The sequence below is a fragment of the Pagrus major genome, chromosome 14 (assembly GCF_040436345.1).
Source record: "Pagrus major chromosome 14, Pma_NU_1.0".
Taxonomy (NCBI): domain Eukaryota; kingdom Metazoa; phylum Chordata; class Actinopteri; order Spariformes; family Sparidae; genus Pagrus; species Pagrus major.
Window position 1 is genome coordinate 9,297,189 of NC_133228.1, and position 60,948 is coordinate 9,358,136.

General features: G+C 40.5%; 1 protein-coding gene across 1 annotated transcript; it reads right to left on the reverse strand.

Annotated features, from left to right (window-relative positions):
• Window positions 1-27,076: 27,076 nt before the first annotated feature.
• On the reverse strand, window positions 27,077-55,061 carry LOC141008510 (chemokine-like protein TAFA-2). The gene is made up of 5 exons (XM_073480907.1): window positions 54,959-55,061; window positions 38,006-38,161; window positions 32,081-32,205; window positions 31,428-31,484; window positions 27,077-27,150 (listed from the first exon to the last, which is right to left on the reverse strand). The coding sequence occupies exons 1-4, from the start codon at window positions 55,059-55,061 to the stop codon at window positions 31,455-31,457; spliced, it is 414 nt and encodes a 137-aa protein (XP_073337008.1). The 3' UTR covers window positions 27,077-27,150; window positions 31,428-31,454.
• Between the last annotated feature and the right edge of the window lie 5,887 nt (window positions 55,062-60,948).

The window sequence follows — 60,948 nt, forward strand, 5'->3', positions numbered from 1 at the left end:
TGTTTAAACAGTGGGAGGTGATTATGTCGTAATAGTAACACTGCCCAACAAGAGAAGAACGGACATTTAACTTGCTTGGTTCAAGAGTAACCTGTTGATTTTAATTGCATTGCTTCTCTGCATTGCTACATTTAGATAGCTTCAAATCTATTCTGGAAATCCCCCAAAAAGTAAATTATGCATAACTTTTTCGATTTTCCAATCAAGCTAATAAAAGTCTCTTTCTATTAGCATGTGTATGTTGAAAATCTGTCTTCGTGCTACTTTTTTGATTAGTTATAGTTCCATTCTTTCAGTATCATTACGCTCATAAATCATTTGTTTATTCAAGCTGTGGCTGCTTTTTGCATTAACTACATTTTAGTTGTTCAGCTAACTCAGGCGCATTTATGTTGTTTTGGAAAATGTCAGATTTGATTAATGTTCTCTGGCCCTTTAAACAAATAAACAACAAAATATAAAACTTGCACTTAATTTGACAGGTAAGGTCTTTGTGTTGCTCATGTTACACTTTGATCACACTTAATCTAATATGTGTTTAAACCGTGTGAGGAGCTCTGCAGAAGTATCCCGTGGGAATGCAACGTTTATTGTATTAAAGCATTACATCTCTTGAGAAACTCCAAGTCATCAGATGTTTGTTTCACCGAACAGCATTCAGGACAACACTGCTTTGAAATTTTGCATAAATTATCAGCACAGTAATAAAGTGAACTCAAAACATGCACCTGCATTCATCTTAGTTAAATTAATCTTCTCCCACTGAAGTTCAGTATCTTATGTCGAGATCAGACGACACATTATATTGGTTGGTGAAGATGATTGCTGTCGGATTAAGATAAAATAGAGTCATGAATTATTGCCGTGACTTGGCTGCGAGACTTGGACCCATCACAGTTTGCTATTCCTCCTGATAGCACCAACAACAAATGGATTCCTATCTGAATACAGTTTTATGAATCAAAGTGAACCTGTAACCGCCAATTGTCAGTCAGGGATGAAGATGGGCTTTGTCTTTTTCCCTGAGATGCATCTCATGTCAGTTGAATCACAGCTCTCATTTCACGCTGTGCCATTGACTATCAGGCGACACAGGACTCGGCTATAAACTTTTACAACATTTTAAACTGAGTAATATACTGCTTCAAAACTGACTATGATAGAATCAGACTGCAGAGCGATGCAGGCACATTTGTGTTTGCTGCTCCAACCCCCTACGATCCAGTGTAGACAAGTGAAGGTACACTACTTTTGAACCTGTAGAAAGTCAGGTGATATGTTACAGTATAATGCCTGTTTTCACTGCTAGTTGTGCTGGATGAATGGCTCTTACGTATGACTTTCATGCAGGCAACCAGAGTTGGTGTCCTCGCTGTGGTCAGACATTTTTTATTTTTGCTTTTAGACTAAGTGAATTGATTGTTTTTAGGTATATGAAAGAACACTTTTCAGTTTTGTATCACAGTTTGGTTAGGTTTAGGCAACAAAACGACTCTGTTAGGTTTAGGCAACAAAACTACTGTTAGGTTTAGGGCAACAAAACTTCTCTGTTAGGTTTAGACAATAAAACTTCTCTGATAGGTTTAGACAATAAAACTTCTCTGTTAGGTTTAGGCAACACAACTACTCTGTTAGGTTTAGGCAACAAAACTTCTCTGTTAGGTTTAGGGCAACAAAACTTCTCTGATAGGTTTAGACAACAAAACTTCTCTGTTAGGTTTAGGCAACAAAACTACTGTTAGGTTTAGGCAACAAAACTACTCTGTTAGGTTTAGGCAACAAAACTTCTCTGTTAGGTTTAGGCAACAAAACTTCTCTGTTAGGTTTAGACAACAAAACTTCTCTGTTAGGTTTAGGCAACAAAACTACTCTGTTAGGTTTAGGCAACAAAACTACTCTGTTAGGTTTAGACAACAAAACTACTCTGTTAGGTTTAGGCAACAAAATGTCTCTGTTAGGTTTAGGCAAAGATTATGATTTGGTTTCAAATAATTAGTCAACATTCACTTTTGGTTGCACATGCCATGGCCATGATCACAAAAAATATTACTGATCTCTGAGGTTCCCAGTTATGAGACATCAGAAACAGCAGGAACCACCATCATATGAAAAAATACAATACAGTGGCTGAGTTGAACACCAACACAAAAAGTTGAAATATGCAGTGTTGACTTGAAAATATGGAAAAACAGCCCTACACAATTTGTCGCACCCAGAGCTCATTTCCTTTCCCCACACCTGACATCATCATCAGGCTGACATCGTGTCGTCTGAATTTGGGATTAAAATGACTGTAGTTGGTATGCTGCATCGTCATCTGTTTTGTAAATGCATTAGTCTAAAGTTTGGCAGGCTGAGTTATTAGTCTAATCGATGCACCACAATCTAGTAACACTCCTCCAATCCTAACTAAAATCTAGTTGTTATATGATTAAGAAATAGAGTAATATAAATTCATGACACAATGTTTTATTTCAATCTCAGAGATTAAACCACAGAGGATTTTGGAGGTCTGAGGGAAGTGAAAATGGAATCTACACTTAAAAAAAGTTAAAAGTTTAAAATCAGTGACGGTGACTCAGCTTTCCAAGTGTCAGAAAGTGTTGTATCCATCAAGTTAGATGTCACGTGTAGGTGACTCTTTTGAGACTGATTCAACATTCATATTTATTTTTACATTTTACCGCATTTTCTGCAGTGTTACAGGATCTACGGTAAGCGTCTGGTCTCAGTTTCCTTCCTGTAAGAGGAAATTGAGTAATGTGGTCAGCTTTGATCTTTACCACGCTGCTGTGCAACACTCCAGTGTAAATAATAAAGGTAGGTCCAACCAATCGCATCGCATGGCTCGTCCCGCTGCTACACTGCTGTTTCTCCCCCAACTCGTGCTATAATCAAGGTTGCAGAGGCTGAATCGATCCGGTCATCCAGTTCTGCTGTTAAACCATTTATTAAAACATCAAATACTTCGCCCTGGTGGATGTGTGCCCAGTGATTACCTTTGCAAATCAATTAAGCCACTGAGTAATTGATTGGATACGAGTCCACGGTTCCAGGATCTTGTGTTTTTGGAGCGGGTGAAGGTCAGCGCGTTTGTACCAGCCTTTCTTGGGATTCCTCTCATTCTGTTGAACAAAGTACAGTTAACATGAAGGCTGAATCGATAGAGAAGGGATTGGATTTATGTTTTGGGGTCTCTGTGGGTAAAGAAATAGATTTTGAGGTTGTAATCAGTAATCGTACTTTAACAGAACATGTCTACACAGCAAGATTAGATCTCAGTTTTCTGACTGTAAGAAACATGTTTTTCACAATCAGAGTGAAATATTCACCAAGATTAAGGCATGATATGATAATATATGATAAAAAAAAATACACTTTTAGTTGAAAAAAATAATAATAATAAAAATTTTTTTAAATATTAATCTTGTGCAGCTCTGAAAGTTTCCTCTGCAATATGTGACAGAATCTGATTTCTCTGTCTGTAAAAAAAACTCATGCACAGGAAAGAATTCATCTTAATGAGCTACAGTAATACGTGTGCTAAGCTTTATTTTCCAAATACTAATGGGAGTTTGTGGTCGCTGGCCTCTCTCAAGCTGGGAACAAATTAAGGTAGACGGTCAATGAGTCTCCTTCATCCACTATTGGAGAATAAAAGCACCAGAGTTCCCAGACAACCTGTTTTACAATTGCTGAATTCCCCGCAGCATGAAGATGTGGACGTCAATGCAATTAAAGCCACTTCATCCTCACAACGCCGTCACAAGTTTCATTAAAAACAGGTAGCAGTTGGTAGCTCCGGTTGAACTGGGCCCCACATTAGTAGCCGTATCCTCCGAGGCCTTTGCCATTATACTCGAAGAGGCAAGTTTTCCAAGAAGGTAATTATTCATTAAATTAGTGTGGAAATGAGGTTCTGGTGGTTGTGTACTGATGAATTACAGTGGCCAGTAATTTGCACGGTAATTAAAGATTTGAGCTCCTCGCCGCGCCGTAAGCATAAATCACATTTGCAAAGATGTCGGCCAGAATCTGTGAAGCGCTCCACCTCGTTACAACCGAACTCTGTGAGCTGTAACAGGGTCTGAACTTCAGCCTGCATCACAAAGACTTTTCTACACGCCAACAAGATTTTTACAGCTGGAGTTTTCTACCTGCAGGGCAATTCAAGGGAAAGTTGACACCAAATGGAAACTAGACTGGCACTCAGCAGAGCACATATCTCCGCCAAGGCCCAACAGTCCCCTTTAATTCAGCAAGCCACGTACAATATCAACCTATCTACCTACCTACATCTGCTAGATCCAGATTTTTATTTGCATCCGCATCCAATTGTTCTCACTCATAAATACCAGCTGCCTTAATACGCCTGATTTTCATTAGGATGCTTAAGTTAATCACTGGGAAATTAACGAAAATGTTGAATAATGCTCGCAATGTAAAAGAAAGTTAGAAAAAAAATCTGGATTTGTCCCTTTATCTGGATCCACACCAAAAGTTAATTGGGTCTATTCTGGTCTGTGACCCATCCTCCAACCAAGTTTTGTGGAAATCCATTCAGTAGTTTTTCTGTAATCCTGCTCACAAACCAACCATGTAATGGACACGCGCAAAAACATAACTTCCTTGGAGGAGGTGAGACGGAAAAGAGACACAGAATATGTTTTCTACACTAATAATTGACTGATTCTTTATTTTAAGAAAGCTCATCACTGAGATAGTCAGGTCAATATAGAAGGATAATGACGAGAAGGCCAGTCAAGCCAATCTCCACACATTCAAAACAGAATTGTCAAAATATTTTATTTTAGCATTTGTTTCGAATGTAATGCTATTTTTCATTACTAATTGTAATATAAACTTAACAAATTGAGGTTAAATCTTTGAAAAATGTGCATGAATCTCAGAATATCTTACTTATTTATAGTACTGAGTGTTTCCTTTCACCTTCATGACAGCATGCACTCGACCTGGCATGGACTCTACAAGTTTGTGCAAAACCTGATGACCCAGACTTTTTGACCCAACTGTAAGTTGTGTCTGTTTTGTTATAATACTTTTTCTGTATATCTTTAAGAGTTATTACAACATACAACAAACCGAACCACCTGCCAGAATAAATGTTGGCAATGCACATTTCTGCAAACCACGGATGTGTTGGAAGGTTCGATTTTCTATTTTATGTTAAGACAATGCTGTGCTAATGGTCCGGTTAGGTTTAGGCACAAAAACTACTTGGTTAGGTTCAGGAAAAAAACAAACAGCTGTCTCAATGTCTTTTCAAAAACATCCAGTGGTTTGACACTTGACACACTTTGACACAACACAGTCCTGAACTGCAGTCAGTGGCTTAGCAACCTTCTTGTAGCTCCACCAGAGATATGAAGGTTAAGTCATAAACATGTAATGTGAACATAATATGACACGTATTGCGCATATTTCAGTATGGTGCATGAGTGTCTTTAGCTTCTATAGTCAGTTGCACTTCCATAATTAGTGCAATTAATGAACTAATAATAATTGATTTACTTCCACCTGCCAGAAAGGAATATACAAGTCTGTATTTGCAATATTTTTTCCTTGTTAACACTTTTTTTTTTACATCAGGACATTTATTCATGACGATATGATGTGCAGAGGTCTGCTCTTTTTAATGCCCTCTACTTTTCCTCCATCTCTCCTTCTTCCATTTTCCTGCACTGTCCAATTTTTCTCCTCACTGCTCGGCCTCATGCACACACTGAACCAAACGCTGTTTTTTTCCCTTTGATTCTCCCTATTCATTTTGCATTCTGGCCTGACACACTGGGCCAATCAGCCAGCCAGGCCACAGGGAACTCTCCTGCTGTTCCTGACCATCCGGGCCTGAGGACTAAAAGTCTTAAATTGGTGGTTCCTGGGCAGTCAGAGCTGATATCTGAACTACATTTATTTAACATTGGCATTGAGGTCCAAAGTTAAAAAATACACTTCGTCTCATTTGATTCATCGACTCACAAACCGAAATATAAAACTGTCTAATTGTGGTTGTACCTCTGTGAAGGTAACTTTTCTGGGTGGCCAGGCACACCGACTTCCCAGAGGTCTTATTGCCTCTCTTAGGTTGCCAGGCAACCAATGGAGACTCCAACCATGCAAGTCTCTGCACTTAAATATACAGCACACACTTCATTTTCACATGCAGCCGAAAACCTTAAGTGTTGCCTTTGCACAGGTTGCCAACTACCTGTGCACATATATCGAGATAACTCTCAACACTCTAGTGTCCTTCTGAAGTGGTAGTCATGTTGTTTTTCTTGTACGCAGCCCATCACGGCTCTAGATCTCACACAGAGTGATTCTCACCACCTCTGGGGAGCAACACTTAAAAAGCATATGCCAGAAAAAGTTTGCAAAAAATTGGGCTTCGTTAGATATTACAGTCCAATTAAAATAATGCGTTCAAAGAGTACTAATGGTAGTATCTAAGTATCCATGTCAATTAAATCATGTCAATCAGTTATCAGTTAAAGTTAGATTTCTACTCATTCTTTCCAATCTTTCTACAATGAATGCCTTGGCTCACTTTCCCAAGCGGAGTGTCATCACGAGACAAAGCAATCTGGGTGATTAATTTACAAGCTAACCACATGGCACCAACCACTCTGTGCTAGAACGACGATTACATCATCTCACTAATAAATGGTTCATTTATTCATTTGGAAAATCACATTACTTTGAACTGTGCAGTCTTCAAACACTGTAAACAAATCATCGCCTTAAGCAGATTACAGCTGCCAATCAGTATATACAGTATCTGTGCATGTAGATGTACTGAGTGTTGGGCCGAAGAAATGCACAGCGAAACTGAACCTGATAATTCTGATTATTTGTCTTTTCTAAAGAAGATTCTTACTGGAATGGTACAGTTGTCTGCGTGTGGTACGTATAGACAAAAGGATCCTGGGTACACAGGCGCTAATGCAACGACACCATGATCAAATGAAATGATGTCCAGTACTCACATTAAATATAGTTAAAGCAATACTCAAACCAACAAGAGGCGACGATGAGCTACGTCCAACTTTTCTCGCCTAATGCAAAACTTTGCAGATTTTTAACCAGCTTTGTATCATTACAATACGGGTGGTATCTGCCGCTGAACAGTGTTTAAATTCCCTCCATGTTGCCTGCACTCAGAGCTTCTAACTCATTTGCGTCACTCTGCAAATTTTAGCTGTGGTTCCAACTATAGACCGTACATCTTTTGTATACCCTCCTCCCCGTGAGCTGGGTGGTCAGCAGAACTCTGATCGGACTGTGAAACTAGGCAGTGTTGATCAAATATGAATGATGATTCTATGACTGCATTGCTTATTTCTTGCCTCAAATGTTTTCAGAAACGTTTTTCACTATAGTATTAAGCTGTAATTTATTTGTTCGTAACTTTGTGACCAGGCTGACAGACAATTCAAAACTAAGCATGGCTCAACACGCTGTACGTCACCAAAGTCCTTATAGACAAGTCTCGCCACTCAGCAGCCATCTTGGTAACATCCAAGGGCAGTTATTTTGGGCTAACAAGGCCATGCCCCTGTCTGAATGAACCTTCAGTGGTCACTGGGTCACAAAAACTGCTTGTAGAGAATCACCAGTCAAACTTGATGAAAAACACTTAAAAAGTTTGGTGACATATACACAGATTCGCGACACCAACTTCCTTTACGGGTCAATACAGAGTGACAGCATCAGCTCATCCCGCCAAAACAATGAAACCTTTCTTGGTAATGCTGTGCATTAGCGTGATCTCCTCCTCTTCCATGCTTATCATAAGTCCGTCTGCAGCTGCACCACATCGGTTGAAACTGTCGTGAATCTCAACTGTGCGCTTGTGTCGGTGCAACAACACGATTGGCTGATATCTCTCCTGGTTCAGCTGTGATTTAGCGCACGATTGGCTTTCTGGGGGAAGGGAACAGGATATGTGTCAAACAAACGCCATCTCTCATGTTATGGACTTTTCTATTCAAAGTGCTTGTATGTTTCTCTATAATGTCTCTTATGTCACCCACTGGCATGCAACCCCATGAGCGGTTAGTGGCCCGGTGCATTCTGGTTGTTGTAGGTTTCCTACTGTTTGAGGAAAAGAATATATTTTCTGTGTCTTCTCTGGTCATGTAGCACCACATAAATATCTTAAAGATATTGTCTCTCTGCTGCATAGACAGCTCAGTTCTATGAATAGATCTTTCCATTGGTGAACTACCCCTTTAACGAACAGACATCCTGTGAGATTAGTCGACTTTCTTTCTTTCCTTCTCACCAAGTTAATTTCCACACTTTCTGTCAAACAACGTTTTCAATGCCTGTCATTGTTTAATTAAGAGGAGGTGTGCAACACGAGAGCACGCACACTCGGGCTGGATGAAGGAACTCCTCCGCTGGGACTCGGTTTGAGAGACTGGCGTGGGCGGAAAAGAGGAGATACGCTTGCCAGAGAAACGTACAGTACTCCACCAACACACTGAGCGCCCCGAGGGAGTTAAGGCAAAGAATTCCTCCTGGATTTTTCTCTTCAGTCTCTCGCTCTCTCGCTTTCTTGCTCTCCCCCCTGTCTCTCTCCTTCTCATTTGGTTGTGGTAATTCATCATGGAATATCAAAACCATTCAAAGCTCGGGCACAGAAATGAAGGCTTCGGAGCCCGTGTATAATTGCTTTGCACGAGGTGCCACCATCCCTATTGAACCTTCTTGACTCCCTGTCCCTAGCAGTGGCAGTGTATATGATAAAGAGACAAGGAAAATCCCCCCGAGACACAGAGATCATGACGACAGCGAGAGGACGGAAAAGCCGTCGCTGCCTCCAGAACATTCATGAAATTACAAGCGTTTGATTTGCTTTCGTCCTTTTCATCTGTTTTGGGAACATGCAATCACGTGGCATCCTTTTGAACACACACCAGAGGAGCTTGTAGAGTCAGAGGGCTCAGAAAAATCCATCAGGGGCCTTTTCTCACTGACTTTCGTTATATTTTCTTATTTTAAATAAAATAGGTGATTATGCATAATGATACTAATAACAGAAGCAAGATAGGAAATTCAAATCATGGACATCTGGATCATAGAGACTCTTCATTAGAATAAAAGACAGCGTCACTTGTTTCAGCAGAGCCCTCGAGCAGTCGCGGGAATTTATAAGTCTTGTCTTCACAAAGGAGGAAGTAGTGAGACGTTATTAAAGAGGTGGAGTTTAATACACGAGACTGCTTTTCATCAGTCAGTGTTGGTTTCTTTCCCAAGTTTTTTATCATTGTAACCATGACAACAAAGGTCCCCTAGCCTCAGTGAGGTAGTGATTCAAATCAAACCATGATGTTTCCCTGAACCTAACCAAGTTGTGTTTGTGTCGACCTATTTATGGATTTGCATTTCCACAGACTAGAAGCACTTCAGTCCACTGATGCATTCTGTACCAAACTGCAACTATTAGCTAGCAGTGCACTAGCAAGCCATATATTTAAAGAACCAATCACAGTGTTTGTTTCCAATATATTCCAGGTAGTAAACCCCTGCTTTATATACTGTAGCTTCCACACAATTTAATTTCCTTTTTTCATGATGTTATTTCAAAACGTTTGATGGTGTAGTATCTTATTAATAACAACATTTTCACCAATGTTCTAATTTACCTGTTGGGCCACAGACTAAAGAAAATGACTGGAGTTTCCCCCCAAACCATCAGTTTATTCGACTGGCGATGTGATGTCGCTACTGGGTAGATTTGGTTTACGAAACACTCTAACTATTTATCTTTATCGGCTGAAAATTACCACAAAAATAAAAAATGTTGGCGTGACTCCACAATGCAAATCAATCGGCAGTTGTCTAAAGTTATTGTTGTTGTATGTGCGACGGTATTGTGATTTGTTCAATAAGCCAAAAAGAGTTAGAATCAGCCTCGCACTTTATTTAGGGCCAGTATTTGAATGTTTATCCCGTTAATTGTAATGAGCCATAGCTTAATAAATGGAGTGCCGCAGGAATAAGTCCTACCCGAAAATAAGTTAGCATATTAGCGACTGTGGTTCCCTTGTCTTTAAGTCAATGGATATCAGCTTTTGTTCGACAACATACATTACACAGCCTTTACATGTCGCTAAAAAAGTGGTTGCTAACAAGTGGCTAAATGAGACTACAGAGGTTGTCAGGGACATTAAACGTCATCATGCCAAACACGGAGACTCATCTACTCACTAGTCCGTCTTCACAGGCTGACTTTAGTTGCAAACTATTCTAACTCTAACTTTACAACGGAAAGATTGATCAATTACAATTGATTGCCTACAATTTATAGTGTAGTAGTAAGTTTAGTGGTGGTGACGTTGAATCACGCACTGTTCAACCGCTAGTCACTGACTTTGTCTGTGATTTGGTGCTGGGCAGGCAGCATATGATCAGCTTTAGTATTTTAGCATAAAACAGCTGCTAGTTGAAAATGAGATTGATGACAGTGGAAAGACAAACACAAACGCTCTGTTTCCGGGAAGTAAAAGCAAAACTATGAACTGAGAGATGATAAAACATACGCTCAGTAGAGCTGAGAGGAACTGCAGTCTGGTGATAATGCTTCATGACACCCTTCATCACATATAATCAAAAAATAAAAAATAAAATCTGCTCGCCTGTTAACAAAAACAACATAAAAACAAACATCTAGCATTTGATATGATTCAACCTTTATGTGATGTCAGGTTAGTTCCACTGAGGTTTGGATGGTAAACCTGGCCAAGATGGCGGCATAAAAATTCAGAAGAAAACAAACTAACTTTAAAGGCAGCTTTGAAGTACCTGGCCCTTGATGTATGGTGTGTTACACTGCTGCTGTCTGCTTCTACTTTTAACCACAATAAAGACAGCAATGGAGCTGAGAGCTTCCTGAGCCTCTGCGACTGCCGAGCGCCAACGGCTCCGAGCGCCATCTGTGACTTTGGCCAGACAGTTCCTGTTGCCTGGCGCAATCACACAGATCACATACTCAGCACCGCTGCACTGACACTTCCAGCCGTGATCCGACAGTCATCTCCAGCCAGCAGCGGGCTCCGTTCCTTCCTCCCTCCAAAGTGCTGAGGAGGGGAAGACCGAGCATGCCTTCTGGTTTTCACTGAGAGCGCTGCTGAGATGAGAGAGGCTCTCAATTTACCGTGGCATCTGCTCCCTCAGACGCCATCATCCAGCTTCAGCCTGCGAGCCAATACAGCAATCCTTCCTTTTCATTCTTGTGGAAAGGTCCAGGAAGTTTGGATAGCCCAGCACAAATCATCAGGAACTAAACTGGTGATGACTAAATAAAGGTCTGGGTCATTGTTCACAGAGTGGACGCTGAAGTTATACAATCATGCAGCCAGTAACTTACTGCAAATTGATGAATAAATAGCAAATAGTTCCTGAATATTTCTAAATCAGTAGATAGTGAGAGACTAACAGGCTGCTCGATATGATAACGAGCCCATGACTAATGATTAGACATCTGTGAATCTGCATACTGACCACTTCCTCAAGAACACTCTCTGACAGACTACAACGTCAAATGGCATATAACCAATAACTAATCATGACTTTACTTCTTACGTACGTATCAGGGATGCGCAACATTATCGGCACGTCATTGGTATTGGCCGATAAAGGCTTTAAATAGAAATGAGATGACGAGATGGCAATCTTTCATGGTTTGAGTTCTTGGTTTTGTTATTTCCTGTTTTATATAAAGTTTTGTCCTGATGTGTCATGTTTTACCTCATTTCCTCCCTTTGTCTGTTTTCCCGCCCTTTTCACCTTTGTTTTATTATTTAATCACTCCTTGTGTATTCGTGTCCTTGTCTTCCCCTCACTCTCTCTCTGTCAGTTCATCTGTTATGTTTTGCCCCTGTGTTCCTGCGTCTCCCTTCCCCATCTTCCTGTTGTGTGTTTCCAGCTTTTGGTTCCTGATTCTTCGTGTCATTTCTGGTTTGTACTTTGTTGTGCTTTTGTTTCTTGGATTTCTCCTGCTTTGTTTTCTGCCTTTGTATTTGTATTTTCAGGTTTATTCATAAAGGTGCAATAAAGGCTATTGCTGCTTATAGTTAACTCTGTAAGGGGCTACAGCCATGCTAGCAGCTCTGTGAAATTTTTTTGGCATGGGTTAGTTGTAGTTTGAGCTAAATGCTAACATCAGCATGCTAACATGCTTACATTGACTCAATGTTTTGTTTACCATTTTCCCCATCTTGGTTAATGGTGTTAGCATGCTAATATTTCCATATCAGTACAAAATTCAATATAACTGAGGCTGACGGGAATGTTATTGGTTTCTTGTATGTATTTGGTCATAAAGTATCAGATAAATTAAATTTGGATGATCGCTCTAAAGAAGGCATCACTACAGCTGTTATAATTGGTCCTGGAGGGAGTATGAATGTCTTCACTAAATTTCATGGCAATCCAGCCTGTAGTTGTAAAAATGTAGAATTTTGAAATGTAGATTGATGATTGATGATTGATGACTGATGACGGTCCCTTGAGCCATGCTGCTAGTGAGGTTGAAAACCAGTCAGGGACAAACATACAGAGCAGACCAAACTACAGGTTATAGAACAGAATTTGAGTTTAAAAGTAGAATATGTCTTAATTCTGCATTGACATTTCTAGAAAGGACTAGACCTTTGTTTAATTTTTGTTGAGTTGTGTATACATTATCCCAAATGTTTCCAACAATGATAAAATCCAGAGAACTCCGGAAGTTCACTCAAGCTAACAGTGCTTTTCAGTAGGCTGCCGCTGCTACATCCAGGATAGGGAAGTCGGCGAACCAGACTAAATTTAAGGGGAATAAACTTTAAAGCATCACCTCATCAATGAACGTTGGTGCCTGAGTGACATCAGATAGATGTCACTCTGTGCTAGAAGTTGTGAAGAAGTCATGAACGGAAGCTACAACTTGTCACATTTGTTCTTATTACCACCAATATGGGGAAAGTATTTTATCCTTTATTAGTCCCCCAATGGGGAAATAGCAAACATAAAGAGCATCAATTTAAAAACAGTAATAATAAATAAGTAGAAAATATCCAAAATATAAGTAAAAAAAAGGCAGTAAGAACAATATAAACAGTATATATACCAAACAAGAACGATAGTTACGCAATATCACAGTATAGAAAGCTAATACCCTCATTAGTGTAACATGTGGAGGTCACTTGGGTCAGCCTTGCTACAACCGTTTACATATAATTTGACCAACAGTCGCTCGGCTGTCCCAAACATAAGCAGGTTTGTCATTGCATGTCCTCTGGTCAGGGATCTGAACACTGCTTCCCAGACTGCATGCAGCGCAGATCCAAAACATGTAGAGGAGTAGCTGGAGAATTCTTGCATTTTCCATGGGTTCGGTCATTATTATGATAGACAGGACACATCCTGGCGAGCTTGGCTTTGGCAATGTGGAGAGGGTTAACCATGTGGGGCAGTTTCAGCGGCTGAATGTGGTTTTCTGCCTTCGGCCGTGCTGCTGCTGTGTCTGCCGGTGTTTGCGTAGATGAGGGGATATCCTGTCATTCTGTTGATGCCTACAGGTGCTTACCATGCAGAGCTCTCAGTAAGGGAGCCGGCGCTCCACGGAAATGAGCGGTCATTAATGCATCACAGTAGCAGCCCGGTGTCCACTTCAGCTTCGTTGCTCGCCAAGGTCTGCAAAACAAACAGGCTTTCTGCTGGAGAGAGCCGAATCCGTGCTGGAGAGCTGAGCCTCTAATAAAGCTTCACACACTCATGAATAGACCGCGAACAAAGGGTTAGTCTGGGGGGGATGTGAGATTTACTGTCATTCCCCCATATGTTGATTCGAGCAGCAGGGGACATTTTCATTAGCAACCCTGTTATCCAACTCGTCAAAGGCTGTTAATGAGGTGCTGCCATGTTATGCAGTATAACTAATAGCAAACATGGTTTCACTGGAGAGCATATTCAGGCTGACATCAGTGCAGCTCTTCAAATTAATTGTGTCTAATTCATGAAAGCGATGTATGTAGTTACATGTTCTTTGGCAGAATCCCATGAGTACATGTGGTGGACAGAGTTTTAAAATCCTTAATTTTTCATTGGAATTAAGTCTGATGTGAGCCTCACTCACTGATGGAATATAACTAAGTACATATCAAGTACTGTACTGAGGTACAGTTTTGGGGTACTTGTACTTTACTTGATTATTCCCATTTTCTGCTACTTTATTCTTCTACTCCACTACATTATGATGGGAAATATTGTACTTTTTACTCCACTACATTGATTTGATGACATTAGTTACTAGTTACTTTAAAACTTGCATGCTGCATCAGAGCCAAAGTAACACATTTTTAAACTATTTTATTGATCGGTATTGGATTAAAAAAACACAGATTCTGATGATCAGAAAAAAAGCTGAACATGGAAATTGGTCATCAGCCAAGTTAATAATCAGTCCATCCATAGTATACTGTAATACATACGTTTTATTTGTAATTTTGAGAATAAAGTACTTTTAATATCAGATACTTTAAGACTTTTATTCAAGTACTATTAGTATGGGTGACTTTCAACATGCTATCTTTACTTTAAGTAAGACTTTTCTTTGGCTATTTTGCTTTCAAGGCTCAGCAGAAATTTACTATTTAAGATACAACCATAACTTTTAATTTATAGGTTAATGTCTCAGTGAAAAAGTTATCAATTGACCTTTTTTTTGCCTAATATGATTCTCAATTGATGTCTGTTGACAAACACTGAGCTGGACCTACATTTGGTGTGAGGCTACTTCAGCAAAAAGCTATTTCTGGCTCAAGGTTTTACGCAACGATCATGAAATATTAAATATTAACAGTGTTCATGTTAACATTCATGGATGGGCACCTCAGATTTTTTATATAAGTGACTCAGTGCTTTCTAATACAGAGGTGCCACACATAACCCTCACATGACCAGCTCTGCATTCACGCAACTGTTATGAGTTGTCTGATGACATGAACGCTTGCAAATCACAATCACCCATCCCATATGATGTCAATGTGGCATTAAAGCAACATTATGTAACTTTTTTCTACCTCAGAATAACAGCTTCAAAATCATGTTGATGGTTCAGTGTCTTGTAATTGGCTGAATGGTGTCTCTATCTCAGCCCCCCGCCCCCCTGTCACTTGTTTCTGCACTATGTAACTTCAGTGAGAGGGTAGGATCACAGTGCATGACGCCTTGATTTACCGAGTGTTCCTGAAAGCATCCTGTAGTTGACAAGTAAGTAATATTAGTTGGCTTGCTTCGTCATACAAGTATGTATGACTTGTTTTGTTGAACTTGTTGATGTTTTGCTGTGTTGGCAAAGTTGGCAACTCACACGTTTTTGGCTCAATAGGCACGTCAGCCCATTTTGACAGAGGTTTAGTTGGTAGCATGTTACAGCCAGGTGTTATTGTCTCTGGTTCAGGCTACGTTAGCTTGGCGTGCTGTTACTGAGCTCAGCTGTGTGAAGCAAAATTTCACTAAACACAAGTTTCTACATAAAGTTGCCTTAACTCAAGCAGTGACATTATTGTGCTGGGTCCGCTCGTGACACCTCTCAGCCATGAAATAAAGCCAGTTATGAGACGAAACATGCCACAGTTTAGACTCTAGGATCACCTCAAGAATACACGTTCATAACACTTTCCAATAAAACAACATGCTGTTAATAAAATGTTTCAAAACTGAAAAGTGAGTTGGTGACCATTTCTTGTTATTAATGCACCACCAGAGCCTTGCTGCTTTCCTGTTCTGCCTCTGCAGGTAGTTGATTGCATTCAGCTTGTAACACAGGTGTAAAATATTTCCTGATTAGCCAGCTAGAATGAAAAGCAGCAAGACAGAGAACCACTAAATGACCACTTGTTGAGAATTATATATTTAATAACACCATCTGAAGATAAACGTTACTGTACTTTTTCTTCTTACATGTGTCGAGTGACAATATCTGATCAAAAACCCAGTCATTCACATGGGTCAGCAGGTCAACACACAGGAGTCTGTCCTGTAGAGGATGTTGAACTCTGCTGCCTCCACCTCCGCTACGCTCCCGTGCTTCCTGCAGCAGCATCCTCTCCCCTCCCCTCGGCAGGGACCAGCCCTGCGTCCAAATAGAGTTGTTGCAACAAGAGAATCCGGGGCTTAAAGAACAAAAGAAGAGGCCAAGTTCGAGCGAGACGGAGAGAGTCGGCGAGATTAGAGCCGTCAATCCCGGCATCTTTAGCACCTAGCGAGGCCTCCTTGTGGGATCAACCACAAAGTTGTAATCGAGGCGAAGGAACTTTTCTAGTCCACCGCCGCCCCGCTTCCCTCCCATCTCTCAGCAGCAGCACCAGGGCTGGGGTTGAGAGAGGTTTAGACAGGGTGAGTGGGTGGGTAGGTGGGGCAGTGAAGAACTTTCCCTGAACTCTCGCCGGCTTTGTGTCTCTTTCTTTCATCTCAGGTCACTGTCAGTAGAGGGTTTATCTCGTTAAAAGCAGCCCGAAGATGAATCAGGGACCACTGCTGCTGAACACTAAGGCCCGGGCTTGCGGTGCTGCTTTTTTCTTCTTCTTCAGATACATCAGGGTGAGGTTTCTTTGTGCTAAATGTGGGTCATTTAAGCTCGAGATGCGGTAACCCCAGCGTCTCTACCTGATTAATTAACTTGTGACTGGAAAATTCCACAAAGCGTGAAATTGTGAGGAATAAAATGGATTGTGCAGAGAGGAAAAAGAGCCCTGAAAATATCTAATCCCATATTTCATTCTTCATAATTGAATGAGTAAAATAAGAAAAGTCACAGTGAGGGAATAGAGAGAGAAACTCTATTATGATTCTGTAGCTTGGCATATATAGCAGCTAGTCACACTGGGAGAAAATATCTCAGCCGGGCCTTGATGAATACAAAGGCAAACCTAGACGACATGTTTGGATCAGTCAGATAAAGACACTGTCAGGAAACAAAGACACTGACAGAACTGACAAAAGACACATTCGTTCAGTTCTGATGTGCCACCAGAAATCTGTCAGTTACTGAAATGACTTGCTTTCATGAAAAGCCTGTGTTTTCTCACTCGCCTTATTTGGTTATTGTCAATCTCCTCGCGCCATTGTTGTTGCAGACCTGGTTTTATGATAGCAAATTCATCCCAGGGCTGCCCAGATAATAAAATTGTAGCACTGATGGTCGACACAATGGAAAACGCGAATGACAATCAGAGCCTGTGCTTTATCTAGTAGCTGTCTTGCCTTCCCGTGCTGCACGCAGGTAAGTTTGACGACACTGACGGCTCACTCAAATCATCATTTCCTTCCGTTTGTCTGCTTTGTTGTAGTAGATGTAATGCTCAGCAACATCTCATTTGCCCCTGCTTTTACAATATTTCAACCAATTTTTAGCTCAACAATAGAATCAGGAATTTGTGTCAGCGTGCAGACAATGAAGAGACAGTTTTGAGGAAAATGATTTCTACAGACATTATGCAGCGCCAGATGCCTTGGTGTTCATTGTATCCATGACTCTTTAATTTGGTTGCTAATCCTCACTGGAGCATAATGCAAAGCCGCTCACTTTTCTGAGAGCAAAGCTTTGACACCTTTTTTTCTTCATAAAACCGGTTCAGATAAGAATCAGTGTGGTATAAAATTAACATTAATGGTGCCACATCCTCGGAGTTTCTGCCCTCATGTCTGTTACACAGTATTACACAGTATGATGTACTGAACAGTAGTGTTACTTGTACAGTATGGTCAGGGAACCTCCAAGCTGAACTGTTCAAATCCACTAAAAAGTCTTGCATGCACAAAAGACACACAGCAGGTCAGAGGTCAGGTATGGCTAAGAAGTGGTACGAGTTACAATCTTTGAGAGTTCAGCTCTGTTGGTTTGGCAACTCCTGCTGTTCTTGGTGGAAACACTGAACATCTTTTATGGAACACTGGGGGAGAAAATGCTCTTTGAGCAGGTACAAATACAGCAGATCTCTTCAATGCTCCAAAATCCTGCTGAAAGCAAATATGAATTAGGCTCCTGATGATATACCTGGCCGTGTACTAAAGACATGTCCCTTCAGCTAGCTGATGTTATTTATTAGTGACATTTTTAACATCTCACTCTCGCAAGAGACTGTTTCTACCTGCCTCGACACAGCCACCATCACCCCTGTACCTAAGATGTGACCTGATGAAGTGCTTTGAGAAACTGGTTCTCCAGCACATTAAAGACAACATCCCTGCCAGCCAAGATGCATTCAGAATAAACAGATTCACAGAGGAGGCCATATCCACTGCCCTCCACTCAGTCTTCACACGCCTGGAGAATAAGAACAGCTACATCAGAGTGATGTTTGTTGACTTCAGCTCAGCATTCAACACAATCTAACCCATGAAGCTGATTGAAAAACTCAACTTGGGATTGAGTGCAACACTCTGCAAGTGGATATTGGACTTCCTCACAAACAGACCCCAGAAAGTACAGACTGGCAGTCACACCTCCTATATGTCAGTGCTCTACACCGGAGCCCCGCCTCCCAGACATCAAGAGAGCTCTATTTTGAAGTATGCAGATGACATCACTGTGATTGGCGGCATTATAGACAACGATTAGAGTTCATACTGGGAGGAAATCAACAATCTTGCAGAGTGGTGCACAGAGAACAATCTTTTGCTCAACGTCAGCAAAACCATGGAGGCAAAGAGTCACAGTGGAGTAAATGTCAGGCCTAAATAGTATCAAAAACTAGGATTGAAATGATGAACATGATAAGGATTATGACTTTGATGTGCTTTAAAACATTACTGCTGCTGAAGATGCACAAATAGACCTCAACCAGACAGTACAGGTTGCTAATATCCACCGACTCATCTCATCATTTATTTTAAAAAGGGCTGTAGCTTAAAAGGAAGGGAATGGTTTGCAATATGATATGATTTCATATAGCAAGTGTAACACATATAAAAACATTGTTGATTGGCCCATTTTCTCACTGATTTCTTTGTATTTAAAGACAGTATAATTAACTTCTCAAATGTTTTTCTCAGTGTGGTTCTCACAGTTGCCATGGTCATGGAATGGAAGAGTGGAAATTAGCAGCCCACTTACATGAATGCAGCATTTTTATTTTGAGGTCACACTTCAGACATTGTAGCTTAATGGAGGCTGTTGTTGTGTGATTTACTCTATGCCCTCTTGGACCCTGTGTTTGTAGCCATGATGGCGGTCATAACCAATTGGAGTGATATGAACCATGTTGTAATCTTTAACTGTTTAATGCTAATCCCTGGGGTTGGTGAGGTCAGAGGTTGTCATCATTAGATGTTTTGCAGGGTGGTGGATGTACTTACACTGACACAGACGCACAGGAAGAAGAGTGTTATATGTAGAACCAGGATGAATCCCTCCTGCTTCCTTTGTCTTATCCACATGTAATCCAACACTGTGAGCTATGGTTCACACAGCTCAGGGGAAAACAGGCGTGATCCATCTTGGTGCTAATTAGAGACGTCTCACTTTTATTGGCGTGAGAAGGACCGGATACCGTTCATAACGTCAGCTCTGGCCGGCGTACGTGCTTAGGGATCTATTCCTCATCAAATTTCCAATAACTAAATATAGCGATAACACCCCTGAGGGCAGTCTTTAGGACATGAATGGGTACAACTGTGATGCATCACTGTAGCACCAATAATAACGGGAAAGAATGTCCTCGAGTGGGGCTTCAGCGTTTATGCAGCAGTTACCAATGCATGTGGTCTGAATAAAGTTTCTTTTCAACGTTGTACGAGGCAATCACCAGTATGGCGAACACGTCTCGAGCCAATTACATTGCTTGAATGAAACTACAGCACCTGTTGATTAAATAGAGTAATGCCTCATATTTATTCTGAACATTTTATTTTCCATTCCAGCTTCTCACAGCTGCGGCGTGGCTCTACTCGCTGCTACACTGTGGATTACAGATTCATTTAAAGTGTTGATTTAGCTTTTTCCATTTCCTGTTCTGTCTGAACGTTATTCTTTTTTCAACCAAATATTTACAGGAATTCTAACTCGATTAACCATAAAAAATGGAAGCCATCTCAGGCTGACAAAGGGAATCTTAGGACATGGGTGCATAACACAGAAAATGGAAATGGACCGAAATTAATATCATGAATCGATGTGAAGAGATCGAAGTTAAAAGCTCTATTCACTTAGTCTTAGAAAAACTCAAAGAGTTAAAAATCCTGCTGAGGCCCACATGAATCCACTGCATGTGTCAGAAGTAATTACAATGTACAAAGTAAATGCACTAATTTTGAAGTAATTTGCAAGATGAATGGCAAATTATATAAGCAATTCATTAGCAAAGCTGCAAGGTAATATAACAATTTCATTATATGTAAAATACACAATGGAAGCAGATATATTCATTCACACTGCTCAGATACAAAGTGTTACAGGAATGAGAAGATTCAAGACAGTGTTTCCAAAAGTGGGGAACCTAGGCAGGGGGGGGCGCAGTAAACCTGATGAGTGAGGCATGATTCTGCACCGCTAGAAAATCATGGACAAGTTTGTGTCAGGACTCCCAGGTAAACACAAAGCAGAAAACCACAACTACCAAAATAAAGTAATAAAGACATGACGAGGCATATCTCACCCAGGGGTTTATATTTGCAGCAGCATCACGTCTAGTTGTCTGGCAGATTAAAATTAACACTGAAAATGTCAGGTGAGGAATATGCCAAATAAATAAATGAATCAACAGCATGTTAAAGAGGCAATATGTAAGATTTTTAGTTGAAATTAACTACAATTATCTACATGATGTGAATAAATGGCTCGTGTTGCAGTTGTATCTACTGAATGCATGTTAATCTGCAAGGGCTCATCCCAGTCTAAAGGTCTAACACTTACGCTCCCCAGGTCCCTGAGCTCCCAGTCAGAACTGCTAGCTGCACTGCTAAAAGGTAGCTACAGTTAGCAGCAGTTAGCAGTTACTTAAGTGAGACTAAACTTACTTAAGTAAGTAACTGAGAAAGACAGTGTTAAAAATGTAAAACAAAAACGTTACATTTAAGCTAAAACAGATAGGGCTTGGGAACCACTGATTCAACATATTATGGAACAGTCTGGGATCTTGTGTTTAAATCAAACTTGTGTTCTGAACAATAACGTTATGTTGAATGATAAATCAAAAGATGAAGTTAGTTTGAGTTGCAACAACAGTGTTAGGCTGAAGTCTAACAGATCACTTACGTGATAAGAGATGCATGTCACATGTCAAGTGAATGTAAGAGAAATACTTAAAATATACTTTCTCTTATTCACATTTATTATTGTGAGTCTCACACCACATGTCCTTTGGATTGGTATTACTGAGCCAAGAGAAACAGTGTTTTTTTGTCTCACTCAACCAATCAAATGTTTCTCTCTGCCAGTATCAAACTTCTACTGCAAGTAAAACTTAAACCTGCACATACAGACACATGTGTCACGCCACTTTTGATCCTTGATGACTGCTACACAGACGCAAACAATGTTACATATGTTCAAAATTAGACGGACAGACAGAATAAATACTTCAGACATAAGTTTTCATAGGCTGCTGTCTGTTTGCATTCTGGTCACGATGGGGAAGATGTAGCTTTCACAGCTGAGACAAAGCAAAGTTTCACACTGGAGTTCCCAGGCTCGACTTAAAAGAGTTTCAACACACAGCAGTAAGAAGGCTACTGTGAATCAGCACTTCTAACAAGAATAGCCTTTCGTATACCTGCAGAAACGTATAAATAATTCCACTCAAGCGAGTGTCTCATTTGTCATTTGATGACTTGATGAATGCATCAGAGGATTTCCTGTTTATGGATGCGAGGTGCATCCATAGTAACAGCATTCATTAGGTGTGTATCATGCATATATTGAAATGTCATACAGACTACTGCGTCGCACGGAGAAAACAAATTATGTGATCAGATGAAAGCTCTCCTATATGTTGGTACCCTTCCACTTTTCAACATCCCTCCCCCAGTCTGGAAAGTTTCAGCCCAGCCGGCAGAATAAAATGTTGGCATTGTATGTTTCTGAAAACCACAGATTTGTTAAAATTGTACATTATATTAAGTATCATATCAACATTTCTACATCATGTGTCATACCATGTTTAGATTACATGTATTTGAGCAGATATGGAGGAAATTTGTAATTGTGAAACTGCTGGATATCTTAAGTGAGACCGCTGTTTGAGAAGGCGTTTAACATTTGTAAGTGTGAAACCACCGGATATTTTTAATGAACAAATTGGGTATTTTTAAACCTAACCAGACCACGAGCACAGTGTTGTCACTACATAAAAACTAAATGTGAATGTGAGGAAATGTTGCAACATGTTCATGGTTTGCAGAAAAACGTACATTGCCAACATTTTTGCTGGGGATTTGAAGTTGTGAAGACTCCATATTATTGTGATTTACATTCACATCTAATCCTTTCTGTATCATGCAATTTTGACAAGTGGTTTTGTCATGTAAAATAATTAAATTACACTCAAAGTACAAAGCTGTTGATAGCATCAATGGTTTACAGTGGGTCTGTGTAATGAAATTTCTTTTCCCAGAGAATCGATGAGTTCCATTCCCTTGGTGGACTGTGTAATTACAAAACCCTCATTAGATTATGAAACTATACAGCATATGGTGAGAGGAGGAGATTCCTTTGATGTGCTCTTGTAATGACTGCAGCAAAAAGAAGAAAAAAAACAGAAGAGAGTGAGAGAAATGCCTGCCTTAACTTCATTTGAATCCCTTGAAAGAAATCAAAGCTTTGAAAGCGAGATTTTCTCTATTTTTCAGCAGCCCCCACCCCCGGACACTCCTCCAACTCCTCTGAACCGACTCACATACCAACCAGGAGTCTAGCATTGACCCTGGAAATGTCAAACTGTTTTGACACGCAGAGGCCGGCGGTGTCACGGCCTTTTGATTCATGGAGAATGTTTGTCGTTTTGCCAAAGGACGCCTTCAGTAAAGAAGAATGAATTTTGATGTTTGAAGGAAGCGCTCGCTCCCCGTGAAACATGAGAAAGACGCTTCAGGCAGCACTTGGCTTCTGTTCTCGATGCAACACATTTCTCAGACTCGCTGTTTGGAAAAGGATAGCGGGCTGGGAAACAGAGTCATTCAGTGTAACTATGTTTGACAGGCGCAGACAAGCAACAGTGTCTACAGCAAGCGTGGAGGGTATGTTTCAAAAGAAAAACCGAGGTCCATTTAAAAACCTGAGGAAACAAAAGCAATATCCCTTTTTCAAATCCTCTCATTTCTCTGTGTCTGTCAAGCATCTGCAACAGAAAGCCTCCTGATTACACTATTGCTTTTATTGTGGAAACATATTTCCTTGTTATTTCCCAAAAGAGACAAAGCATTTAAGAATTGAGAGGTGTCAGCAATGCAACAAAAAAGCATGGAAAATCCAACTCCAACAGTGATCTGGAGCAACGCTTCTTAGAGATTCAAATTGAGTCTTGATGCTGGTGGGTCCCTTTATGACGAGGATATGAAATTTTTTAATAAGCCTGTCTCCCAGAGCAAGCACAGCTAATATCTCACTGGGGTCATCAGCTAAAAACATTTAAGAAGCTCTCATCTAGACAACAGAGTTACGGGCAATATTGCAAAATTTGAAGGTCAGCTAGTGTTGTGAATCATATGTTTATTTATGGCAGGACTGTCTGTATAGCACTAAGAATCAGCAGCAGGTTGCAAGGGCAATAAACATTGCAATTTCTAGTCAGATTCTCAGCTCTGCTGTTGCACTTGATATACCCCTAGATGTAACACCATTGTAAAACAAATGCCAGTACAGTCTGGACAAAATATACGCTTTGGCCAGGGGACATGAAAAAGTTTTCATACATCAACAGTAGTATGAATGATAATGCAAGTGATAAATAACTGTTGGAGCAAAGCTAATAAAACATATTTCTGCAAAAGTCCAAACTACACATATTATTCAGCTTGGTATTGTACAGCTGAGTCACAGAAACATAAAGGATAAACTTTAGAAACTGAAGGAATGTGGAAGTAATTATTACTTCCTTTCTTTCTTCTTTGTTTTTCTTTGCAATGGTGGTACGCATACATTTCAGTTACACACTGTCTGTATGTACAGGACTCCTAATCTATGCTACCTTGTGTGTGCTGAAAAAAAAAGAAAAAAGATGTACTGTTGCAGGAGCAAAAGTGATTCATTTAGGTGAGTGTAATTCAATCAGTTAGTTTGGTTGAATTGTAGTTGTAGTTTTTAGTTTCCCCGGTAAACACACTGACCTCTTCACAGTTCCTCTTGACCAGCCTGCTGTTGCTCTTCTCAGGTTATACTTCTCCTCAGGAGCCACTCTTGGCTGCCAGAGTGTCTCTGGGCTAGAGAGAGTGCACGTGCTTTGCTGAAACCAAGTGACGATAAATAGCTTTAAGTGACATTCACACTTCGGTGTCTCCTGCAGGCGAAGAAACTTGGTGCTGCTCCTTTTTCTTCTATCTAGCTAGAAAATCGTTTGAGTTGTTTGTGTGTTTCTGTTAGGAGCCATCAACTTGTAATTTTGGAGAATATTGTGCTAGTTCCCCTCAAAGGACAAAAACAAAAAGATAAAGTCATTATTCACAGGATTGTTTCATTTTAACAAAGATAAAAAAGATTGGACTCAGAATGGGTCAACATGATGATAACAGATGGTACTCTTCTTGTGGAACGCAGGGTGAGGCAGAAAAAAAGAGACTGTCATTTGAAACAATTTAGAAAGAGGCTACAAAGCAGGGATAAATCTGTCGCAGAGACGTGCATTTCAAAATAAAGCAGCCATTCTGCCTGCTGATTTACATCAAACCGCTTCATTTCTCTACACTGTGTGATTTCACCCACTGCGATGTCTGGAGTCACGAAAACCAACTTGCCTGTATATTTGATAACTTCAGCATCCCCTGACGTGACCAGTTGTGTAAAGGGCCCTTGAAGTTATTGGGGAGACTGAAATGACAGGCAAGTAGCTGACTGAACTTGACTGAACTCACATTCAGTCATCTGATGCTTTTAAACACTTCCTGCAGCTGACTGGGAAAATAGAGATCGGTAAATTCTGCACTGTGATATTTCCATTTGCAAGCAAGCTTAGTGAGTTATATAAGTTTATAGATGTCATAATGTGGGATAAATTAATAAAATGCATCCCACACAAACAGCAATGCAGCAAACTGACCTAAAGAATGTGAGATCTAGCTGTAGCTGTAGGTGGCCCTAACAAGATGAGTCAAGGTGAAAACACTGAGACTATTACTGTTCAGTGACCTGTCAGTCTGGTTAATACACAGAGCCAAATGTTATCCAACTGACCTGCAATACTTTTATCAAGGCTACTTTATTTAGCTTTTCATATCATATCATAGTCCATTGTGGTGCTGAATCAGTCTAAACCAACACTTCCCTGACACTGTATCCTCCAGACATGAGCATGGTAAGCTTCAGAGAGGTAGAATTTATGGCAGGACTATTGAGTATGAAAATAAATGTATATGGATGTGCCTAACAATCTGATCACCCTATGATTGTACTGCATATGTACATGTGTAGAAGATATAAAGAGATACTTGTATTCTGCACTTTTCCACAAGTTCTATAGTTGTAAATGTTATAAATATGACTTTCAATGGGGGTGCTAGAAAAAAGGGATCACCAAAGCTGTTGTTATTCATCCTGAGGGGGACATAAATGTAATGCAAATTTCATGCAAGCCATTCAATAGTTGTAGAAACACTTGTTCAGTTGTAGAAACTAAAAAGAACGAATATCAACTTCATGGTGACACGTGGAAAAATGGGGGATCACCAAATTTGTGGAGACTCCTCTGGGGACCATGAAAAGTCCATCCAGTAAATGCTGAGATGTTTTACATGATTTGACCAGCTGGGGGATCTACAGGAAAAATTAAGGGGATCACCAAAGTCATTGGGATTCATCTTAATGGGACCATCATTAAAACATTTAATGGCAATAGTTCCAATAATTGGAACGACTGACAGACTGCCATCCCTGGAGCTGAAAACTAGTCACTGTTACCATACAGATGCTTAAAAGACACAAGGCGTTAGTTACACAACCATAGTTTATTACTGATGTCATCACTTACACAGACAAAGGAAGTGTCAGCGATACCTACTGAAAGGTGATCAGCAAATCATACTTGAGTAACTAGTTGAAAACAGGTTCGGGATCATTGTCGTCATCACCCAACCAACCAGGGACCAGAAGCCTTGTGTTTAATTTACACTGCTGTTGTCTAGAATCTGAACACCGGAGCTGTGATACAAAAACAAAACCTGGCAGAAGCAAGCAGGAAATGGCAGAGTGATTTTCAGAGGAGAAATAAAGCTCGACTTGATCCAACTTTGTCTGTTTGATCAGTTTATACCTTTTACAGTGCTGGTTTAGTTCAGCTCTCTTCAAATTCTCAACAATGTCTTGCTTGAATGGAACTTAATTGAAGATAACATAATGTGTAGTAGGTTATGCTGAGTTTCAAATTGAATTAAGTTTATTTCCCCTTTGAATGATACACTGATGAATGTGATTGTGTGTTTCTTTGAAAATCACCCTGAATATCTGTTGCTCAGCCACATATTTTTTATCTTCTTTGAAATTTCACTTCGTTGGAGAATAAAGTCACAGTTGACTGATAAAACAAAACCACATTTTGTCTTAAATATGTGCGAGGCTTACAACAAACTGACCTGCTGTTCACCCAGGTCAACTTGTGATGCAGAATCCCCTGTAAATGACATAAATACTCTAGAAATGAACATATAGGCAAAGTTCACCATTGTCTTCCACTACAAGCAGTACAATGTCAGAGAATAAATCCTGTTGTCCGGTAAGGCTAATCATATAGAGTCCTTTAAAAAGAAGTGCTGATGATCAGTACTTTCAATAGGATCCACTTCTCTTTTTCATGTCCATAGAGTTCAAGAAGAAGCATTCAGAGTTGTCCAACGATTAATTGCAGTCCAGAAGAAAGGAAGTCTCTATTTACAGAAAGGTCCTTTGCTTTACTGTCTTCTCCTTTGATGATCCGACCAGAACTGTTGGTTCACCTGCGACAGAGGAAAAAAGTATTCAAATGAAATCAGAGCCATCAAAGCAACGGCAACATCAAAACCCCATCTAGGAAAGTGATACTTCAAATCATTTTGATACTGTAGATGCTGAACGTAAGTGTCTTTTCTCACGTATAACACAAAGAAAACAGTGTAACGGAGCACTTGACATAAGCAGAAAATGACACCATGCCTTGGCAGAAAGAGAGAAGAGCACTTCTCTGCTGTAATAAAACTTTATCAACAACAAATCCAAACAAGAAGACATGAGACTCCTGCCCAAAATGATCGACATGACAAAGGCGTCGGCTAAGCAATGGTTGCATTATTCAACACTGAAGCCTCTTCTCATTCTCGCACTTTATTTTTCATGTTTGTGGGAAAATGCACTGGTCTCTGAGGTAAAAAAATAAGCCCTGATCCTATTGAAAGCCAGTTCAACACCTTGGGCTCTTTGTCATGTTCCTCAGGTCATCAGAAAACAGGACACATTGTCAGCATCGTCTCATTGCCATGAGTGGGTGTACTTGGTATGCAGCACAACATTGCATTATAAGGAGATGATCAATGCTGATCAATTCACCTGTCAGTGGTTTGGTTGTTGGTATGTACTAGATATGGCAGCTTTTTTAAGTTGTTGTTTAGCTACACATCCAGCTAAAATGGCACTGTAGCGATGGAAAGTGTGACAAAAATAGTGTTTCTTGAACAGTAAAGCATGTAAACAACCGAGTGATATCACCATCGGCTTGTGATGCAAGCAGGGGAAAACCATAATCCTACCTCAGTAAAAACTGAAGAAAGGCAACCATTTTGATAAAATAATATCAAGACTTGGTTTGTATTAGACAGCAACATCATCAGCTCCTTATCAAGCACCACACATTTGCAGTGCAGTGGCTCTTTCTCACAGGAGTCAAGTCAACAGCAAAGTGTAAAGGTCAAGTTTTCTAACCCTCACACCTGTGGAATTCTTTCACATTCACTAATATAAGACCTATACTGGCCTCATGTATCAGTACATTGATCCATCAGTTAGAGTTATAGAGAATAAAGGATGCTGGTGAGCTGGGTTTGTGCTCCAAACAAAGGTTTTCTCTCTCCTAGTTCGATACTGTCAGATACTCTGAAGACCTCCACTCTCCTTGAGATTAAATTGCCTGTCATGAAGCGCAGTCTCTGACTGGCAGCTCCTCTGCTCCTCCAAAAGTACATTCTGGGAGAGACTCTCGAGGAACATAACATAACAACCTCCATAACGACGTCCGCTATCGATTCCAACCGTCTGTCAGCCACCACGTAGGTTTGACGGACTGAAGGAAGCCGTCGGCGAACTTGTAAGGCTCCATTATCGACGCTGAACTTTTGATGGGAAACAGGCAGCTCTGACAGCCCGGTTAGATTAATTCACAAATGGGTCGTTTGACAGAGAATAGGCCGGAGCAGCAGCGCAGCACCGCATAGTGTCATATAAATCATCCGCAATTATGCAGAAAAGGCAAAACAATCCAAAAACCATCAGGCCATTACTTGACAAGAAAACCTGCATTATCATATCAAACACAGGGTAAAGAGTTCCCATAAATTTGGGTTGTTGCAGCACTTTGCTGGTCTGTGTACAGGCTGCAATAAATTCTTGCCTTTACAGAGTCATTTACATTCTGAGCTGTCACTGTGATTAATGTGGTACTAATTTGAGAATAATTCCTCGCAGAAAAGACAAAGAGCAGAGCTGCTTCTTGTCAGAAAGGAAAATGTCTTCGGAGATGGATCTACCCTTAGTCTCACTTCGGGTGGGGGTGGGGGGGTCATTAACAGCATTTGAGTGACTGTCTGGAACAATGCTAAAAATACTGAGAGGAAAACCAAGTCTTCAGTGGGTGTTGCGTTTGTTTAATTGGTGGCTGACAAGTGCTAATTTAACTGGCGAAGGATTCATTTCCATTTAGTGCCTGAAGTAAGGTTGGCTGGAAGATTTAACACAGCAGGTGCACGGTCGTGTGTTTGTGTAATTCAGCCGTGTAATTGGCACACCGCAGTGTCCTCCTCAGCAATATGTTTTGTGTTGTAACTACCGACGCTGGGATTTTCATAGTATGGCCATTTTAAAGCTGCACCAGGCGAGATTTTTTTATGTGAGAATCCGCCCGTAAAATCAGCAGAAAGAGAAAGCAGGGAGGCCGCACATTCACCACGTTTACCCGAATAAAGTTTTACCGCCAGGACTAATGGGTAATTACCTCCACAAATCAAAACTTCAAGTGGCTGTTCTTCAGGGATGTGGCTCTGCATTTATTTGAATGGTAGCATGGGAATTTAGGAGATGAGCATCAAGGAGAACATCGTATAGCAGGGGGAGAAAACAGGTACACTGGTTACTATGACATTAAAACCTGTTACAAACACACCCACTAGGCAAACAGCGCTATCTGTCACAGTGTTTAAAGGGCCTCAGGACTGTTGTCACTGACTATTCAGCGTGAAGTTGCACAAAATACTTCTGCATCTTAACATACCAGGAAAACAGCAAGAAAGAACCCTTTTCTGAGTTTTGAAAGTCAAGCTGGCTGTATGTGTTCTTTCTTTCATGGTCACATTCAGTAACTTGGATTGGGTTCCACTTTGAATCTGGTTCCAGATTGGCAAATAATCTGAATTTGTTCGGATACAGTTTAAAGAAAATCTTATATCAAAGGTCTTTTATCTCTTTTTGTGCTGCTTTTTATTAGTGAAGATTAATGAAGAAAACATTGCTGTACAAGGTCTCTCATTTTCAGCCAATGCCGACTGTTTCTTTCATGGTTTATAATGACAAACAAAATTGAGGTCTAGCTAAACAAGCAAAACTTTTCACTGTTGGTTCATTTTCTCTTTGAAAGCCAGTGTCTGCACTCTGTACGACCGGACTGTGGACTGTGTTTTTGTGGTTCAACGAGACAGACAGCGTTCTCACACACAGAGCATCAAATACAGCAGTCTGGCCTGACACTGGAGAGGTAGGTAGAGCATCAGTTTGATGAGTTGGGAGTGAGATCGTGTGAAGACATGATCTGATTTGAACTTGAAATGACTGCTATATAACATGTAATATCCTAAATTTATCAAATTCATAGTTCTGCATCAGGGTCTCAAGTATTTAGATCAAGAGGTTCTTGAAAAAAAGGTGAGAAATTAAATGGACCACTGTTGTGTTTTAGGCCGTTGCAGTGCATCTGTGTATTTGCAGTGCGTTTCCTAAATGCTGTGTATGTGTCGTCCACCATACAACTCAAGGACAGGGAAAACCAATGCACTAACTTGTCCCTTAAGATAGGCAGGAGATCAAAAAATGGACCACAGATTCAATATATTGGAAATAAACTGTTGATGCTACAGAACCATTTCAAAGAAACTATTATCACTCAGTGTCTCCTTGAGCAAATTCAAGAGTAAAACACACACCACTTCCCTGTCAGTCCAAATTAAATTGTGAGCTCCGGTATGCGCTGGATGAAGAGGGATTAACAAGTTTAAAAACAGCAGCACTCACCATTGCTTTCTTTGTGTCTTTATTCTCTCTCATCCCTCTGGTTTGAAGCAACGCAGCCTTCCAGGAATTTCTGTGTCTAAGTCCAAAAGACACAATCTAAATGCGTACCTCTCGCTGCCATTTGGGGGCTGAGAATGTACAGATTTCAACGCTGCAGTTGAACATCTTTGCATGTTCATGACTCCAAACTGAAGAGCTGTGTTCCCTGCCAGTCACTACTTTGTGTACGCCTTGAATTCTCAGGGTGCTTCCAGTGTCTATGAATGCATTTATGATAGAGGACAATATAGCCGGGGATTCCAGGTTTATGTTGTGCTGTTTTCCTGATAGCTCAGCAGAGGTGAAGAAGAAAGTGTGACCTCCCGCTGCTTCATGCAGCCCGCAGAAAGATTTGAAACTTAAGAAATGTGTCTCTCTGGCTGAGTTCAAAGGTGTGTGAGATAACTCCCCCAGGTTACGCTGATGCTTTGAACAGGTTGTTGTTGTCTTTTCAGATCATTCGTACATCTCTCTATAGAGTTGTTACACAACTGGGAATCGTGGTTGATAATACCATTTGTTTTTAATGACATTGAAGTGACACCACACTACAGTGAATGAGACGCATACATTGTGTTTGTACAGTGAAGCTATAATAAGACACATGAAACATCCCTGTTGGGAGTTTGTGTGTATTTTTTGACTCAATGCAAGAAAAGTCAAACCTTGAAATATCAAAATGAAAACCAAATCCCTGATTTATTACCTGGACTTCGCTGTGAAGCATCTGACGTTACCAGAGCTGTTCTTTGTCCGCGGAAATCTTCTCCGTCATCCATGTAAAAGAAGACAACAGAAGAACAATTATGTTTAGCTTTCACACTCTCAGGTCTCATCAAGATCTGATCATTACCTCCACACATCCAGGCTTGTCTCAGAGCCCTGGACCACTAAAAGAAAATCAAATTATATATATAAATATCCCGTTTTGAGGTCCCGACAAGTCCCTGAATCAATAGCCCCAGGCTCCAGGCTCCCGGCTCCAGGCAGGTGTGGTGCGGGCAGTTTAAATAATTAAGCACATGGAGAGAGACAGAACTGAAGTCTACGGGTCGTCATAACAAAGTGAAGGATGCGGGCATCACGTTACAACGTTAAAAGCAGGTAATTGGAGTGAGTAATTGGCCAGTTTGGGTGCTCAAAGTGGCCTGAAAGTGCTAAGGAGACATGGCAGCCCATTGATTACAGGCCCCCGGGGGTCCAAGCACCGACTGCAAACATGAGCTGTTTTTAGGTAAAGGCGGGGCAGACGACTGTAAGAGAAGCCACAGCCTGGTGACCTTGAGCTGAAGTGTGTAAGATTCAACAGGTTTGAATATGGTATCACGAAAGAAAGAAAGGTTTGTTTCTTAAACTTACCTTAGTAGTTTTGATCTTGTTCCCTGTAGCGCAGCTCCAGCCCTTCAGATCAGGAAGAACTTTGCATTCCTCCCCGTCAAGGCACGGGTGCATCTGACACCACCACTTCTGCTCCACTATCGAGGCTGGTGAAGAGATTTAACGGTCAAAGGGCAGACAGAAATATCTTTAATCACGCTGTTTGTTTGCCTTCACGCCAGTCTTAAGTGTGTCAACAAAAACTAAAACAAATATTTGTCGAAGACTATGATCAAACATGATTAAAACATCATAATAATTACAATGTAATTTATTAAAATTATTGTCAACAATAAAATGAAACAATAATATGAAAGCAAAAACAAATAAATATGATTATTATTATTATGATTTAATTTAAAAATCACTTATTATCTAGTAATGTGGTGCACAAAGTCAAACATTGTAAGATCCTATTTGGTAAAACTGTCCTCAAACACCCCAAACTCTCTTCTTCAAGTTTTGTTGCTTTCTACACGTATACATCAGGGTTCCACAGTCAAGTTAGCAATAATATGTAATATGCAACATCCAGTTAGACTTTCAAAATAAAGGATCTAGAGTCAATTTAGCAGTAATAGGAAACATACAACTTTGGGTCAGACTTTCAAAATGAAGCTTGCTGACAAACACTTCACATATTATGAGATATAGGACACTAGTCCTGTAATTAACACTGTCCAACGGTCATGGTTTAGGCACAAAAACTTCTTGGTTAGGTTCACGAAACGATCATACTTTAGGTTAAAATAACTGCATTCAGTTTAACGTAAGTTATTTAAGTGATAGAACTAATGTCACGTACGTTGCGTCATTTTTGTGGGTTTACTTACTTAACAACAAATCATTCTTGGTCACAAACTGGACACGAACCCTGTTCTTCAGATGAAAGTCCAGTGTGTGACCCAACCAAACCAACCAACAACTAATTTGGACTGTTTTTTATATTACAGCACTACAGGGGGCGCTTTATGAGGTGACACTAGACGGGTACCTACAGTGTCAAACTCAAAGTATACGCCACTGACCAGGCTGACAACTAGATACGCTACATGAGCCTGAAATGAGGCATCTCCTCAAACACCAATCAAAATCATCACAGCGCTCATCAGCTTGTGTCACATTTTGACAGCTGTCTCAGGTGAATGATGTAAGTATTGTTTTCTGACTGGCAACACTCACTACATCTTTTTTTTAAAGTGTTTAATCACAAAAGGTGTTGAGGTGTTGTCATAAATATCCATGTGATGAAGGTAGGAACTGGAAAGAGATCATCTGAGAGGAAACCCTTCAGCTGCAGCCAGAACACCTCCTCAGATACATCCATAAAAGAGAACATTAAGCTTCTGGTACTCCATTGTACAAGACATCATTTAAATTTGGCGTATTACAGAGGTCATTATCTGCGTTCTGCATTCCCCTCCACCGGCATTAGTGTTCTTCTTAATGAAGAGGATGGTTATTGTAATCCACACAGAACACGGGAGCCTCACTAGACTAAATAGCAGAGAATGGATACTTTATGACATGAGGGAATCAATTTGCAGCACACAGTCAGGGTTATAGCAGCAGCGTGGTGTAGCACGTGCATCAGGTCAACTGCAAGCAGATGGTGGTTGTGTACCAGCAGCTATTAAAAAGCCACAAAGGTTTCTCGTGAAATGAAATGGGAGTATTGATAACCAAACATACATAAAGTGTATGGGATACATTTCACTTAACAGCTAATGGTGCTTTAAAAACAGGAAGGCCGCTCAGACTGAGAACATCTGGGAGCAAAAAGTCAGTTTATACTTTTATTGATTCGACTTTTATATTTTAGCTGTAAAATGGCTATACGTGTTTGCTTTGACCTCTAGCTCACATTCACGAAAGCAAAAGAAATGTTTTACTCGCACATTTGTGAATTTAATTGGTGTGCCACTTGAGCACACACTGATATGTCATCTGTTCTGTATTCTATAAAAAAAACCTGTTGAAAAGGCAGAGCATCTATCTTTCAATCAAGTTAGAATGCCTTAATTACAATCATGTGCCAGCATTGAAGATTACAATGCGAGTGTCTCTGGCTTAGTGTCGCTGGAGTGTGGCCAAAGCACATAGTTCTGGCAAGAGTGTGACATTAGCTAACTCAAACAGTACAGCAGATACTGAGTTGTAATTTTGAAGTTAAGTGCAAAATTGGAAACCAAACCTCTGAGCTCTGCCTGACTGTCAATATGTGACTTTAAGAAGTTTCTTCAGCAAATCCATGGTACGATTTTACAAAGAAATGGATGCTCAGTAGAATTTCTTCTTCTTTATTTAAGCGTGTTGTACCTTAAAGATATGATAATATAATTCTGGATTTAGTAATCAGCTGCAAATGGTGTAAAAGTTAGAATAGTTGGAACTTTGAGTGCAGAGTGGCTGTGGATACTGTAGATTTTGGAGAATGTAGAGAGACAGCAATGACCTTGAAGGTCCCAGCCAAGAAATAACGGCACGTTGTTATTTAACACTTTGGCATTTGCACAAATGAAACAAACATCTTAAATGTGCTGGTATTGATAGATCTTTTTTTCATATAGCCAGCCTAGCTGTTTCCCTGTGTTTCCAGTCTTTTGCTAACCGGCTGCTAGCAGTATAGCTTCATATTCACTATACAGACTTGAGATTGGTGTCGATCTTCTCACTTGAACTGTCAAACTATCCTTTAATGAATCTATTTGATTTTTTTCCCAGTTTCTATATTTCAGTTGTGATATACAGGATTTCCCTGAAAATACTTTAATGTGGGGCTGTCACACAACCGGGACGCTAGAATCGATAGCTTTCCCTGCTCCAGGATCCCGCTCCCTGCTGACAGGACCACCTCTGCATGGAGTTCTCTGCCCTGATTGGATAAAGTGGGCAGGGATACCAGAAAATGTATTTTGTAGTGATCACTGTTGGAACACAGAGCTATTTATCACTCATTTTAATAAGAATTATTACAGCAGCTTTAATTAGCTTAGCTTCTGGCCTTAACTGTTTTCACTCTGGGTATGAACAGGCTTCCAGTTGTGATAGACTTATGGACAACACTTTTTAACATTTAAATATGTTGTGTAAAATTACACATTCCAACTCATGTACGGTAATTTTATATCAATATATCATTTTAAGCCTCTGGTATGACAGTTTAACATTTCCCATCATGCATCACCTTGCAGGTCTTAGTGGACCCTTGGGTGTCTCCGATAGTAGAAGTCATATCTTGTTCATCTAGTACATCAGGTTAAAACCAATCTATCCAAAGGACTTTACCTGTAAACTAGGTGACTACAGTCCAGTGACACTGAAAGACGTTACATAGCATTGCTCATCCAATGCACACCAGTGTTCTCAGTTATGATACTTCTCATAATGTTTGTGCTCATCAGCCACAGAAGTCAAAAGTCACCACGAACTAGACATCTTCTTTCCAAACTTAACTCATTAAAAATTCTCTGTCTGTGGCCACCTCGCCGTATTACCCATTCAAAACCGTTCAAGTTTTCTCAGATAGAGGTTCATTTATCTTCATATAAGTAGGAGATTGTCTCACACAGAGCGGAGTTAAAGGTAATCCCTGGTCATAGAAGAAAGAATAATTAAAAGGTTAAGTGCTGATCATTTCCTTTCTGAGATCACCCGCGGAGCTTTAAACTGAGGCCACCGACTCGCAGCTCTAATTTGCAGAAAATGTCAATACTAAAATGTCAAGGAATAGGTCAAACACGATTGGGTCCACAGCTTAGCCTGAAACCAGCGCTTTTCAGGCCGGCGTGGAGCAGCCACTTCAGCTGAGTCCACGGTCTCACACATTTACATGCTAAGAGACTGTCTGGATCATTGACTTCACATACACTGACACTGGAATCGGCAGCTTCACATTCAGACGGACACTGAAGGCTTGATTTTATTTGATTTACTGTAGAATTAGTGTTATCGTTACTATTTTTATATAGTTTTGAAGTAGATCTTTTAAGTTAGAAGCACAGTTGTCAACCAATTTTGGAAGAATAAAGGCTGGCGACGTAGTTTGGCTGATTACTTCAACATTAATGTAGGTTCTTCTTCTTCACTTGATTTATGATGATGATATTTTAAAAATCATTATTATTTTTTCATACTTTATATAACTTTTGTTTCGTGGGTGGCTCACATTCAGTTAATGATTACGTCATTTTATGAGCAAAACATTCAGAACATTTCAATGATGAACAAAATATCTTCGGGTTTTTAGACAAATGTCGAGGTACTTTAAAAACATCCTCCTCTGTCCACTCTAAAAGCTCTCAATTCAGTCCATCATTCTGCTCTTAAATTCAAAACCGGGGAAGGTTTTTAAATGCATTGTTTTTTACTTAAGTTGCATGGCCTTCGTCGGCACCGAGAAAAAAACAGGACCGTGTTCTGTTTATTCACAGAGCACTTTTCAACAAACTATCTAACATGTCTTTTTAAATACAGACTGAAACACACTGCACAGGTCTGAAGAGTATTTGGCCCTCAGAAATCATCGAATGACAAGAACATTTAGGCTTTAAAATGAGAGAAACTCGAGAGGTTGGACAGGCGGATCCCGTTTGCTTGGTTTAAAGGTGCACTATGTAAATTAGTTATAGAAAATACATTTTTATCAGAACAGAAATATTATCACTGATTGATTTTGATGACTGGAGAAACAAATTGCCCTCAAAGGAACAGGCTGTTTTACTTGTACTTGTTACTGTATTTGCAGGACCGGTCTAAGTAGCTTCAAACATTGTTATGGGACCTCATTCTTCTCTGAGGATGGCTTGTTTATTCAGTTATGGAGATAAACAAATATTTTTGTATTTGTAATAATATCATACAGTACATATATACACAATGTACTGTACTGTATGTATTGTTGGCCTACTTTTATTGTCCTCACTCATGAAAACGAGACGGAACTGCTCTCAGTGGGCCACCCTATATACATAAGACTGAATGAATAAATCAAATTTGCAAACTGGGGATTAGTGACTGGAATTATTCACTATTTTCTTACATTTTATAAACGTACAAAAAAGAAGAAGAACTATCACAAAATGACAAACACCACCTGTCCTCCAAAAGAAAGAACTGCTGACCGAAAGAGTTGCATAAAGCAAAAAGAGGATGGGACTTCAACCCTTACGCTTGAGTTTTATGCTCTAGTTTGATATTTTTACAACAATCAGGTTTGTAAGGCATGATAGCATTTGCCTGATGTTTAGCATAGAATCATTGTTTATGTAGCGTTGTGTTAAATCTGTCTCTTTTCTTTGTCTCCCCTGTACTCCATCTCTGCAGTCCACACATGAAATGGGTCAGTACTCACAGTACTCTTGAGCCTGATCTCCATCAAGGATACATAAAATATTTGCACTGCATGTGGCTAATTACTGGAATGTACACAGACTATTCTTTGACTGAAAGCATGTGAATATATTTGAATATAATGTGTCAGTTCTAGTGTGTTCTTGTGTACCATTATTGCACCTCCAGCACCTGTCAGAGCCTTTAACACTTTAATCCTTCTGACATTTTGTAAACGAAATAATTAAACAAGAAAATTATGAAAAGATTCATTAAAAATCATCACATGTAGTTACGACCAGTCCACTGCAAATAATGCATAAAAGATGTTTCCATATAGCAGTAGTAAAATTCACCTTTTTCCTTATGAGGATTTGTTCATGTGTCAAAACAACAACCTGTGACAATTCATAAATGATCTCAGCATCCTTCAGAAGAAATCGCACTCAGGTGAGTTGGTCTGAAACCTTAATCGATGACCTCAGCAACAATCCTCAAGATTTGTGGGAAAAAGAGTATCAGCAGAAAAGAGAAAAGCAAAGAAGCTAGCCCATGAAATATTCAGCTGGATCGTACCATCTACACACGACGGGGCGGCTCTGGTGGTGCCGGCCACTTGCCCGGGAAAGCAGGAGCACTTCACAGTTTGCGACCGCTCCTCGATTTTGTTCTTGTTGCAGCAGCGGTGCAACGCCACCACTTCACAGGTGCCTGTCCGGACGTGATGCGCTGCTGGAGAAATGACAGGAGAGATGGAATAATCAGAAAAAAGGATTCAATCCAGTGGCGGTGCAGTAGTTATTACCCTCATCCACACACCCACGCTGCTGGCCTTGGACTGAGTCCCTGTAGAGTATCTCTCCTGAGTCGCTATAGCCTGCTCTGTATCCCTCTCATCAAAAAATTACCAGGGAGAGCAGACTACCAATTTCCTTTAAATAGGCCTTTTATTACTAAGGGTTTCATTTTCCTCTCTTTATCTGCATATATTCTTTCTCAAGTGTCATTTTGTTGGAGTGGCCTAAAGTTTTTTAGGGGTTAATGTTTTTGGTTACAGATTAAAGTGCTATTACACTGTTAATTTTCCACTTTCATAAAGGAGGGAAACTATCAATAAAAGAAAGAGAAAGACAGTGAAGAAAAAAGTGTATAAGTCAACCTCTAACAACATCACTATCACATCCACACTGTTCCTTCTTGACCTGAAAAGAGACAGTTTGTAGAAGCTCAGTTGTACTAAAAGGCTGCTAAACCAATGTGTGACATCAGTGGAGTGCCGCTTTTAAAAGTATGTAGTGTTTCCCTCAGAATTGTCTTTTTATCAGGATTTTAAACTTCTCAAAAAGTATAGCTCAAGCCTCAATGAACACTGGAACATGCATTTCCCACAATGCAACCCTACAGTGACCTTCCTTTGACCCCCCCTTGATCGGCAACGTATTTAAAACCCCACACCCTCATTTTATAACGCAGGTTTCTGACCACAATAGCAGCAACAGCGTGGAGCAATAATTTCGTGAGTGCAGAAATGTTTTGTTTGTATCATTTACATGCGAGCGCCCAAAGAAGTGTTAGCAAATAGCCAGAAGAAGCAACAAAGAAAGTGACTTCTAACAAGTAAACATGGATATAAACAATGAATCATTTAAAATATTTAAAATGTTTTTATATTCAAATGTTTTATGAGGTTGAAAATCAATTCAGCCTCTAGAGCCAATAATGTTTGTTTACAATAACTTTCAGGTAGAAAACGAGCTTACGCACAATTTAATTGTCTTTTTTCATGATCTTATTTCAAAATGCATTCCTCTCATCTATCCAAAATTCAAGTTTGATGCTTTAATATCTCATTAATAACAACACTTTCACTAACATTGGAGAATGTTGGGCCACAGACTAAAGAAAATACCAGCTTGAGTTTTCCCTAAACTGGTAGTTAGTCGGAGATGTCGCTACTGGGTAGATGTCAAAGATGCTAGCAAAGCAACACAGTGTGTAAAATAAACACAGCAGAAACGTCAGATAGGTCGGACCACTGTGTTTAACTGTGCGTCTTTAATTGTTGCAGCTGCGGCTGAACATGACAATAGAAATAAGCAGGTGTGTTTCTTTTCACATATCTCCACGATGCAAGTCAACCAGTTGTCTACCCGGAAATGAATGTTAGGCTACACAGATCATTTTGATAAGAAACACTGAGTGTAAACATAACTGTTTGCCCCAAGAAAAAAAACCTCCACAGGGCACCTTTAAGCTTCACCCTGAAGCCACCACATGAATTATTCTATAACTATTTTCAGTGTTGGTTCGACTCAGATTAACTTTTTTGTTGTAACCAGAAGTGTAACACATTCGTTTTGCAATTAAAGTAATCCGTTAATTAGTAACATTTTTATATAAGTAATCCATTACTTTGAGAATCTCACTGTATTTCCCTGTCTATATTGTTGCCATAAATAATTTCCCTGATGCATTTCTACTGTTTCTGTTTCTAACCTGCTTCTTGGCAGGCAGCCACCTGCAGATGTGTATGTATATGTTGGACACGGTCTGTACGATGGTTTCTCTTTGCTTTCATGTTCTTCAACTTATTCAACCTCTTTCTTTGCATTCGAATTGCAAGAAATGGACATGTTGTATGAACTTCTTAGACTACAGTACATGCGCCTCTGTACCCACTTCTAATAAAATCAAATAAACATAAAAGATTAATAAAAAGCTGTGAAGAGGATACTGCGTCTGGCACTCCTGGTATTATTAGCTTGCTGAGTTACAGATTATGGGTCGTATGGCCGTTATTCAATGTTGGTTGTGTCAGTACATTCAAAGGTAGACACGGAAGATACAAGCAACAGCTTTTCTCAGTAGGTAACGCTGTGACATAACAAGTTACTTTTAAAAGGCAGTAATCTTGTAATGTAACAAGTCCTCCTCACACCTTGTGACAAGTAAACTGATCTTCTTGTGTAGAATTGTTGACGTGTTCCTTTTAAAGCCATTCAGTACAAGCAGCAGCTTTAGGATATGTAGTTAATGCAGCCAATCAGGATCTGGCATTGTAAACATCATTAACATTATCAGTGTAATTAATGACAAAAAGGTATCTTTTAAATAAGGTATAAGATGGGAATGATTGGAACTGATACGTCTCCAGATTTCCTCCTGCAAGCAGCAGTCCTTAAAAAAATTCAGATATGGGACGGGAAAGTGCAGCGCTGCACTCTTTGGAGCCAATTTTCAGATCACGCTCCATTGTCTGAATTATTTAGAGCCTGAGCTGCTCCATTCTCTTTTAATTGCATGTGACATTTTCTCGAGGTGTCCTTCTGCTGAGATACTCACAGCTGCTGCAGTAAACAGTAAATCTGAGATGACTGCGTGAAACCGGTCCTAACTGTCTGTACTGTAGCGGCTCGACTAAACCCAGTTAATTACGTTTTCACTTCAGCCTGCTGTATCGGTGGACTGCAGCCCCTTTTCCAGCTGCTGCAGCAACAGTGATGGAGTCAGCTGCTCTGCTGTGACTGAATGATATTAGATCTGACAGAGATGTTCAGCAACTGTTGAGCATCGCAATACCTCTGGGGTTTACCTGTTAGCTTTATATTTAGAACTTCAGAACACATGACAGTGAAATTAACTGGGAATCTCATTGTCACCACAAGCAAACAGCAGGCTGAGAAAGACAAAAGGTTATTTTTAAAAAAGGCAGAAAGACAGACAGGAAATGAAAGTTCCATTTTGATTATGCCCTCAACTTTTGATAGCATGTCTGCTCTAACACTCCACCACCCTCCCTCGACCTGTCCTCCCTCGTACATCAAAAATAATGCAGGTAGTCGGCCCAAAGTAGCGGGATGCTTACTCATGCTCTGCCCCGAACAGGAAAAGATATGAAAGACAAACACACAGCGAGCCGAGCTGCTTCAGATGTGAGACGAGTGCTGCCAGTATCTCTCTGAAGGACACGGTTCACACTGAGAGGCTGCGGTTTGTCTGACTGGATTTGGAGTTCTTCTTGGATGCCTACTCAGCTTCCCCTGCCAGCGGATCCACAGAAAAGCATTTCACTCGGGAATCAGTCGGTCCAACCACAGTCCGGCTTTTAAACCTGCTGCGGCTGTGGCAGAGAGGATCCCTCCGGACCCGGACACACTGCCGCTGCACTCGTGTTTTGTAGGTTTGTGTGTTTGAAAGTTTTATAAGGCATGTATGATGGCATTAAATTCAAACAGCAGGATTCAGGGGCATCCTGGTGGCCTAGTGGTTAAGAAATAAACCATATGGCTGCAACATCCCCACTTTGATTCCGGCTGTCGGGGCCCCTCGCTTGCTTCTCTCCCTGCACATGTTTCCTGTCTGCATCTCCACTGACACCGCCGAGAAAAAGGCAAAACACCGCGAATGAATAAAATAAAATGATCCATGCATGAAAAATCAGAGAAGCAGGAGGATACGCGACTGGAGAGTGTGAGCTAGTGGAAAGTAAAGTGGGACATTGGCAGTACTTACTCAGACACACAGTTTCATTGTGACAACGAGGTTTGGACACTTTTTTAAAAATAGCCTGGACAGAAACCAATCTTACTCTTAAAGGACAAGTTCACCCAAAAATGGTCGACTAACCACCCGATGGAAAGTTTCACATTCCACCAAAGATTTCTGGAGCTTTAAACAAAACAGCGTTGCAGCATTCTCCTAAACAACTGAAGTAGATTGGGACTTAAACATAAAAATAATTAATATAATAGACATAATAAGTCTACTGAAGCCCCAAGATACACCCTTTTATAAGCCGAAATTTTCACTGTAGCTGCTAAGCTAAAAGCAGTAGCACGCACCCCGTCTGAAGTGGGTGCACAAGCGTGACTGAAGGTATAAGTGTTCTTAGGGATTCTGGAGACTTGGATTACACTGGATGAGCTGTATGGAGCCATTTTCTGTCTGGTTTTGGTTGTTTTTTTTTACGTTTTAAAACAAGTCCCCATTTACCTCGGTTGTTTGTGGATTAAGAAACGTTGTCCAACTTTCAGTCGGCATGGGGTCAGCAGTTCATGACTGAATGTATATTTTTGGGTGAACGTATCTTTTATTCTGTTAACCAAACACTAAAACTAGATTTTTTTTTATTTGCTTAAACTAAACCACTCTGAAAATGCCCCACAACGCTAATCCCATATGTCTTCAGCTGTAAGTCAAGTTACCTTCACATCATTCCACCTGTCACACAACTTGTTCTCAACTCACTGATGTCTTTGAGATGCTCTTGGTTTTGTATTTGTCCTTCTGGTTTGAAAGAAGGTGGACCATCCACAGGATTAATCATAATAGGGAAGCGATCTTATAATAAATAAAATAAATAAATAAAAGAATTTCATGGTAGCACGTCTGCAATCAGCGCAGACATTCTACCTGATTAATGGGTAACAAGCTGTTAAAACTGCTGTACTGTGTCCTTTAAAAAGTGTGTGACAGGAGGGATCCCTCAGTAATGAGCCCTAAATCATAACTGTACGAAACACCTCCTTTTCATCCTGTCTCTGCCAGGTAGTCATTATTCATAACATGCGGCCAATTTGCAGTCTTATAATAACCTACTACTAATGCTAATAATTTTCTCCGTGAGCTCTTTGTGACACCGAGGAACATAAATACACATCTGAAACATTAATGTGCTGCAGTTTATCTAAATCAAACACTATCCTTGTCTAAACTTTATTGAACCAGTCGTCAAATAATCTTTCATCTGTTAATAAAGTTTCATGTACATACGGTCGCTCTTGTCCACATCAAATATTCTACAATCTCTTCTCGTGTTTGCAGTTTTCTGAGACTGTTTTGTTTCTGTCTTTGTCTGAAAGATCATCTTTGTCAACACACAGCAGCCTGGTTTTATCTGCTATTTTCCAAACCACATTTTAGATTGGGGATGATATGACTTTTCTTCCCTCTTAAGTAGCTCTGAAGTGAAATCTTTTCTTCTTGAAAAGCCATTTGACGTTATTTAAATCATTTGTTCTTCAAACAGGAAGATAAAACCTGCAGGTAGAAGCTCAGGGAATTTTCTATTTTTCTACATATTTTTCTGTTTTTCTCAAGATTTTCAAGATAATATTTGACAATAGGAAACAAACATTTGCATCATGACTGTATGAAACACAGCTACCGTCCCTAATGGATTATTTTTTCCTTTTTTTACTTAATTGTACGGTTTAAGAGTAAAAAGTAAAAAAGGGGAAATTTGCATTTAAAGAGAACGTAATGGTGCATCTCCAGGTAGAAACAAAAGCCCTCAGGCATGTTGCATTGTTTTGCCTGCAGGTAAAAGGGAAAAGAAATCATGTACAGTTAAGAGGTGCTTCCAGAAAATAACAAGGGAACAAAAGAAACTATGTCTCTTTTAATTATGTTTCATGCTGTTTCACACACACAGCCTGAGACAGTCGAGTCATCACACAGGACAATTTCCCAAAAAGAAGTGAATCATTTTAACAGAGGGTATAAAAACAGAGTCTGCAGACAGAGGGAAGATGTATCACACCAACTTAATGACCACAACAGGCCAACTGACGTAAAAGACTGCATATCTTAGACAGAGGGAGCAGCAGGTGTTGTTCACGCTCCTGTCACTTCTCACGTGTGGAGGATGACAGTGCTCCCCTGGATCTCCTCAACACATGTCTGCTGCGACTCATCCGACCCCTTTTTGTAAAGTTCTCCTGAGTGGAGAGGTCTGATGTTTCTGTTGTGATGACACTCATCAACAGATCGTGTTTGAAAAATGACGACACGCCGTTTGCGTCAGATGTGCGAGCTTTCAAATTCCCCCACACCCAGCGAGCGAGAGCATCAATCATGGCGCCGAGAAAAGAAACCCGTTTGAAAAATACATCACTGCTTATTCACGGCTAATCAGAGCATAATGCAGCGCCGCAACATAGAAACAAGACTGAATTAGCCGGATGCTTATTTAAGACAAAGTGATTGAAATAAAGAATGAGAGCAAAGTACAAGTTAATTATGTTATGAATACAGTGCTGTAAGTGCAATGGAAAAATCCAATATGACACATTATTACTGCAAACGATCTCAGACAAATCATCTTAACTGTAGACACTCTCTAAAGTTTTACTTTAAACCGTCTGTGAGCTCATTTTAAACCTGATCCATAAACATTTAAACAGCTTATTACCATAATAATGTTCTGTCTCCATTAAAATAGACAATTATAAAGAATGACTTCATTAAATCTGCTGTTTGCTGACAGAGTATAAATCAATACCAGTGACTCTATGATATATTTGATAAATAAACAAATGAACAAAACCCTTATTTCAAGATACATATAATTAGTGATGTAATGTAACTAGGTATATTTACTTAAGTACCGTACTAAAGTGCAATTTTGAGGAATGTTTTCTTACTTGAGTATTTTCTGCTACTTTATAGTTCTACTCTTGAATAACTGTAGTTACTCGTTACTTTGCAGATTACATGCTGCATCAGAGCCAGAAGTAGTCCACTTTCAAATGTATTTATTTAATCAGCAATCGAATTGAAAAAAAAACAAAAACATAATGCTGAATATCACATCCAATAATTCACTGGGCCAATAATCAATCAACCTATATTGTACAGTAAATACATACGTGCAAATATTTGTATAATTTTACTTTTACTTCAGGGCTCCACGATCATTTTGTTCGCACATGCTCCCAAAAAGTCAAGAGCGACCACACTTTATCATTAGTCTCACTGCTGAACCTAAAACTTAGCTTTTTTTTCTCAAACAATAGAGGTTATGGTAATTTATGGTTGCGTGCGCTGTGATTAAAATTAAGTAATACATGTATTTGCACCCTTTATTCCTGGTGCACCAGTGTGAAAAGTTAGTCTGGAGCCCTGTACTTATCAGTTACTTTGATACTTTTACTCAAGTACTATTTGTATGGGTGGTTTTCACTTTCACCAAAGTAATATGTTAACACAATATCTTTACTTTTACTCAAGTATGACTTCTGGGTGCTTTTTACAACACTGCATATAATACGAGATATTATAAAACATGAAGAACTGAGGCATCACTCTGAGAAAAGAAAAGATATACTTTGGATTTATTTTCCCCCTCCTCTTTCTGGAATAATACCTTCTAAAACTATAGCCTTCTCTTTTTCCTATCCTGTGCTTTTATTTTGAAGTTTTGAAACTTTTTTTTGTACTTCTGTCATTTCTGTTCCCGGCACCTTTCTATCACATAGTCAAGATGTTATCATATTTATATTAAGAATATTACTGTGACTATGACTGTGACTGACGTGCATACTTTCTACTGCCACTGCTGGAAGATTTCAGTCTTATTTTAGGTTGCACTCATTTCAATGCCTACAGTGTGACATAAGATGGTATACAAGGTTTTCACCCCTTTCTGGGCCCACTTCCCTCAAAGCAAAGAGCTCAACACTGCATAGTTTGACACACAGATCAAGGTTATTTACGGTTACAACACTGAGAAATTTTTTAAATTAGAAGTAGCAGCTCATAGACACCAATCACAAAGAGGGAGTGGGAACATTTCCCAATTGTACTGTTACAGTGATGGCAGAGTACTGCAGGTGACAAACATGCAGGCAGAAACCTTCAAGGCTGTGCTTTTTCTTCACACTCCAAACTTTGTTCAAGTGTCGAGGAGTTGTCAAGTTAAAGTTGGCACAAGTGCTTAGTGTTATAAATCCAGTGGTAGAAAGTAACTAAGTACTAAGTGACTGGTATTTCCACATGATGCTATACCTCAACTCTACATTTGAAAAGGAGAATACTGTATTGTTCTCCACTACATTTATCTGACAGATGCAATTAATAATAACAATGTAACAGCTCTAAATTCAGATAAAGTAAAGCTTGTACATTCATAAACGCATAACTTATAAATAAAACACATTGTTGCGGACCAACAGATCAGTCCACCTGAGAACTTTATATGTTTTAGGATGAAAACTGTAGTTATCCAACACACACAAACATATAAAGTTATCAGATGGATTAATATCAATAACTGTTCAAGATGCTCTCTAGCAGTGAGGCAATTAAGAAGACTGACTCCCACTCTCTTAAAATATGATGCCAAGACAACTTAGCTAGATAAGCATCTCTAAAGCTCACCAGTTTACATATTGTACCTGATTTGTTTAACCCGTCCTCATCAGAAAAACAACCAAACAGGTCAACTGTGAAAGCAGCTTATCGTGACCCATTTTTACATTTCTTGCAGTGACCTCTAGTGGCCGCAGTAATTATTACAGCAGCAAAGGAGGAAGTCAGGCAAAGTAGTATAGTAGCAAGAAAGTTATGTTCCTGTCCAATGTCAAAGTCAAAGGTTAGTTATTTTAATTCAATAACGTACCTAATAGTAGTCAAATACCTAACATGACTTAAGTTACCAACATAGTGTAAGTACATTTGTAGCTGAAATTAGATAATTATTTTAACCCGAGCCACGATGTTTTCCAAAGTCTAACCAAACAGCAAGCCTCTGACAATGAACTGGTACACCTGTCACTGGTACTCTCCAACAGTCATGTTTTGGGAATGGTGATATATGTAGCTTTGGGATTCACTGGATATTGATCCAATTGAGTCGTTCAGGTATGAGGATGTGTTGGCAAGAATAAAACATCACTGGGAGGTTGCCAGGCAACCAGCAGAGACTTCAGAAAGCTACTGGTCCTGAATAGTTGCGTACATAACCTCTTGTTAAACCACAAAATGTTGTAAAAAAGGGAACCATTAAGGCAAATTAAATCTGGATCAAACCCTGAGAACTGACACTTGATGCTCACTATCAGACAGTGTTATGTGTTTACCTCTTAGTGAACCCTTTGAACCGAAGGTGCTTTCAGCGAGAAGTGTGGGGCCAGTCCTCTCCGTGCACTACTCAAATCACTCTGCTCGAGAAGCTTTTATACGTCGGTCTCTGGAGACAGAGAGGAAACTGCAAATGATGCATACTTTGAATCATTCACGAGGCTGTTGTGAATGATAATGCAATCATGGCATTGCTTTATACACAGCAACATGCGTGAAGCCAAAAATACCGCGAGAAACGATCTCTGAAGATGAGCTCACTGACGGTGATTCCCTTTAAATTATGAGCTGTACAACTGTTATGTTAATAATAACGAACAGATTATCCCCTCAAACTATTTGTTACTTTGTTTGGCAGAGTGTCAGATGAGGAAACGCTTTAGTCACATTTACAAATCAGATTCAGGGAGCCAGACTCAATGCGACTGTAAATACTGAGCATCTGGATTGATTGTTACGTTTAACATGGGGATCCTGTCGTGTCTGCGACTGTTACTTATTGTTCTCTCAGGAGTGCAAGCTGTGTTATTCTTTCTTGGCAAGATGCTTCTTATGCATCGTATAAGTCATTTTCATTACAAAGTGCGGAAAGTGGAAGGTGCAGAGCAAGCAGTAATCTTTGATCAGAAGTCAGACATCGAGGTCATACGTCAGTGCAGCATTTTTAACTGTTAGGAAAACAGCTGTGAACTGAAACTACACCGATATCACCTGAGAGCCTAAAAAATACTGATGATGAACCATCAAATACATTTCATTCTACTCAGGTTCAGTTTTCCCCCTCGGCAACCTGTGTGCTTCGCTTCTTGTTAAGTGGTTTCCCATTGTAGACACTGAAACTCAAGGCTGTAATGTGTCTGCGGGGATCAAACTGGCACGACTTGAAGGTCAGAAGTTAAGTGTGAAGGCTCTGTGTCCACAGAAGTGCAGCGTTCTAAAAGTCAGGTGGAGGTGTATCCCTGCTGTGTAATTGATGATTTAATGTCCCAGTCACTCCCTCAATTTTTGCATGAATGATCATGTGTGAATTACGTGCTAATGTGCCACTTCACTGAGGATTAACGCTTGACATATCAGTCAGAAATAGATTCTCTACTGTGACTCTACCAGTGTCTTTTTTGTGCATTTTATCTCTGTACTTTACTCCTTTTTTTCACCAAACTGGAATATTCCCTGCTCGTTTCTTTACACCTCTATTGGCAGGTGAAGTGTGCAGACAGCCAAGCTGATCTTTGCGTCTTTTCTTATCATTCTGAAGTAAATATTGAATCGCGGAAGAAAAAGGACATCATCTGCGTATAGATTGGTTCCCTTAAGGTCTCGCTTTCACTGAGCTATTTGGCCCACCAATGGGGCTGTTTTTTCAAGAAAAAATTAAGGTCGAATTACAGGACGAAGGAGAGTGATAGAAACAGAGGCAAAACAAGAGTGAACGGACTAATCGACTATCTTACTAACAGAAGCTATAAGTAGTGTGGGATCATGGGAGTTGTTGTCTTCATTGTTATGGAGTGTTAGGTCAGTAACCCATGTCTCTCCTCCTCCTGCTCATGCAGTAAAAGAGAAAATACATTTTCCGGTATCCCTGCCCACTTTTTCCGATCAGGACAGAGAACTCCGTGAAGAGGCGGTGCTGTCTGCTCGGGAACGCACAGGAAAAATGCTTTGAGAAAAGAAAGGAAGTGTGGTGACGTGGAGAGGAGGGAGGGGATTTTAACTGCAAAGCAGACAGGTAGTATAGGTAGTCAATAGTTTGACTTCCACTGAATACCAACGCATCCTGTCAGCGTGCATTGCATTCATAGTCAGAAGGCTAAAAAACAACATGAAAGGAAGGACAATTTGAACTGGGAAGAGGGCATGAACAAAACACAGGAAAGCAGCTAACTCAAAGGACGGATCGCAATAGATGCTAATGAAAATAAATCAGACGTCCCCACAACTTGTGAGCCTGATTCCTGTCTGACTCCTCACTCTGCTCTGCTCTGCCTGCCTTCTGATCAATAAAGGACAGGCTCAAAGTTAAACTAAATGGCCACTGACACATTTAAAGTTTGTGTTGTGAATACACACATTCGTAAAGGGTAGACACCACTTTGCAATATCAGTGTCTGACGAGAGAGCGCAAAGGCAAACCCTCTTTCTTCACGTACCAGAGAGGGAATGTATTCACTGTCAGAGAGGAGAAAAGCGCGTTTGATGCCGTAAATATGATCCCGTCTTTGCTGACACAAACCGGATATTTCAAGAAGTTGAAAGCTCATATGTGCATTAGTAAATCAACTCGCCTGCTCACTGAAATGAACTGAATTTGCCCTGCTTGTCAGAGAGTGTGCTCGCTTCTCGTCCTCTTCTTGTGTTCTCTGAGAAGAAATACATTTTTCTCTATTTTGGACGTGCTTCTCTGTTTATTTCATCCCTTGAATGATAACAGGTTTACAGCAACAGAAATAACACCCAGGGGAAATTAGGGGGCTGTGGTGGCTATCAGAGAGAAACTGAATGCATGCGAGATTATTCTGATCCACTTCCTGCTGAAATGATGAGCGCCTTGAGTGGGGATTGCTGCCAATCAAAGCCACGCACATCAAAGCGCCGCGCTGCCGTCTAATTGGTCGACAAAGAGAGGAGAGGTATGCGTGATTTCCATCATGCTCACAAATGGACATCCTGTCCGGCAGCAGCGGTGCCTGCACTCCACCAATTACCTGAGGCTTTGTATTGTCAGTGGGACTCCCGGTGATGAAACATGTGGGTTGGCCTCTACTTGTAATGTTGCTGAGTTGCCATAATTGATCTCCGTGGGGTTTACCAGTGACGACTCAACAACACTTTTAATGAGGCAAGGAGAGACGAGTTTGACTCATACCTCCAAAATAGAGGTTTCAATCCAATAAGTCCCCCATTCACTATGGTGACATTTTACTTGTGAAGCTGTATAGTGAGGAATTCCTTTCCAAACATCTCACAGGAGAATTGGCAGAACTCCCTCCGCGCATTTGTCTTGCGTCTCTGATCTCATTGGTGAAGCAGGTTAACTGTGTTTTGGATGGAGAGCTGAGGCATCACACCATGAGCGAAGCAAACAAGCCTCTGCAAGTTCAATTGCTTCCTACAGAGTTCTGTGAACAGATGGATGGAGGTTCAACAGGTTTGTGGATAGCGAAAATTTGTTTGTCTAGAAGTGGTGGAGCGCTTTGGCCTTATTTTGAGCCTCTTTGGCCCACCTGATGCTGAGCACATGATGGGACTGGACAAATTTCAGCCTGCAGTTGCATAAAAATCTGATTTTTTTTTGCTCAAATGTGCCTCAGATCTGATTTTTTCGCAAGTGTGAAGAGCACACATAATGGGTGTTGTCTTGTAGTATCCTTTGGGCTCTGTGCGGACATCTCACTTCACAGATGTCACTGATGCTCTATAGATGGTTACCAGTAATGTTGTGGGCAGTTTTAATCACTCGCTGCAGAGCCTTCCTGTCCTGGGCCGCGCATGAACCATGATAGTTTGTGATGTTTTCCAGTCAAGATGCTTTCTATTGCTAATCTAAAACTGCTTATGATGATAATGTAGCGTGTTCTGACTGTGGTCCGAGGATCACTCAATGCCAGCCAATGTAGGCATGCAAAGCCAAGAGCAACACTAGTAAAGACTCGATGTAGTCCACCATAGCTGTACCTAGCATTGCTGGGAAATTGGAGCAGTTACAGTGACTGAATGATGTAACACTACGGTGGCTCTCGTGCCCGTGGAAAAGCAAACTGGGTCTTAAAAGGTTTGCAGGTTGAACCAACTCTGAACCAGCACCAGCCAAGAACCAGTACTTGGTTCGCTTTGGTCAAAAGGGGGTATCATTGGCTACAGTTTGTGGACAGGCGCTGGCTGAAATTCTGGATCCAATCTGTTTCTGTGAAGCCATTCACAGCTTGGTTCTCTTTCTCCTCATCCACCTCGTCACTAATCTGCTGACTTCAGCAGCCTCCATGCCTACTTCGTCACGATAGCATTCTGCATGTGATGTGTTTGTGTTTTCTTTAACGGAGGCGCGTCAGTTCAGAACTCTGACTTGTTCACACTGGAATCTGATATTGGCCATAATTAAAAAATAATGTGAACAGCCAGACAAAAAAAATCAGATCCAAGCACTAAATGTGAATCGAGCACTAACAACCACACTTAGCTCTTTGCTGACATGTGGTCAGTGGTCTCTCTGAACCCTTTGTAGAATGATTTAACAGGATCACAAACACCGCCTACAGCTGAACCTTCACTGGTCTTTGGCTGACATTACATTTCTGCAACTTGTTTCCCTTGTCCGATGAACAGCACTTCACTGGATACAGGATTCCTGTAATTCAAAGCTTTTCCGGTTCCTTATTTCTACTGGAATAAACATCTTAAAGGGAAACTCTGATTCTACACATCAGTATCAGTTTACTCAGAAAGAGTATGACTCAGCCTGTGAAAAACAGTTGTCTAATGCCTCTCTGGCTCTGAAGCTTTGTCAGGTCTAAAAAAAAATAATGGCATCCCAGGCTTTTCTCTTGCTGGGCTTGTAGAAGGTGTTCTATGGTATACTAAGCCTGCTTTAAAAACTGCATGCAGAGCTTGACAGATGTAGGCATTTACCAAGCAGGGGTAACATAAACACTACATTGATCATACGGCCGATATGGCTTTTTCAGGGCCGATACTGATATTGATTATTTAAAATCAAGGAGACTGTAAACTGATAAGAACATTAATTTCAACTGAAGATGTAAATATTTATAAATGGCTCACAAATACATTTTCTTTTAGTCTGAGTAATTTCCAAAAACAGCTGGGCACTGTAGTTTTTAGCAAACATTATTCCCTATTTCTCAACGGCAGATGAATACACATTTGCTGCTCTAGTGAGTCAAGCAGCAGTAGATAAATTACAGCCCATGGATGAGTTTTTCATAGTTTTTGAACAACTGCAGAGCTCTACGGCACAGAGGAATAAACTCATACCAAGCCGATGGGTCCATTGTCGGCAACTCCCAAAACAACATATATCACCGTACCCAAAACAACATGACTGATGCAGCGATGTATCAGTGTGCTGTCCTCGGTATATGTTCTGTATATAACTTGACAGTGAGATAAACGCCTTCTTAACATCACGACTCTGAAGACAGTTGTCCTCATCAACAGGTTTTATGACGTTGCAGAAAGGCGTGAAACTAAAACAACTGGACTTTTTCCTCTTTATACTTTTCCTCACTTGCAGCCATATTAATCACTACAGCCACTAGAGGCCGAACAAACATAAACATGGGTCGTAATAAGCTGTTTTAACAGTCCACCCTCTATAGTCGTTTTACTGATGTGGGCAGGCTCAACATTACACATTAACCAAGCTGCTCACACAATGTACTGTTAAGTAAACAATAAAGCAGCAGGATCGTGGTAGTCTGCCAGGCAATATGTTAATAATGCTTCCAGTAGCTTTGGGAACTTCTAAAATAGTATTGTGAAGATATTTAGATTGTGATTCCACAAGATGATGTGGGGATTAGCAAAAATTGCACAGGACCAGCAGCAGGAGGTGAGAGTCTCGACGCCTCACCGGAATATGCATTTGTTCCCATAAAACAAGTGTTTGATCAAGCATGCATGCAGAGAGGACTTGACAAGTTTAACATCCCAGTGGAATTTATGGATTCCTTCACAGAAAGTACTTAGTGCACAAGCTGAGCAAAGCACCAAGCCACTGAAACTGTTCAAAGTATGATGTTTTTCTTAACATTCAAATCAATGTTCAACTTATTTTTGTGGGTTTTTCGGTGTTTCTAACAGAAAACTAACTTTGGCTATGAATCGAGGCATGATAAAGACGTGAAATCAAAAATCCTGTGCCACTTTTTGTTAACATAAAATTTGGTTGCTAGTCATTAAAGCAACATTATGTAGAAATTGGCATTTTGTGTGATTTGGCACCCCCCCACAGTCTCTGAGTGCAACACCACTGTTCTAAATACACTGAACAAAAATATAAGTCAGTATCTGGTGTGACCACCATTTGCCGCATAGAGTTGATCAGGTTGTTGATTGTGGCCTGTGGAATGTTGGTCCACTCCTCTTCAATGGCTGTGCGAAGTTACTGGACATTGGCAGGAACTGGAACACGCTGTCGTATACGCCGATCCAGAGCATCAAACATGCTCAATGGGTGACATGTCCGGTGAGTATGCTGGCCATGCAAGAACTGGGATGTTTTCAGCTTCCAGGAATTGTGTACAGATCCTTGCAACATGGGGCCGTGCATTACCACGCTGCAACATGAGGTGATGGTCGTGGATGAATGGCACAACAATGGGCCTCAGGATCTCGTCACGGTATCTCTGAGCATGCACAATGCCATCAATAAAATGCACCTGTGTTCGTTGTCCATAACATACGCCTGCCCATACCATAACCCCACCGGCACCATGGGCCACTCGATCCACAACGTTGACATCAGCAAACCGCTCACCCACACGACGCCACACACGCTGTCTGCCATCTGCCCTGAACAGTGAAAACCGGGATTCATCCGTGAAGAGAACACCTCTCCAGCATGCCAGACGCCATCGAATGTGAGCATTTGCCTACTCAAGTCGGTTACGATGACGAACTGCAGTCAGGTCAAGACCCCGATGAGGACGATGAGCATGCAGATGAGCTTCCCTGAGACGGTTTCTGACAGTTTGTGCAGAAATTCTTTGGTTATGCAAACCGATTGTTGCAGCAGCTGTCCGGGTGGCTGGTCTCAGACAATCTTGGAGGTGAACATGCTGGATGTGGAGGTCCTGGGCTGGTGTGGTCACACGTGGTCTGCGGTTGTGAGGCCGGTTGGATGTACTGCCAAATTGTCTGAAACGCCTTTGGAGACGGCTTATGGTAGAAATTAACATTCAATTCACGGGCAACAGCTCTGGTGGGCAAATGGTGGTCACACCAGATACTGACTGGTTTTCTGACCCCCCCAGACCCCCCAATAAAGCAAAACTGCACATTTCAGAGTGGCCTTTTATTGTGGCCAGCCTAAGGCACACCTGTGCAATAATCATGCTGTCTAATCAGCATCTTGATATGCCACACCTGTGAGGTGGGATGGATTATCTCGGCAAAGGAGAAATGCTCACTAACACAGATTTAGACAGATTTGTGAACAATATTTGACAGAAATGGTCTTTTGTGTATATAGAAAATGTTTTAGATCTTTGAGTTCAGCTCATGAAAAATGGGAGCAAAAACAAAAGTGTTGCGTTTATATTTTTGTTCGGTGTACAAATCCCAGGTCTGTAACAGTTTGTCAGACGTAATGTGGGTGCTAACTACAAACAAAACTCATTACGTCATAACAGTGTTATGTGTTAAAACTTGTATGTTGAAGTAAACATGTATTTAACACTGTGATCCTACAGTCTCACTGAAGTTACATTTACATTACAGTTGCAGAATCAAGTGATAGGGGGGCGGAGTGGCTGAGACAGACACCATTCACCCTGTTACAAGACACTCTACCATCAACATGATTTTGAAGCTGTTATTCTAAGGTAAAAAAAAGTTACATAATGTTGCTTTAATGGGAGCAATGAACATGAAAAAAGACAAGAAATAAGATATGCCCAGATGTTGATTTAGTTTTAATGTACTCACCTGTAGCGGCTGCCGTTTGTTGGGTCATCTCCCAGACACTGATAACAAGCACCATTACAAGTAGAGCCCCTTTACTTCCGATCTGTGTGTATCGCTCACTCATCCTGGGAAAAAAAGAAAAGAGGTGTTGCCATGAGTAGGAAACTTGTTACAGCAGTAGTTTTATAAGTATGTCAGGTAAACCCATAACATTATCACCATTAGATCAGCGTTACACAAGAGCTGTGTTTAACATTTTAACACCAGACATTGGTTTATTTATATCCAGCGTCTTTTAACATCTCTATTAGAATCCACTCTGCCATTTTTGGCTGCATTTGAGGGTTTTATGGCACACAACAGGAAGAGGGTGCTGTTCCACCGGCTCACAGTTCGACTTCACAGTAGCTTAGCTTGTCTGAATGCATATTTACTCTTATCAAGAGGAGATACAGGCTCTTATCCTTCTCCCTGCTTTTCAAAACAAACTACAGCTGTGTATGTGCTCTAGATCACTGTCTCCAAATCCTCTTCCTTTCCTTGTGCACCTCCTCCCCAGCCTCCTCCAACAGAAGGCTCTTACAGCGGGAGCGTGAACAGAAGGTGAAGACCCTCCGCGGCCCCAGCAGGCTTCGATAAGTCTCTTTAGGCTGTACGGCAGAGTGGAAGTGAGCGAGCGGGCCGCGGTGGCTAATCCATCCCCGCACAGTACCTTTTCCTGTGCACTCCCTCTCCCTAATGAAGTGTGGAGAAGCCGAGGCCACACTGCATAAGCCATCTGGCACAGTGTGTTATCACTGACAGACAGCGATCAGATTTCAAACGGGGATGGAGGAGCGGTGCGGTAATTACTGGAAGAGCCATGGTATCGCATGGCGCGAGCGTACAATGTTACAAGCTGCGTTTACGCCTTACTTACCGCCTCCCGCCTCTTATCGGCCGGCTTCATTGAAATATAGATTGGCTAAACCTCGTTGGGGTTCTCAGATTATTTGTGTAATTAAGTTTATTTTGGCGATGCGAACATGACCTCCCAGTTTCACGCAGGAGAAGAATCGAGTGTTGTGTCAAAATAGCACAGACGGCCATGTTTGGTTTGCCCTCTAAGATTATAAATCAGACGACTATCAACAAGACGTGCAGGCAGTGACACATGAGAAGTAATGACTCATAATATATGAACTCCTCTCCTCTTGACTTTTCGGAAGAAAGACGTATTGTTCTCTGCTTTTTGGATGATTGGCTTGTAAGATTGACATGAATGTTTCTAATTTCTTTAACATATTGAGAATTTACTTCGAAGTAACATTTAATGATGCTTTTCATTTGTTTACTAATGTTAGATAAGCTTGACATTTAAGGAAACACTCTGATAGTTGCCTGGCATTCTCACAGTGACAGAAACTTGTAGTTTTGATGTTTAGGGGGTGCAAAAATTAAAAGGGGAGCCATGTGTCTGACCAATAGCATTATAAATGTAACTTTACCCAACTACTGCACTTAAGTACAATTTTGAGGTAGTTGTACTTTAGTGGAGTATTTAAGTTTAATGCTATCAAACCTGACCTCTTCCCTATGCTTTTTGCTTCTTATACTACTTCACCTGACTTCCTCCTTTGCTGCTGTAATAATTACTACAACCACTAGATGTCGCCACCTGACAGGAAATGTAAGAAAAAATGTAACAAAATCTGGAAATGGCTAGCCTGGCTCCGTCCAAAGGTGAATAAAAAAACAGGCACAAACCCCGTAAAACCACAACATGTGACTCTAAACCGTATCAGACAAGCAGTTGTCATCTGCTTTGATAAGCGATACTCTACATTGCCCTGAATGCTCACTGGGCATTCTGGAAACGTCATTTAGCCGCTTTATCCACAGAAGGAAGAAAACACGGCAAACACCTAAGTGGACCCAACTGATCTTTTATGGTTTCATGGTGGAATTATCCATCATCAAAGTGACGTAGACCTCCACAGAGGCCAAGATTGCACACTTCCTGACACTTACCAGCAAATTCAAGATAGCAGAAGAGACGTGAGGAAGGAACTTCACTCAAATGTTGAGTGTGATAGCAACGTAATGGTGAGGTTTATATATTTGCTCAAATGGGCCTCAGATTGTACACCTAAGTACCTGGGTACTTGTGTTGGAGTGGTGGGTGGTAATGTTCACCTTCACGGTGACAGATTTATAGCCGCTGGTTAGCCAAAGAATTGGAGGCTGGGTTGAAATAGCCAGTTGACGCGTGTGTGTGTGTGTGTGTGTGTGTGTGTGTGTGTGTGTATGTGTGTGTGTGTGTGAAAGGGTCACTGGTGACAGAGTGCGGGGCAGAGCGCTACAGCACCATTTGTTGGGTGCTGTCTCAGGGTGCAATTCTATAAATGACATCTCATTGTCCCTGAATGTGCTGTGTTGTCGTTTGTGTGGCGGTGTGCTTGGCAGAGCGAGTCGCTTAAGATTTGTTACAGTTGGAGCCCATTTTACATCTTGACCTTGAAATGGAGGTGTTCAGTAACTCTGTCATTTAAGTGATCACCACATTTCCTTGAATAATTTTCTGATTAGCTGCTCTCTTTTCTGCTGATATAACAGCAACCCAGCCGTAAACTTCACAAGAAAATATAATCCTGTTCTTCTAATTGAAAGCTACACTGACTGTGCTTGTGTTAGGGTAGCAATGGATCAAATGACCATGTGTAATGTTCACAGGGTCACTCTATGAGGGGTTTTCTATGAGGGGCATCCTTGAGCTCATAGTTTTGGTTTTATGGCCCACAACCTTACTGTTTTGGTTTTATCAGCAGCAGCAGGCAGCTGTTTTTTTGCGGAAAAAAAATATGAGCCCACTGTGCTTTACTGTAGCTATAAATGGGAGAGAGGTAAGGATAGCAACTCTTGAATATAGTGGAGCATTTAGCAGGTAAAGAGCTAAATATTTCTCTCAGGAGGCCAAAAAATGGTGAATATTAGACTTGCATACACCAGGTGGCCAGAAACACAACATCATCATGTTAAAAATATTAATATTTTGAACACTAAAGACCATCTTGCGAGGGGGATCACACCCGTCAACATTTTCACATTCCGACCCATGACTACTCAGTCGTGATTACTGCATTATCACCTGAGACCACACCAATCTTCGAGCTATTTCCTATTGACAAAAGGAGGACAGACTGACGGGATGGACAAACAGACATATAAACACCTGGCAAAGTACTCAGAACTGCTTATGTGGTATGTAGTTCCCGCTACAACAGGTGTCTCCAGAACAACATGTGGGCCAGGGGCGTAATTTGGGTGGATGGGGATGGGGGGCACATGACCCTACTTGTGGCCCCCCTCGCTCGGACCACACCCTTATTCGAACTCCTTCGGCCTTTTGATTTAAGAGTACACACATACTGTGTTGACAGCATGTTTCATGGTTATGACGCTATCGCATTGACAAAATCTTTTCACAGCTAGACATATAAACACTTGGCCAAGTACCCAAAACTGCTTCTCTGGCAGTGCCCCCTACGGTAGGTGTCTCCAGGACCACATTTTGGGTAACTAAAAACATGATGCATTATGTAAATATGAAAATACGCTTTAGAGGTGTTGGGAGCAAAGGTTTTACCTTCGGACAGAGCCAAGCTAGCTGTTATCCCCTGTTTCAAGTCTTTATAATTTTATAATGTATTTTAATAAACATTCAAAAGACTAATATTGAGTTCCTAATGTCCAAAAGAAAACAAATAAGTGTGTTAAATCTTTCCCTTAAGTACAATCAGCTTCAGTATTGCGGTTTTTCTTTCAATCTTCACGTCAGTAGAGGCGATTCTCTAGGTTATAATTACTTTTGCGAACTACTAAAGTATTGTTACAAGTTTTATTCATTCATTTTCTGCATTTTTGAAAAGTGGAGCTTTTATTGCTACCGGGGACTTTATATTGCAGGTTTCAACAAAGATTCAAATGGCTGTTTTGGGAAGAAACAAACTCTAACTTTGAAACTGTCTACAGTGGTTGGGAGTTTTTAATTGTGCATTTTAGTCTGTAATACTTCATGTATAATGTATACCCTTTGACAGTGAATAGCCCCCGAAGTGAAACACATAATGTATGCAGATGATAGCCACGAGCACGAAACATACACTGCACATCGAAGTTTGGAGGATGGCAGATGAAAAACAAATACTAATAAACTGAAGCTTAAATGAAAAGTATAATTATCTTCTGATTGTCTGCAGTGCTTTATTTCCCCTCCTGCCAGCAGAGACAGACGTTTTCCTGTCTGCAGTATATTGCACGCTACACTTGAGGACACTTTCAAATGCAAATGAACACCTTTATTGAGGAATAATGCATATTCTTTTCGCTGGTGTCACCGCTGTAGTTTCTCCTAGATTTGTGTGCTCAAATTTATCCAGAGATTGGACTTTTATCCCTTTGTTATGAGTTGGCTCTGTTGTGAGGCGTATAAGCCTGCGGTGTAGATCATCGGATTTCCTTTCAAGAGTACAAAGTGAATTTGTTTAAAACTGAATGAAGCAAGAAATCCCTGTCTCTGACCAAAACTCTGATCGTCTCAGTCGCTTCGGCCTGCCCTCCCGCCGCCTCCCCCCTCCGTGAAACAAATTGCGTGGCAGCGGACCAATGAGCCTGCTTTAAAAAAGATTCCACTCGAGGCTTGACCTTGGCGAGTGCACACACTTACTGAGGAAGCGTCGCTTATAAAAGACTCCGACAGTCACTGAGATGAAAACATCTTATTGTAACAGCCACGGCAAATTCCCAGCTCAACTCAATCAAATGAAACAGTTGCATTCATATACTGCAGTACGGCTGCCAACTTCATCTAATGTCCCTGCACTGCACACACCTCAATGTACTCCAGATATGAACAAAGCGAATGAGAATTCCTCATATATGATTTTCTATTAATAATAAAAAATGCATTAATTTTCATTTACTGTGTTTTCTATTGGGGTACAGTTGCATATCCAGGAAGAGCCATTTTTATATCAAGGTTTTTAACTGCTGTAAAGAAAAAAAAAATCAATGGGAAAGTTTTGACAGGGCAAAGTGCAGCACTACCCAGAGTCTACTTTCACTTTATTGCTGCCGATGGAGAAATAATAACATTTGGTTTACTGTTGCCTAGAGACACAGTGAACAACCCCCAGGCTTGACACTATGCCCAATATTTTTTTTCTCCTATACTGACAGTGAGACTGAACAATACATCAAAAAAGTTTCAGGTTATGTTCCCTTCTGTTATGTTCCCATCTGCTGCTCCCGGTGGCCATTTTGGGGCTTTATAACAACTCATTAGCAGGCTAGTTATCAAGTCCGGGGACTATCTACTTGTCCCAGTTCCACATTAAATATAAAGGACACTGTAAAGCATTACCAGCACTATTTTGGGATCAAATAAAAAGGAAACGGTATGTTTTCGTGCTCACAGAGCTTATGCTAATGCTAATTTCATCAATTTCAAATTAGAAAACTCTACAAATATCAAATAAAATGTATTTTTTGGCAAAATATTTCTACTGCTTTCACCTGAACTGTTGAAAAGTAAGCTCCTCAATCGACCTTATTCACACGGCAGCCATTTTCCTCCAACGTCGCGCTCAGGGTGGGAGAATGCTGCTAATGTGATGCTGCTGTGGTCCAAGTTACAAGTTCTATAAAACAAAGGTAATCTGGCAAAATTGTCATTTTACACCTTCCTACTTGATCAGCAACTAAAAAATGATGGGTAGTGATGATCTGGAGGCACATTCGGAGGTATTTCAAGCTAAAACAACATATTTGTTAACTCTTTAGCTGATGTTAGCATTCAACAACTTATTAGCTAACATGAGCATTGATGACAACCTGTGTGTTTCATTTCCAGGTTTTGATGAATGTCTCCGAGATGTGTTTTGATATTTCTGAATTAATTAACACCTTTCCTAATTGTAATTGTACATATTAAACAAACTGGTTATCAAACCTGTTGTTTAACCTTGAAATAT

Bases quoted from the DNA above. Each gene is read 5' to 3' on its own strand.
- LOC141008510 (XM_073480907.1), bottom strand. From the start codon at position 55,061: ATGAGTGAGCGATACACACAGATCGGAAGTAAAGGGGCTCTACTTGTA. The intron at 38,162-54,958 runs GTGAGTACATTA...TCATTTCTCCAG, and splicing joins ACAAACGGCAGCCGCTACAG to CAGCGCATCACGTCCGGACA. The intron at 31,485-32,080 runs GTAAGTTTAAGA...ATGACGGAGAAG, and splicing joins ACAAGATCAAAACTACTAAG to ATTTCCGCGGACAAAGAACA.